General features: G+C 42.4%; 1 protein-coding gene across 1 annotated transcript; it reads right to left on the bottom strand.

The window, feature by feature from the left end:
• Positions 1-22,010: 22,010 nt before the first annotated feature.
• On the bottom strand, positions 22,011-54,024 carry DCT (dopachrome tautomerase). Its single transcript, XM_026492894.4, has 8 exons — positions 53,481-54,024; positions 44,488-44,787; positions 42,078-42,178; positions 41,778-41,944; positions 40,260-40,439; positions 38,103-38,238; positions 25,632-25,833; positions 22,011-22,183 (listed from the first exon to the last, which is right to left on the bottom strand). Exons 1-8 carry the CDS (start codon positions 53,923-53,925, stop codon positions 22,011-22,013), a joined length of 1,704 nt encoding a protein of 567 aa, XP_026348679.3. The 5' UTR covers positions 53,926-54,024.
• Between the last annotated feature and the right edge of the window lie 18,065 nt (positions 54,025-72,089).

Raw genomic sequence — 72,089 nt, 5'->3', positions numbered from 1 at the left:
TTACCCTACGTACAGCACTCCATTATCTAGAGTGCTGTCAGAAAAAAAACCTTCCCAGCTGCCGAATTACCCTAATCACAATTCTTTTCTTACCTTGCTCTAGAGCTCTGGGCTGTGGGGTAGGGGAAAGAGCAGGAGGTGGGGGAAAGGAGAGATCTGATGTTTCAGTGACAACTAGAAGAAGGTGCTTGACATTTCTTCCCTGCTCTTAGCATGACGGCCGTTCACTCTCCACTCCGCCCAAGCCTGTATTAACCCAGTGTGGAATATGGCAATTTCCTAAGCCACGGTCATTAAAGTAAATACCATTTCTCCCCATAAGGCTCCCTTTAGCTGCTGTGTTCCTTGTGCTTGTTTCGCTCATGCTATTTCATGCCAGATATTTCAGAGACAAGGCTCAAGTGCAAACGGCCAAGGAACTAGACTGTGAAATGCGGTGTTCCCATCCATCAGGGGAAGGAGCACGCTGCGGGGATGTTGTGTTTTGTATTTGTTTTACATTCATTATGTGTTTCTTGCTGAGCCTGCCTTTCCCACAAATATTGACGACTGAGCTAATGACTCTCTATTAACACCAGCTCATGTTGGTGATCATGCATCTTCGGGAAGCACTTAATAAACACTATTAAAAGATTTTGCTTTACAGTGATGGCAACCCTGCCAGATGTGCTATTGTGTTGTTAGACAAAGGCAGTCTTGAAAAGGTTTCAAGGTAACGTTTAAAAAGTAATCTTTTATTAGGCCGCCTAGCAAGATGCCCCAAAAGCACTGCAAACACATAAGAGGTTTGAGTTCTGATAAAGAATGTGTTACCAGATGGCAACAGTAATTAACCCGTCCCCAAACTCAAATTGTATTTACCCTGCCTTTTGCCTACAAAGTTGCCAATGCTATATCCGGCTTTCCCACTGGAGCACACCATGTCATATTTCCTGCTGGCACATATATTAATGAGTGGGTGTTTTTATTAACAGTGTAAGACAAGAATATTTCAATCTTGTTGTTACACCTGCTGCCTGATATAGATCATAAAGGACAAGGATAAAATTTAATTTGCAATAACTCTTTGGAGCCACAGTAATGCTTGCCCAGGAGTTCCTTGTCAGAGCGTCTTGGCTTTTCATTAAGTACTCAGCCACTAAATTCTTTTCAACTCCGGCAGAAGCAGCCAGGGAACACTTTGGGAGCTCTATAAAAGGCATTCTCCTAATCTTCAAACCATTGGAAAGACTCTTTAGCATCTGTTAAAATATTTTTCCCTTCTAATCTGCCTGAAACTAATAGGGAGAAAATTCTGAGATGTTTCTTAATTGAGCAATAAGCAATGGAAGAGGGTGGTCTGGGCTGAGTTAATCACAGTTGTAAAGCATGAAAAAAGGGAAAGAGTTAAGTACCCGGAAATCCTTGGGCCTCTCATTTCTGGGCCTCTGAATGTGCCTTATTGCTGTTATTAGGAAGTGTTTTTGTATTTCAGGATAGGACGATCCAAATGCGGAAAAGCTCAAGTACAAGGGAGGGTCAGGGCAGTAAGTGAGAAAAAAACAGCAAAATCTTCCGCTGTGGCCTGGGGGGAGGAGGAGGAGGAGGAGGGGCAGGGCGCAAGGGGGTGCTTCTCTCTGCTATCTTTTAGCCCCCTGGCTTGTGGGAGTGGCCTCAGAACGGCCTCCTCACGCAAGAAGGAGAGACAATTGTGAGAACTGCAGATGTCAGGCCGCAGGGGAGGGGCCGGCTTCACAACCGAGCGCGAGCCGCTTCGCCCCTGCGAATTCCCCGCGTGGTCCGAGGCCGTGCTCGTCCCGAGGCAGTGCTCACCAGCACACGGCGGCTGTCGGAGACAGCCTGAGAGCCGAAATCTCCCTCCCCCAAGCCAGTGTGCGCACTGCTCTTTCAAACCACCGAAAAGGTGAGCACCTGAAACCGTAAACCTCCCTCTTGGTCCCTAGGATTCCGAATCCCTGCGAAGTCCGTACCCACAAATCCAGAGTTTACCGGAGGAGCCGGGCAACTCAAACTTGCTTTCTCTCCAGGCCGCTAAGCCAGGAGGCCTCCTGGGTGTTCAACGCCGAGACCAAACCTAGGAGCTAACTCTGGAACAGTCTTTCTCATTGTTGCATGCACCTCGCCCCTCTGTGATAAATCTACCCGTGCCTAGTTAGACCTAATCTTACAGAGGGGCTTGGCAGCAGTCGCGAGGACGGCAAGGACGACACCCTTCATCTGCTCTGCTCTGCTGTGAACTTCGGCCTCACGAGAACTGGATGGAATGGGGGCGCCACGCCGCCCTCGCACTGCGTGCTGTGTATCTTTTCGCTTTATTTGGCATTTTTTTCCGTGAAGACAGCAAAATCTGTCAGCTTGGAATCCTATATTAAATACTAGAATTAAGTACATAACTGGTGTTTTTGCCCTTTCTCTTCCGCACAATTGACCCTCGCTATTTGCCGATTGCATTATTTGCAAATTTGCCTACTTGCTAAAATTTACTGTAATCCCCGAATTCGCACGGAAGTGCTTCCACGGTTGTTTACGGACGTGTGTATGCACAAAGCAGTGAAAACACTGAGTAGCGGACACTCGTGTCCCAGGTGAGGCCAGACAAGGCCACACTCCGCTTTTTCATGTCAGCTCTCCTACTAAAAATAAGTGTCCTTTTCACAGTCTATTTGGTGCCGTGTTTTCACATTTGTGTGCTCTTTGTTGGTGATTTTGCTGTTTAAATGGCTCCGCTGCATGGTGCTGAAGTGCTATGTGGCGTTCCTACACTCCAGAAATCTTTGATGTGTCTAATAGAGAAAATACGTGTGTTAGGTAAGCGTCATTCAGGCATGTGTAGTGTTCTGGACTGTGAGTTCGATGTTAATGAATCAACAATTTATACTGAATAAGATGTCTCGACACAGAAACACACATAAAACAAAACTGCATATTGATCGGTTGATGAAAATGTTGTGGCCAGGGGCTTGTAGAGATCGAACCTTGTAGTCTCCCAGAAGTGATAATTCAGTTTTCGCTAATTCAGGGTTTGCTGCAACTTTGTAGAACATAACTTACCGTGAATTACAAGAATCAACTGTGTCATCAAAATCACTTACTACAGCTCAGGACCAGATGGCCTCCCTGGTGGATTTAATTAAACATTTAAAGAAAAATTAATACCAATCCTTCTCAAACTCTTCCAAAATATCGAAGAGGAAGGAACACTCCCAAACTCATTTTATGAGTATCATCCCGATACCAAAACCAGAAAAACACACTACTAGAAAGGAAAACTATAGGCCGAGATCCCTAATGAATACAGATGCAAAAATTCTCAACCAAATACTAGCACACCAAACTCAGCAGCACGTTAAAAGGATCATTCACCACGATCAAATGAAATCTATCCCTGCAAGGATGGTTCAACATATGCAAATCAACCAGTGTGATACATTAATAGACTGAAAGAAAGGAATCATAGGCCATCTCAAAAGATGCAAAAAAAAAAAAGCATTTGACAAAATCCAAGCATCCATTCATCCATTCATGATAAAAACTCTTCACAAAATAGGCATAAAAGGAACACATCTCAATATCTCATAATAACAGTAACAATAATAACAATTAATAATAATGGTGGGGAGCCCACAGCTGACATCGTTCTCAATGGTTAAAGGATGAAAGATTTTCCTCTAAGGCCGGGAGCAAGACAAGGGTGCCCACTCTCACCACTCCTCTTCAACTTAGTACTAGAAGTGTTAGCTAGAACAATCAGGTAAGAAAAAGAAATAAATGTATCAGAATTGGAAAGGAAGAAGTAAAACTGTCTCTATTTGCAGGCAACATGATTTTACTTATAGAAACTTCTAATGACTCACCAAAAAACTGTTAGATCTAATCAATGGATTCAATAAAGTTGCAAGATACAAGATTAACATAAAAAAAATTGGTAGCATCTGTATACATTAACAATGAAATTTTTGAGAAAGAAATCAATCCCATTTACAATGGTATCAAAACCAATAACAGGAATAAATTTAACTAAGGAGGTAAAAGATCTATACACTGAAAACTACAAGACATTGATGAAAAAAAATCAAAGAAAACAAAATAAATGGAAAGGTATCCCATGTTCATGAACTGGAATAATTGATATTATTAAAATGTCAATACCACTGAAAGCCATCTATAAATTCAATGCAATCCCTATCAAGATTCCAATGGCATTTTTTACAAAAGTAGAAAAGCACTCCTAAAATTTATATAGAATTTTAAAAAGCCCCAAGTTGCCAAAGAAATCCTGAAAAAGAAGAACAAAGCAGGAGGCATCATACTTCCTGATTTCAAGCTTTTCTATAAAGCTATAGTCATCAAAATAGTATATCACTGGCATAAAAACAGGCAAATAGATCAATGGAACAGAACTAAGAGCCCAGAAATAAATTCAAGTATATGCAGTCAACTACTATTTTTAAAGGGAGCCAAGGATAGTCAATGAAGAAAAGAAAGTCTCTTCTTTAATAAATAATGGTGGGATAATTGGATATTAACATGTAAAAGAACGAAACTGGGCCCATATCTTGCACCACTCACAAAAATTAACTCAAAATGGATTAAAGACTTAATGTTAAACATGAAACCATGAAACTCCTGGTAGAGAATGAGAAAAAAACTCCTTGACATGGGTCTTGGCAATGATTTTTTTGGATATGACACCTAAAACCCAAGTGACAAAATAAAAACTAAACAAGTGAGACTGTATTAAACTAAAAAGCTTCTGCACAGCAAAAGAAACCATCGACACAGTAAAAAGACAACCTAACCTTAGAGAATGGGAAAAAATACTTGCAAACCATGTATCTGATAAGGGATTAATATCCAAAACATATAAAGAACTCATACAACTCAATAGCAAACCCCCGCACACACACCCCCAAAAAACAACTCAATTTAAAAATGGCAAAAGACCTGTTTCTCCAAAGAAGATCTACGAAAAGCCAATAGGTACTTGAAAAGCTGCAAAAAATCACTGTCATTAGGGAAATGTAAATTAAAAGCACAATGAGACATTTCCTACCTGCCAGAATGACTATCATCAAAAAGACAAAAGATAATAGATGCCTGTGTGGATGTGGAGAGAGGGGAGTCCTTGTGCACTGCAGGGTGATTATAAATTGGTGCGGCCACTATGAAAAACAGTATGAAGCAGCCTCAAAAAAATGAAAAATAAAGCTATCATATAATCCAGCCATCCCACTTCTGCGAATGTATCCAAAGACAACAGACACACGAACTCAAAGAAGTATCTGCACCCACATGGTCTTAGCAGCATTATTTGTAATAGCCAAGATATGGAAACAACGTAAGTGTCCTTTGGTGGATAAATGCATAAAGAAGTTGTGGTATAGCTGTAGCAGAAGATATCTTTCAGCCATAAAGCAAAACAAGGAAATCCTACCGTTTGCAACAACATAGATGTATCTCAACCGCGTGACGCTAAGTGAAATACATCAGACGGAGAAAGACAAATACTGTATGATCTCACTTATATGTGGAATCTAAAACACCAAAACAAAACCAAACTCATAGAAACAGAGCTCGGGCTTGTGGTTAGCAGAGATGGAGGGTGGGAGGGAGAAGTGGAGAAAAGTGGTCAAAAGGTCGAAACTTCCCGTCCTAAGTGAGTACTAGGGTAGAATGTACGCTTGCCTCTAGCTAACACGGCTGCATGGTACAGAGCAGACTTGTGAAGAGAGGAAATCCTAAGCGTTCTCAGCCCAAGGAGAGAAAACTGTTTCCTTTCTTTTTTTCTTTTGATTGCATCCACGTGACAAGATGGCAGTCGGCTGTGCCTGTTGTGGTTGTCACTTCACCATACGTGTAAATCAAACCAAAAAAAGAATTGCTTACTTGGCACTCTCCCCTCTCAGCAGGCTCCAACCAACGCTGGTAACACCGCAGTGGTTCTGAGGGCAAGTCACATCCATTTTAGAGAAGGGGTAGTCTTCTAGCCTCCTCTCTGAGAGATTACATAGATTTTTAAAAAGTCTTTTGATCTGGCCCACAGCTGGACCTCTCTAGGGCAACTTCCCCTCCACAACGTGTGGCATTCTGATGGCAGTACCTGAGACCACTCGAGTGCAGAGAGGCCCTGCCTAGAGCTTTTGACAAGATTTGGCTGGACCCACAGCCCTGAAGGCTGAGAAAATCAATACCTTGGCTTGCCTCTGACTCTGCTCTTAAGGCATACAAGAGACAGAAGTGAACCATCATACAGAATATTCGAACGTATTCTTCTAGGGTCTTGCTGGCCTACAGACTCCATGGATGCCCTGCGTGTCTTTGAAGAATACAGGGAATCTGTCTCCGACCTCAGCCAGCATCCCCAGCTGGCAGAGCTGCAGAACATACCAGATCCACCATACGGAGAACACGTGGGATGCCTCGTGCACAAAATAAAAAGTACAGTTCTGGGTGCTAAAACAGAAACCGTTTTCCTTTCTTCTGCGATCTCTCTCCCAACGTGTCATGGTGGGTTTTTTTAATTTGCTCTTGAACGCTGTTCTAAGTGTTTAAGGAATTAAAATATAGCATGAGTTTTATTGGTCGTCATTATACTGTACGTTGACAGTTTGAAATGAGAATGTAAGTGCGTGCGGAAACCATTAAAGTTGCACCATCTGTAGCTCTTAGCTGGTGCGAGTGTATTCTGCTCTCACCAGCACAGTGGAAACGCTGCACCAAACTAACTCAACTGTTTCCATTTCACTTCTTTTTTTTTTTTAAGATTTTATTTATTTATTTGACAGAGAGACAGAGCGCGCACAAGCAGGGGGAGGGGCAGAGAGGAGAAGCAGGCTCCCCACAGAGCAGAGAGCCCCACGTAGGACTCCATCCCAGGACCCTGGGATCATGACCTGAGCCAAAGACAGACGCTTAACTGACTGAGCCCCCCAGGCGCCCCTTCATTTCACTTCTTGATACTCACACCCCCTATCAACACCCTGTACCTTCAGCTTACTGGCAAGTCAGGCAGGCAGGAGGAAAAGGAGCTATGGGTGGCTCTGCTTTTCCCTTTCCTTCCAAGTCCTGCTGTGAGGGTGAGTGCTTGCCGAAGAGAGAAGTAACACAGGGAAGAAACGCTGTGATGAGGTTCACTGGCCATTCGTGTTACTTAGAACCCCATCACCCCCTTTCTGCACTCCGAGCGAGTTCTCATTCAAATGAAACTGTGGCCCTTGGGGTCAGCGATGCTCCGCTCACCAGTCCCAGGTGTACCTTGTGTCTTGCTGGACTCCCTCACACCCGCTGGGGGCACCGGAAGTTTGTGCTCGTGGGGCACCCCCAAGGCTATCTGAGAAAGCAGGGACAAGGCACAGCAGACACACATAGCATGCCTCTCTTCTCCTCTGCGTGCGTGCTGCGCTGTCCCATCAGACTTTACGTACAAAGCTCAAGTTCAAAGGTAAAATTATTAGGAATTTCAAGATCATGACAACAGAGCATTAAAGTGAGCACGGGGCCCTTTGGAGCACAGGACATACAGGTTACACACCCACGACGCTGACCCGGGCACCCAGCCTGGGCTGGGCCATACACCTGGAGCCACATGTGGCTTCTAGAGTTATGGATGCAAAACATTTACTACCCAGACAAGGAAGTCTTGAAAATAAGGACCCATTTCCTGGAGGATAATGAACCATTGAAATAGTGAATGTGGTCAGTCAGCCTGGGTGGGTGAGGGAAAGGGACAGATTTTGTGGGTCTCCTGAGTCATTTAAGGTTTTGACTTGCAGTGAGATGGGTGTGATTGGAAGATTTCGAATGCGGTTTGCTGATGTGATGGACAGTATAGGAACAGACTGGAGGGGGACGAGGGAGATATTCATTCTAGAACAGCATCAGACACACACTTCTTTGTCAAAAAAATAAATGCTTAGCACTTAAATGTTGTCAAATCTATCGATCTTTTATAATTTTCTAAATTAATGCAAAGCCTTAAAAATACTTTCTAAATTTGGTGTGGTAACTAGAAATGTCCTTTCCTACCATTACATTCTAAAGATAATTAACTTACATTTTCTTCTATCACTCTCACAATCTCATTTCTTAAATTTGAATTTTCATCTATCTACAATCTATTTTGGTGAAAAGAGTAAAATTAGGGAGCAGCTTTATAATTTTCCAAATGACTAGTCATTCATCCAAGCTCCGTTTATTATATAACCCAACTTTCTCCTACTGAAAATCTAGTGAGATTTAGTTCTTATTCTGACATACATATGAGCTATGGATAAAAAACCCCATTCCTTATGCCCACTTTGACATGACATCTATACCCCCAAAGAGAGGCATCTATGTACCATACAAGGTAGTTAATTAAGATCACTACCTAAATTACCTGCTAACTCAGTAACTAACAGTTTTTTCTCTTACTTTTCATGCCAACAATCACTCCCTGTGATTAAAAAATTAGGAGAAAGAAACAGGGAAAGACAGAAACAGAAAGAGTCACAAAATTTCCTCCAGTCTACGTGGGAATAGACTTGAATGTTTACTATCACTCTGCCTCTGCTGCACCAGATGAGAAAGCAAACAAGAAGTTAGGTACAAGGAAAACCTTTTTCTCTCCCTCCATCTTCCTGTGAAATATTTCCATTTTAATTGAAAATGGGAAATGGGAAAAATTATGTAAAGAACTCACCAGGAAAGAAAGCCTATTGTAGCAGTCGTCAAAGAAATTTTGTTAAAAAGTCAATAACCAGCACTTACAGAGTAGGGGTGGCTGTGACAATCCTGGGAGAGTCGGGACTGGACATTTGGGTTGAGTTATGTAACCAGATAGTCCACTAGCGGTTCAATCTGTCTTCTTGTGTTTGGTTGATTTCATGTTCTCTGCTTCAAAGAAAGGGTTGCCTGAACGTCACCCGGGCAACCTAGGGAAGGTGAGTCACTGAATGTGGGCTCTATGGCAGTGGGTGTGGGGCCGCATGAAAGCCTCCAAGTTCATCTTCTTTTGGAAATAAGAGCACTTGGTGCCATTGTCGCAGGAAAGAAATGTGATCAGACACCTGGAGCTCTAAGATTTGAAAATAAGGACCCATTTCCTGGAAAAGCTGCCAGGTCCCGCGGGGAAACGCACTCTTTCCTCCGCAGGGAAGGGACAGTTAGTTCAAAAACAAGACTGGTCTGATGTCCAGCTCCATGTTCCTGGGGCAGCTGGTGTCCGAGGAGAGGTGTGCATGTGTCACTGAAGGAGTTGCACCCAACTGCAGCTCCGGCAAAGGAAAAGGCACAGCGCCCGTCAAAGGACAGCAGCAGACAAGGGTGCACAGATCCTTTCAGTAAAGACGGGGCCAGGATGTGGTCAAAGGATAGGAGCTCCCAGTTATAAGGTAAGTAAGCGGCGGGGTGTAACATACACCATGATCGCTGTAGGTAACACTGCCCTGTGCTATATTTCAAAGTTGCTAAGAGAGCAAATCCTGAAAATTCTCCTTATAAGGAAAAAAACATTTTTTTTTCTTTTTTTAGTTATCTATATGAGAAGATGGATCTTAAGAAAACTTATAATCATTTCATATAATATGTGTAAGCCTAGTTATTGCTCTGTACACCTTAAACTTATATGGTGCTGTAGGCCAATAATATCTCAATAAACTGGAAGGGGGAAAAAAGACCCTGAAAAAAAGGGGAAAAAAATGTCAAGTAGTTGCAACAGAAATTGTCCAGCCGACAATGCCTAAAATAACCATCTGGCTCTTGACAAAAAGTTTGAGGACCCCTTCGTCAAAACAACAAATATAGTTTTATTACCACAAAATTGAACAATATGTGTAAAACTATGGTTTTTATATAACTGAGAGTAAACAAAATATTAAAGACAACTAAATTCAATTATGATTTCAAATGATTGGTCTTGTGTTGTGGCCAGCAAGATTTGGATAAGTAATAAGATAAAGATGTAATAAATTTATAAATTTATTTCAGAAATTTTCCATTGGTATGTTCCACAAAATTAAGTTTTCTCTTAATTTTAGTAAATTCAATGTCTTATCATCTAGTTTTCACAAAATTTATGTTTTGTGGATAGTAAAGATTGGAGGATTAAAAATACAATATAACTGTACTTAAAGTATTTGGTATTTTCATAAATTTTCATGAAACTGCAAAGTAAACATAAATTTTAAATTATTTTTCATATTTTGCTCTAAAAACTTTTTGTTCTACTGAATGTCCAACCCCATGTTCCTGAGGTTCAAATGTACTGGATTCAGAATGTACTAGATTTTTAAAAATAAATTATTAATTTCAGGGGCGCCTGGGTAGTGCAGTCATTAAGCGTCTGCCTTCGGCTCAGGGCGTGATCCCGGCGTTCTGGGATCGAGCCCCACATCAGGCTTCTCCACTAGGAGCCTGCTTCTTCCTCTCCCACTCCCCCTGCTTGTGTTCCCTCTCTCGCTGGCTGGCTGTCTCTGTCAAATAAATAAATAAAATCTTTAAAAAAAAAAAATAAAATAAATTATTAATTTCAAATTTAAGTCAAAGCTATATAAAAATCAAATTTGTATTTTCTTTTAAAAATTTGATAAAACCTTTAAAAAATATTTTTATAACATTAAAAAGAAAAAAAAGTGGACCAAGGTGATTGGCTGAACTGTTTACAACCAATTTCATTAGAAACAATAGGAAGAATAATGAACAAATTGCCAGTGCTTTTTTTCCTCAGGGATGAAGTCAAACTGAAAACTACCTAAACGCTGTTAGTTTTGAGCATTTCAGGAAGGGGAGAACCCCGAGATGGAAATCCTGAATTTCTTACTAGTGGCTCATATATCATATAACTGGAAAAAAAAGAAAGACGATCCTTTTGGACCTCAAGGCTGCAACTTCAGTCATGCCTACTACTTTTGGAAACAGGCTTTTTAATAAGGTTAGGAATATAATTGCTATCTGTTCATTGAATTGGTAACAGTGATGAGTGATAAAAGAGCCACATTATATTTGCTTTGTTTCTTTAAGTTGTGTTCAGTAAGTATATCATTTGGAGACAGGGGGATGAAGTTCATTTTACTTAGATTTAACAGTTTAAGTACATAGACATTACTTTGATATGCTTAATAGCTTAATGAAACAGAATTGTCCAGGGTTAGGATTGCAGATTAAATTTAGCCTTGGCCAGGGGCACCCGGGTGGCTTAGTCCGTGAAGCAGCAGAGTCTTGATTTCTGCTCAGGTCATGCTCTCTGGGGGTTGTGAGATCGAGCACGGTATTGGGCCCCATGCTCAGCAGGGAGTCTGCTTGAGATTCTCTCTCTCCCTCTCCCTCTGCCCCTACCTCCTTGCGCTCTCTCTCTCAACTAAATAAATAAATCTTTATAAATAAATAGCTAGTTAGCTAGCTAGCCTTGGCCAAATACTGTTTACCTGACAGCAGCAAATCTAATTCTAATGATGGTAAATATCCAAAGACGTTGAAGTTGAAAGCCCAGCAGCAAAGATATATTCCCAAGGAGTGAAACGATATTCTCAACATTTTAAGTACACCTCACCAGTTCCACATAATGTCTGATGACGTATCTTGAGGATTTTTGTTATTCTTTCTAGTCTTTTCTTTTGCAACTAAACCCACAGTTAACCAGCTTACATCCTGCTGGGGTTAAATCTATCCCCACTTGATTTCCATCTTTGTATCACATTTGTGAAACTTATCACTAGTGTTATTTTCTTTTTGTTTGTTTTCCACTCACTTTTCTAAAATGTTAAGGAGTAAACACGCAATTAAATATTCAAATAAGTATGCAAATAGCGCAGAGGGAAAAACCTAACAGCTCTGTGGGAACTGAGCAGGCGCCTGGCAGGGGGCCTCCCCCGTGTGGTGTAGCGCACAATTTCCGTTTGGTTCGACGATCCGTGGGAATCCCATGTGCAATCTGTAAGGCGGTCTAAGGGTATCAATGCGTGATTTGGGCAACAGTATGTCTATAGCAGTCAAATATGCGAAAGACAACAGACAAAATATGGAAAGACCAAAAATGACCTCTGGATGTTTGAAATGATACATTGAAACTTTCAAAGATCCAGGCGAGAGCCAAGTAGGAGGGGCATGTGGCCCAGCAGGGGGCGTCTCTTCATTTCTCCCGCCTGGTCTGTAAGCCTGTAAAGGGCTCACGCTCCAGACGGAGAGAGGTGGAGAGTGAGTCAACCCTTTCCCTCCCGACCGTTCGGTCCCCCTCTGTTTCTCTCCCAACTCAAGCCTAGACCAAAGGAGCAAACTCAGGAGAGGGCAGGGTCTGAGGATCGCAGGTGTATCTGCGGTGACTCCAACCAGAGCCTGCCCGTGAAGTTCATGTCTTAGAAAGAACAGGGCACTGGGAACATTTGCTCTGGCTTCCGAGGGGGAAAAAAAAATGAAATTGGTAATGAAGCAGAAGCACCCTGTCAATTGCTTAAAGTTCATTCACATTTAACATTTCACACCCCATTTACATTCCTGTTCTCTCTCCACCAAGTGAAAAAGGCAGTGGTGCCCTCTGGGGCTTAGCAGGACGGTTGGCCTCCTTGAAGTGCCTCTCTCTCTCTGCCACTCTCTGCCTTCCGCTTTTCCCTGACTCAGTGGTGAGAGGTCTTCATGCCAATTGAAACCATCTGTGGCTCAGTGACACTCCGACCCCAACGGAGCGCCGGGAAGTCACACAGTCCCTAACGGCGGCGTGAAAGAGCCACGATCGTCCAGCAGAGCCCAGCTCGGTTTTGCAGCTAACCTCGCAGACCCCGCAGAGCCTGCTTTCGCGTTTCGGAGCTGTGATCGCCTGGCTTGATCAGTGAGGTTTCACCTGCCGCACTGGCGTCACACACCGCGCCTTCCAAACAGAACTGACGAGTGACTTCGACATTTACTGAGCGACTTCTCTGTTCCAGGCTGTTATAGGCTGAATCGTGCCCCGGCTCCCATTTATACATGGAAATCTCCACCCGCAGTCCCTCGGAATAGAACCATATGTAGAGATAGGGCGTTTAAAGGGGATGAAGTTACAATGAGGCAATGAGGGGGCCCTGATCCAATCTGACTGGTGTCCTTCAAAGAAGAGGAAATGTGGACACACACAAAGGGAGACACCAGGGGTGCGTGTGCGTGGAGGAGAGACCGCGTGCAGAGGCTGCTGGAGGGTGCTTGTCTTCAAGCCAAGGAGAGAGTCGTTGGACGAAACCGACTCTGGCACCTGGATCTTGTATTTCCAGCCTCCAGAACCAGGAGAAGATACATTCCTGGTGTTTAGACCCCCCAGCGCAACACAGGCACAGGGTTCTGAAGAGCTTACACAAGTGAGCTCAGTTCATCCCTCCAACGACCTGCGTGTGTACGGAGAGGGAGGTGCGTTCTTAATATCCTTTTGCACACAAGGAAACGAAAGCCCAGAACAGCTAAAAATTAAAAGTTGAAAATAAAGATTAGGTGGCAAATAAGGGATTGAGCTGGGATTTTAATGCCTCTCCTCTGCGTCCAAAGGCTACAAACTGAATGACCCAGTGTACCGTAGGACCCTTTACCTTCAGGGGAACCTTCCTTATACATCAATGTCTTTCTTGCAATCTTTAAGGAACAAAGAAAATGTTTTTTACCCAATAAAGGCATAGATTATGGTGTCTGAAAATAAAGAAGCCAGCTCTTCTGCTTTTTCACTTTATTTTTAAAGTCCCTGAAGATGGGGACCTGGGTGGCTCAGTCAGTTATGCATCTAACTCTTGGTTTCAGCTCAGGTCGTGATCTCTTGGTTGTGAATCAAGCCCCACATTGGGCTCTGCATCCAGTGCAGAGTCTGCTTCAGATTCTCTCTCCCTCTCCCTCCCACTGTCTCTCAAATAAATAAATAAATAATATCTTTTAAAAAATTCCCTGAAGGTGAGTTTATTGTCATATTGTAGAAGAAACCACAGCTCAAACTGGCCTAAATTAAAAAAAAAAAAAAGAGAGAGAGATGCCCCTCACCTTCGAACTTTCCCTCAAGGAGATAAAATGGCTGCTGTGATTCCAGGCTTCATGTCTTCACACCATAACACTCTGGGGTAAGACCTTATCTTTGGGTTTTACTTCCCAGAAACCTCAGCAAACCTTCCTTTCCGATGTTAAGGCTTTCAGTTTTACATTCGAGGCTGAAACACTGTAGCCAGGGGCATGGAATAGAGTAATTGATTGAAGACCATATGGTTTCCACCCAAAACACAGAACTGAGGGTCTCAGAATGGAGATGGGAGAGACTTCTGAATACCTTGTTAAATAAAGGTTTCCAGGGGCTGGGGGGAGGGGAGAATGAGGAATTATTGTTTAACGGACACAGAGTTTCTGTTTGGGATCACCACAAAGCTCGGGAAATCGATGGTGGTGACAGTGTATGACATTGCGAATGTACTTAGTGGGGCTGAACTGTACACTTAAAAATGGTTAAAATGGCACACTGTATGTTATCTATATTTTGCCACAAAAAAATTAATTTAAAAAATAAAGTTAAAAACTTTCTGAACCCATTTTACTTGCAGGCCAGCTGAAGTCAGTTGGTATTTCAATCCCAGAGTACCCCTCTGCCATTGAAAATAGCCCTTGGGAACCCTCCCTACCCACTAAACCAGGCCAGGCCAACGGGCATGAAAAGAAACCTGCCAAATGTCAACACAGAGAATTATGCTCAGATTGTATTGATCTCTGGCCTGTGACAGGGCGCGGGAAATACCGTGCTATTCACAGGAGCAGACAACCCTTATCTTAGACTGCCAGATATTTCACACGGGGAGATAATTAAGGTCAAGTCTCTTACTGGTGGTTTGAATGGGAAAAAAGAGTGGGCTTTTTAACAAATATTTTCTAGTGGCATTTTTTAGTGTAGAGAGGAAGGGAACAAGCTTCAGCGGGGCAAGTGACAGCTATCAATAGAAAAGGATCTGCAGCATCTGTTTTGTCCTGTGTCTATGTATAGGGAGCTACATACGCAGAAGTCTCAGTCAAACGTTCCAGACAGCAGAGTTCTCGCCTTCTGACAGTTACAACAAAGGTGAGCAGATTGCTCTGTGATAAAAGCCATGCCGTTGCATCCTGTCTCCAGCAAGTGGAAAACCAGGTCCCAGGCAGCCCTCTAGCTGCAAGGTGAGTTCACAGTCATCTGATGTTCAAAAACAATGAATCTCCATCCACGACACCCTGTGTCAATTTCAGAATGATTTTATCGCGCCTGCTCTTGCACCGCTAAGCTGGAAAATGTGGACTGTGACATAGTGAAGCAGAAAAGGAACAAATTTGCATGTTACTAGGCTGGAAGAGCCCTTTGATTGTTGGAGACACCCGATGATGCTGTCAAGCGGCGGCAGACAGGGCACCCAGGAAGCCCCGATCTCCACTCCCAGCGGCTGACAGCAAACGATTTAGAGTCAGCATGAGATCAAAGAGTTGGGTCTATCTCAAGTAAAAGTGTTAAAAACACAAAGAAGCCACCATCTTGATAAGAGGACAGGGAGAGGAGAGAAATGCACAGAGAGAAAGAAAACGACCTTGAGTCTATATAATATGTTACAAGCCTCGGAATTGTAACATGCCTGAAATGAAAAGAAAATGTGCAGCTCAGATGAGAGTTGCAGAGCTGAAAAGGTTGGAAGTTGTATGCTTGTCACAATGGAAGAAGAAATGGGAACAACAGAGTTCCACAGGATTATGACTGAGATTACATGTCTTTTTTCAAGATCACTTGTTTGCATAAGTAGGTCTGTAACTTCAAGCTCCAACACGTATGCGTTTTAGCTGAGTGTGCCTCCTTGGTGTCAAACGCAAGACTTTTGAAATACAAATATTCTTTTAAGAAGAAAAGAACCGCTCCCTGGCAACAGTCAAGTCAAAGCTTGCTATTTAAAGAAGCAAATAAAAATATTGGAAATGAGATTTTCAGTAGAAACATTAATAATAAATTTGCTGCTTTGGGAATTGGCTTTTCAGCCAAGTGCGCCATGTAATAACGTATTCATCAGTGGGGAATATATTAATGATTCCCCTTAAGAGAAGGCTTCATCTTTCGGCAGTATTCTAAGTGTTTCAAATCTGATTCCCCAGTTTTTTGTTTTTTAGGGTTTTTTTTTTTTTTTTTTGCCTTTTTCCTACTTTCCATAAAAACAGCTACCGTCACCATGTCTGGGATGCCCATTGAAGAGAACCACCAAAGAAGGAGAACAACAGCTGGGAAATTCTGAACCTCCGTTTTTCTCATGTAAACACAATGTCTCAGAATAGGCAGAACAAAACAAAACAAAAGGGATGGGAGGCGCCTGAGTGGCTCAGTCAGTTAAGCGTCAGACTCTTGGTTTCAGCTCAGGTCATGATCTCAGGGCCAGGACATGGAGCCCCGCATCGGGCTCCTTGCTGAGCGTGGAGCCTGCTTAAAATTCTCTCTCTCTCTCTCCCTCTCCTCTACCCTCCTTGCTCATTCTCTTTCTCTCTCAAAAAAAGAAAGGAAAAAAGAAAAAGAAAAGCCCTGCCCTGTGTTTCTCCCTTTAATCTTCTCCTGGGTACACATACTAGAAGGGGAAACTTCATAAAAACTAGATAAACAGCATGCTTTCTTTACTATTTGAGTCCCTTTTTCAATCACCTAATATCAGGTAAGCCAGTGTGGGCACCCAAAACAATAGTTGCTTTTGGTAACATCCTGCCAATAGTCTGGTCTTGAAAAGTGAATTTTACACAGTGAAGGACATTTCCTGACACTGCTCACACCCTCAGCTAAACTCGGACACTTAGATCTGGTTTCCATTCACAGATCCAGTATTTTTTCAGAAAACTTCTAAAAACTTTCTCAAAATTTGCCAGCTTCTCAGTAAAAGTTTTTAATTGAAAAAGAAATTTCCCCAACCTCTGGCTATGGTATGAATCACATTAATAATACTGGATGATAAATTATCCCCTGTGTATATCTAACAAGCATAAAAGAGTTTTGCCCAGTGGCTAAAATGTTCCCCCAAATTTTTATGGTTTGCTGTTGAGCATTCAACATTTCAAAATTTACTAAAAGGGAAATTCTAAGAGGCTTAATTATGACTGCCTTGCCTGCACAGGAAATCATTTCCTTCTAAATATTGTGCTTTGTCTGTTCTGATTTCTGAATTCACGGCAAAACTTTCCTCATTTGTTGTTTGTTTATTTGTTTCCGAATTACCCACGGTAGAAGAAAACAGCTAACTTTAGCCCGTGGTGCAATTTTCTATTACAACACTAGAGGGCAGGTTTTGCTTTATTGTAAGTCTAATTCCACACTGCTGTTCATCAGGATGGTCCTTGTGCTAATTACAAATTCAGAAACGCTTAATAACATACAAAGTGAATGAGTCATCAGAGTGTGTGCTCTGGCAGTGAAATCTCTACTATTTTAATGAAGGACAAGCTTAAGCCTTTCTATGAGGCGTTATTTACGACACAGAGCACAATTACACTTGGGAGACACGGGGATAATTTTAGCAAAGAATGGCTTGAAGAAAAAGGGACCAAATTCAGTCATATTACATCCATGAAGTCTGACTCGAGTCAATGGGGCAAATAACACAAGTGGGTTAAGGGTTTTTGCCAAAGAGACAGAGTGTTGATGAGAATGTATAAAGCATACCTGCTTTGAATAGGAACCTTGAGTTTTGTTCTATTTTCTTTTAGAAAACTTCAGCTTATCTTACCGCTCACAATTTTCTTGCATGTTGTTTTCAAGATTTCATTAAACTACCTGCCAAAGCGTAATTACATTCACAGGGGTTATTTCCAGCTTGAATTACCCTTGTAGCTAAAACCAAAGTATCATGTCATTGGTGGACAGTTTCTGAAGAAACTCTTGGGTCCTTCTGCCTAAGAAAGGCACTGGTTTGCCTGCCTTCATAACTAACTCCTTCCACAGAAACAAGGCTTTCAAGACATCAGATAGGGGAGAACCCTAAAATGATATCATGAGGTCTTCACTTTCTACCCTAGTCCCTACAAATGGTAGAATTAAGGCCTACCGATGGTGGGAAGAAGAAAATAGCTGGAAGTGGTCCCTTGCATTAGGTTGCACGGGACAAATGTCCACATAGCATATGGACAGCTCAGAACCTGAAAGAGAGGTTGTTACTAATTTCATGGCAGGGATTGGAGACCTCACTATCTTATGTTTTACCCAGCACATGTTAAAACAGATGCCAGAGGCCCTGAATGAAAAGTTCTACTTTGAGATCAGTTCATTCCTTAAAGAATATTTATGAAGGGGCGCCTGGGTGGCACAGCGGTTAGGCGTCTGCCTTCGGCTGAGGGCGTGATCCCGGCGTTATGGGATCGAGCCCCACATCAGGCTCTTCCGCTATGAGCCTGCTTCTTCCTCTCCCACTCCCCCTGCTTGTGTTCCCTCTCTCTCTGGCTGTCTCTATCTCTGTCGAATAAATAAAATCTTAAAAAAAAAAAAGAATATTTATGAAGTCCTCAGGATGAGCAAGGTTCTGTAGAGATAGGAAGAGTTCAACCTTGGGTTTTGCCATTGCATCGAGGAGGGTGATTCTCTCCCCACTGCTCTTTTATGTCCCTGTATCGCTTAGCCACCAACATTTTCTGGGTACCTGAAGTGCTTTGATATAATGGCACTGCAGCTATACAGAGAGGTGTCCAATCGGACCTCTAGAAGCTTCAATTCTTAATATGGAAGCGAACTCCACATCACCATTACTTCATGGACTCTAACTTCTTTCTTCTGTGGTCTCAACAAAATGATTGAACTGGAAGGCTTCCCAGGACGATCAGCAAGTTAGCTGCTGCGGGACCTTGCCTCCCTGGTCAGTGACTTGAAGATCAGCCTTTAAACTATAGGGACATCAGAAGTAACTTATCACCTGGGAAGGGGCCGATGTCCTGTTTTTCTGCCTGTATAAGTGAGAGCCAGGAAGTAGCAATTGCTAAGAAACTCAAAAGGAAGTAGAAACATCAGTTTATCCAAGAACTTATTTTCAAAAATGAAGTTGTAATTATGTATTTTATATATATCTATATCTATATAGATACAGGTATTCCAATATATGCATACTGAGTGCCAAAAAGATGGGAACTGATGTCCACAAATTAAAAAACAATGGCCTCCAACAGATGAACAATAATCTGCAAAACATTTATTTTTATTTTTCTCTTTAATAAATTTTTTATTTCTTGTTAACATGAGATTAAAATGATTCATTAGGATTATTATAATTAACCATGTTAAATCCTAAGCAAGACACAAATTAATATCCAAGAATTTTAGAATTAGAAGAGAATTTCATTCCCAAAGGAAATAGGCTATTAGATTGCATTCACCTCTGAATGTTAGCTTTAGAACAGCATTTCTTTTGAAGCAGTAATTCATATACCCACAGTTTTTCTAATTCTGAGGCAATAAGCATATAAAGCGATCTATTCATTTTCTTCAGGGTGGAAGTTTTCCCCCTACCGTTGGGAAATATAACCCTACAACACTTTGTGGTATTTTCTGAGTTTATTTGCCTAAGATTCAGTGTAAGTAAATACTAACTTGTTCATTCTAACAGGTTTGTTCTATCTTTAAATTTCTTAACAGGCATTCATCACTAACTGACTGTAACGTCAGGAAATGTGAGAAAATTTTATTCCTCTTCTATGCACTACAACATTAGGGAATCATTTCTCTTAGGAAGATGTTATAAAACATTATATTTATAAGAAGTTGCATCTGCTATAGATAAAAGTAGCGAAGTATAAATGATTACCCTCTATTTCTACCTCAGATGGATCTTGCTTTAAATAAATCGTGTGGGAATACGATGAATGCAAATGCTGAGGTACCAGAGGCAAGAGAGGCGGCTATTTGCTTTATGGAAATATTCATCTAGTTCATCTATAAAAAGTCAATCTCCCTGCTACTTTTATTTTTATTTTATTTTTTTAAGATTTATTTTATTTATTTGAGAGAGAGACAGAATAAGAGAGAGCATGAGTGGAGGGGCAGAGGGAGAGGGGAAGTCTCAAGCAGACTCCCAGTGGAGTGTGGAGCCGGACTCTGGTCTCTATCTCACGACCCCACGATCATGACCTGAGCCGAAACCAGGAGTCAGGCACTCAACTGACTGAGCCACTCAGGCGCCCCGCCCCTCCCCTGCTCCTTTTAACATGTACTTAATTTCAACGTAACTTTTCAGAAACACACTTACCATGCACAATTATATCCTCATTTCAATATTTCTCTTTTGGGTTAAAAACAGGATGTAAAACTGTGTTCCCCAACAACCCTGAGTTTGGACCATAAACCTTCCAGAGTGGAGTATGTTTGTGAAACTTTGCCAAATTTTCCATAGATACTGTTAAAGGCAAGAATTAAGATCTACATGTGGTGGGGGCTAAAGAGCCCCGAACAGGGCTTCAGCCCACGAAAGCCTCTGGGCTCTTGGTTCTCATCTGCTGAGCCCACTCTCAGATATGCCTGTAGCTTTATCAGGTTTGTTCAGACTCAAATTCAGTTCCGATGGGGCTTTGTCCATTTCTCTGGCTTTCACAGTCTTATTTTGGGGGGATAACACTGTGTGCTGATGAATCTCGCCCCCTCTCGCCCCCTGGCCCCTATGTAGAAGGCAGCTAGCTCCAGGGTCCTCTTCCCACCCATCCTCCACACACAACCATTCCAGTAGAGGGCAGCTGAAATGAGTTGACAGGCTGCCTTCTAGACCTTTGGCCTCACCCCTGAAGCACAGGTACCAGATATTAACAGATGAAATTTACCTTGAAATCTCAGTAATCATAAACTTCTCAGAAGTAGGGATCACTTTAGTAAATAAAGAGGGCTTCATTCTTATCTCTCATGATATGATTACTTAGTGGAACATAACCATTTAATTCTGAAATGTTATATTTTGTATGGATGGTTTGCTTTTAAATGATAAGACTTAATTGATTACCATTCATAAGTAACTGTCAGCACAGTGAGGCATTAGTAAAATCGGAAGTCAACTCTTAAAAATGAACCAACTGTATTATACGTGAATAATTTTTGATCTGAGGCTGCCTGGTGAAGAAATTGGTTCAGGATCAGCCAAATAAGACCCTCAGAGCAATGGAACTCTACTCAAATTGTCAGGATTCTAGCCTCACAGCCTTTTCCAGCCAGCCTTTCCTGGAAGAAGTGGTTCTATACGTGTTAGGAGACTTAAAACAGTGTATTAATTAACTAGAAAGCTCTATAATTTAATCTCTTGTCTATTTTTCACTATAGAATCAATGTTTATCCAGTTAGAGAGTCTCACGATATGTCTCCTATTAAGAGCTACAGATTTTGATAAATTCTAGAAAGTCTAATTTACAGAAAAGAACCAAACTGGTCATTCATTCCTTCATTTGTTCTCCATCCTATTTGGAAAATAAGGCCTATTTTCATCTTCAAGGCCGTTTTAAAGGCTGGAGAAGAAAAGACACAGAAAGGAGAAAATTAAGCTGCAGAGAGATGATCGGGAAGGCACCTAAAAGCATAGATGTTCATCGCTAACCTCACTGCGACCCAGGATGCACCTGCCACCACCACCACCACCACCACCACCCTCCGCTACCCCATTAAAATGAAGACACTTGGGCTAAGAAAATTGAACCATCTTGCTCAGGTCTCAAAGTACAGTGACCTGCAAATGAAAATGAATCCGCTCTATCAGTTGTGTGCGGGCGCGCACGTGCGCGTGTCTTCTCAGAACACGAGGAGGCTTAGTCATCATGGGGAATTATTACCAGATACCACAGATTGTCAGCTCTATCTTTGTTTGATGGTAGAGACAGCCTCAAAGATTCCAGTTTGTGTTTGTTAAACAACGAGTAGACCAGAGACGACAGCTGAGCATCTTCTGTATTGGGGTGATCGCCGCAACACGAGGGACCGCGTCCGACGTCTTCAGCTGAAGGAAGAACACTGAGTAATAGTTTGTTCGTAGGCAGGGTCAGAACTATGACTTGGGTGGGCCTCTCTAGGGGAAGGCGTAAGCTCTCTAGGGGAAAGCGTGAGCTCTCTAGGCTTCCTCTGTGTACATCTTATTGCTTAAATGTGTCTCCATCAGCGGTGTGTAGCCTTTCCGGAGTCTTCTGTACTGAAGGAAAAACAGCACCACGAACACACCAACCAAAGCCACCAGCATTCCCATGACCACCAAGAGCGTTGTGCTCCAACCTGGAGTTTCTTCAGCTGGAATTAAAGCAGAAGAGAAGGGGCTACGATTGGGATTTTCACCAGCTGAATACTCTTAGAGAAGAAAAGAATGAACCAATTTGCTTTTCACATGCATTTTTGTTGATAAAGCCAAACTATACCGGCTAGGATAAAATTTATCTTCTTCCCCACCAACAATTTGTCATATCCACAATTGTTTTTCTTGAGGAAATGGCATTCCATTATTTAAATACAGCTAATTGCTTGTTTTCGATTTCTTACAATAAATACTTACACAGAATAAACCCTCCAAGGAAGTATATAACTACTTTTGTGAGTTAGAAACTCATTTGTTAAAGTGTTTGCTAAAGTTGTATCTGGGGAACTGGAAATATGCAACCCTCAGGTGGAGAAATTCCACTATTGTCTCTACCTTTTTATAGGGTGATAAATGTATAAGATCAGATTGGCTATTATAACAGGAGACATTCAATAGCAGGAGAGGATGAAGTTTGTACCCATTTAAAGAGTTGTGAATAAAATCTGAATCTTGCACCTGATAAATACAATACTCGACTCAAATATACTTTATAAGCACTCGCCACAAAATTAATGGATTTCATCTTAATATGCTTATGCCTATTTGTCGTGTCTTCAAAAACTGTCTTATCCTTGGCCAGCTATTCTTTTTTTTATTATTATTGGTTTTAAAGATTTTATTTAAGAGAGAGAGAGAGCACACGAGCAGAGGCAGGGGGAAGGGGAAGGAGAGGGAGAAGCAGGCTCCACACTAAGCAGGGAGCCCAATGTGAGGTTCGATCCCAGGACCCTGGGATCAAGACCTGAGCTGAAGACAGACACTTAAGCAACTGAGCCACCCAGGCATCCCTAGGCCAGCTAACTATACTTAAATCCAGTTTCTCCAACCTGGGTTCTTCGTCTACACCCTGCACTTACCTAAATGTAAAATCCTCCTTCTAGTGTTTTCCTCCATTCCACAGAGGGCCCCTGCTCACCCTGCAGGGATTCCTCCAAGATGATTGTACTTTTTCTCCTCCTGCTACAATCCAACATCTGTTGCCAGAACCATCTTCTTAAAACACAGATGTTTATTCTGACATTTCTTTGTTCAGGAACCAAAAATGATTGTTCTTTTAATTGTGGTAAGATACACATGACGTATATTTAACCATCGTAATCATTTTTAAGTGCTCAGGTCTGTGGCATTAATGCACTCACACTGTTATGCAACCATCACCACTATCTACCCACCAGACATTTTTCATCTTACAAAACTGAAATAATATCTTCTCGGGGCCCCAGCCCTCCAGCCTCTGCAACCCCCATTCTACTTCCTGTCTCTATAAATTTGACTACTCTAGAGACCTCATAGAAGTGGAATCAGAAAGTTTTTGTTGTTTTGTGACTGGCTTTTTTCATTTCGCATAATATCTTCAAGACTCATGCATGTCATAGCATATGACAGGGTTTCCTCCCTTTTTAAGGCTGCGTAATATTCCGTTGTGTGCATACCCCAGACTTTATCCATTCAGCCACTAATGAACGTTGAGTTCTTTGTTTTGTCTATTATGAATAATGCTGCTCTGAACAGAGGTTTACAAATAATCTATTTGGGTACTTGCTTTCAGTTCTTTGCTGGATCGTATGGTAATCTGATGTTTAATTTTTTGAGGAGCTGCCATATTGTTTTCCACAGAGGCTACGTACCACTCTGCATTCCCACCAGCAGTGCACGAGGCCTCCAATTACCCCACTGCCTCATTGGCACTCATTACCTACTGCTTTGTCAGTAATAACCATCCTAATGGGTGGAAAGCAGTATCTCATTGTGGTTTCTGCTTCGCTTTTAAGGCCCTCTGTAATCAGGCTCTTCTCACAGATCCGGACTTAATTTAGGTAATCTTCTTCCCAAACCTTCTTCTCCAGCCAGGCTTCTTCACGCAGTCCTCTATACAGACTACGCCTTTCACAGCTGTTTCCTGCCCTTCTTCAATCTAAAATGCTCCCTTCTTTCCACCTCCCTACAGAAGATCCACCATCTCTTTAAATCTGACTCAAGACCCTTCCCCATCAAGAAGCCTGTCCCAAATGCTCCACTCCCTTCTCCAACCTTCAGCTATAGTTATGTCTCCCCAGACAGGATTGTAAATTTCTTTGTCAGACCCAGAAGTGAAACGTGAATTTGTGTCTCCGAATGAGTTCACACATTCTGGGCATAGACTCTCGGTCTATACCTGTTAATTGGCTGATGTCGGAGGAATGGAAGTAGGGGCAAACGCACACCCCAAACTTTGTGATTGTTACTATGTGCAATTCCAGAGAAAAGAGAGTGAAGTTTCAAAAAGATATCTCAGTTGTCCAGAGAAAGGAAACTTCAAATCAGTAAGGAAAACAAGCAAAGTTGCAGGACTAGAAGGAAAAGCAAGAGACAGGTTCCAGGAAAACCAAAAGACTCTGAAGTCAGAGAGAGAGAGAGAGAGAGAGAGAGAGAGAGATGTGAGCTCACAAGTCATTATGATTATACATAGGCAGAGATTTAGGGAAGATGGAATAGACGCAAATGGGGAAAACTCACCAGCATATGGGCTGTGTGTTTTGGGGTTCTGGACAAAATAAGATACTTTTTACTGTTTTGTCTTTTCTGCCTCAACGTGTCCTAAGATTGTTTAAATGGCCCATGGAGCTATATTGGGGCCTGGGCAAATAGAAAAATATGTGCCTGTATATATACTTACCAATATCCTCCTATATTTTCAACCAAGTGGAAAAAGCTAATAAAAAATCTACAGTGTAAAAACATGATTTAAAGAACTTGAATTAAGAACACATAAATGTGCAGCCCCATGTAGCCCAATCTGTTGGCAGACCAACGTCAACCTCATAAACCCACAGGAGCAGGGCTGGTACGGGCTAACAAACAATAACAACAGCCTGTCTTTATTTAAAATTTTGATGGTGTAATCATCTTTTAGTATTAATTTTGATTTTTAAAAAATATTATATTACGTTATTATTTATCTCAATTACTGAATTTTTTGGTCTCCCCTTGAACTCTGTGCTCAGGGCAAGTGCTGCATTTGCTTCGCCCTAAGCCTAGCCCCTCCTTCAAGTAGTGATTCTCCAAGTCCTGATGATCCCCCTCCACATGTGGCTAGTGCGTTTCGATTTTATTGGCTAGACATTTCAAACCATAGCCAGTTTTTTATTAATTCAGATTATTTATTTATTATATATGTATTATAAGCTATTATTTATTAATTCAGTCATCAAACCAGTCCCTTTTCTGATGTTTAATTGGTAGTTTAAAGGCTCATTTTGCTCAATATATATATTCTAGAAAATTGCTAATAAAATTAACTAGACCTGCGTACTTGAATTTAAGGTCTTGGTTTGCATTTTTGAAAAGAAAGAAAGGTCCTTCAGAAGATGAATGAATTATCCCCTTCGAGGTTGTATTTGTTACCTGGCAGGTCGATGGCATAGCGGTAGCCAAGTTGGTCTGCAGTTAAAAAGAATTCCTCATTCGTCACCGGAGGGAAGAAAGGAACCATGTTATACATCCGATTGTGACCGATGGGCGCCAGCTCCTGAGGCCAGGCATCTGCAGAAGGATGGGATCTTTTCATCCACTCATCAAAAATGGCATCGGTAAAGGAATGAAGCACCTGCGAGACAATTGAACGTGGCATTTGATATTGATCTGCGCGACCCAATCAGGCCAATCTGATTGGAGCTTTCTCCAAAGTGGAATGGGGTTCTTCTGGACATGAGGAACTTCTCGACATCCAACCGTATCTTAGTGACATACCCACTGACATTTTTAGTTACATTTTCAAGGCTGCACAGCATCTCTCCAAACAGGATCATCAACCCCTTTGTCAAGTGAACAAACAAGAGTTCGTTTGCAGATTTAACACTGGTTTGGGAACATCGGATGCCTTGGATAAGTGTGTGTTAATTATTAAGTTGGGGTGAAAGACAAGTATGATAACATATATATCTTTGGTTCTGTTTTGAACAGAAGAGAAAGAAGAGGCTGTGTTTAACAGTATTGAAACACAATGGATAGGGAAGGAGGGAGGGAAGGAAGGAAGGAAGGAAGGAAGGAAGGAAGGAAGGAAGGAAGGAAGGAAGGAAGGAGATGAGAGATGGAGGAAGGAAGGGAAGGAGGAAGGAAATCTCCAAAATGGGTTTTCAAATTTTTCTCAGCAGGATGGCTCTTCTATGTACTCACTTTGAAACACCCTCATTTGAATTTTCAGTGCTATGCCAGCAAAAGAAAGTCTAAAAAACGTTATGACGTACATAATGTTCATTTTTATTTTCTCAAGGAAGCTATTAAAGTCCTTCTCAAATACAGCAATTATTACATGTTTTAAAATATTAACAGCAAGATTTCCACATTCATAGCCCCAATTTTGCAACACAACATAAATGTGAGAGTTCAGCCCAACTTTTATGCTGGGTTCCTCTTTTATTCCTAGACTATAAGTTCAAGGACCTAGGGACACTGTGCCCTTCTCCTCCCCTGGGTCCCAAGTGCTGTCATCCCAGAGCCTGTCACATGGCGGTAGGGGGGTACTTATTCCAATAAATGCTTATCAAATGAATTTATTCACCTGATCACCACTATTCCTTGTTCTCCAATTAGAGCAGTGGCCAAATTATACTATAACTTGTTACTTATTTATCTATTTTCCTTAACAACACCCCTAACTCCTAAAGCTCAGAGATCGGGTCTATTCACCTTTGAAACATCAGCTTAGCATGCAACCTGGACAGAGTCAATGTTTAGTAAGGATTTGTTGCCTGAAGACAGTGCCATGCAAAATAGTTTTGACTCTTGTACAATTCAACTAAAGAGGCCCCTGCTGCTCTTTCCTCAGCTTGCAATCCTGTTTCTTCTGTTTTCTGGCATCAGTCTATCAAGGACCAGTGCAATGGTCCCCGCCCTGAAGCATTTTCCCTGATTGCTCTCAGCCCGAATTCAGAGCTCTTCGTACTTCTCAAACCCTGTAAGAGCATTGCTCTTCTGGCTTATGTAGCTGCTGTTTACTCATGTCTTCCCTGCGGTTCCCTGCAGTGAGTTGCCCCAATCAGGCAACAGCAACTTTCTACCTCTGCTGTCTCACATGGCTACACATAGGATAGTTAAAAGAATCAAGTGATTTACTCAGGGGATTTTTTCCCGAATGGATTTTTACAGTTCATGGCAGACACAATCATCCTAAAAACAAAAACATCAAATTTAAGACCTGGACTTTTGCAGAGATAAAATATTTTTTTTCTTAATTCTAAAACCTTAGCTTTGAGTAACAAAATTGAAGTTCCAAAGAAGGAAAGGCATAACATTTACTGCATAAGCAACAACTTTGGAAGACACGTGATAATGTAAGTCATCAATGTTTCCTACAAGGAGAGCTTAGGAAAAATCATCAGCCCTGAAAAAAAAGAGCTGAGTGTTAGTTGTTGGTGTAGGTCGCTGAGATGGTACGTCATGTCCTGAATCCTGGGGACTCCAGGTAAGTTTAGAAGGTTCCCAGACAGAGAAGTTGTGCTTCATCTTCCAGCCGTAGCCTGGGGAGCCTGCCAGTTTCTAATAGAAATTTTGCCACAAGCATGGAGCCCAAGCAACAGAGGCTGACGCCTAAGCATGGCATGCAGTATTGCTTACCAAATATCCACTCTCCTCTTCTTCCTCTGTAACTTCCTTTGTATTTTGAGTGTATTTGAGTATCAAACTATCCCTGAGATTGAATTAGGAGTCACTGGCTGGGATTTCTAAGGACGCTCTTTAAAGGTGGTGGTCTCAGCTTAAAGTGGCCCTTTATCCCTTTCCATTTATCCTTGCTGTTTCCTGGAACATGGATGTGATGGCTGGAGTGGCGGCAGCCATCTTAATTGCCAATTAACAAAATTAGGAAAGGAAGCAACTCACCAAGGGTGGGAGAGAAAAACACAGAAGGGTCTGTGATGACTCCAGAGATACTGTACCAGCCCTGGACTGCCTGCCACTGGGGATCTTTTACATTAAGAGAAAAATAAACCTCTTTTGTGTTTGAGCTTCTTTTCTGTTCTAAGCAGCTGAACCAAATCCTAAGTGATACACAGAAGAAGTATCTAGGTGTGCACCAGAGTGTATTTTCCAAAGAAGGTCACACAGTATCTCCTGAGCTTTTAGATACTGTGTGAATTCAAGTCAGAGATCAAATTGTGATTAGAAAAAAAGACAAGGGACTCTCAGGACGCAGAAAGATCCAGGTTCAGTGCTGCAAGAGGCAAATAACTTTTGGAAAACACCAGAATTCACCCAGTGCAAAGTGTGAATAATTAAGGAGGGGACAAGACTCTGCAGCAATTCAGAATTTGGAGAGATAAAAGAACAGGGCAAAATAACAAGGAGAGATTACAGGTCTCAGAGAAGCTGTAAAACATTATACAATAAATGCTCTAGTAGGAACTCTATACAGAGCAGCCAATTTACAGAGTGTAGTAAAAGAGGCTAGGGTGTGCCAAGAAGATGCAAAGAATGCCGTAAACAAACGCTGCAGGCAATAACGTCTCCGCAGCCATAACGAGGAGCGGTGCGACCTGTAGCATAGGTATTTTTGTTGGAGTTGTGTGCATTGTTCCCAAACAAGGTACCTCGGATCGCCCTTGAGAAACTAATAGTATCTCTGTTTGACGTGAGTTAGAAATGAGCTCATTTAATGTCTCTGTGAAGGCTAAAGGTAATTGGAGGGTACGAAATACAAGCAAAAATAAAGTAACAGTACACTGTGGTGGCCTTATGTCTGCTATAGAGATACTTCGTTATAGCTGGGTATTAAAAATTGAGTGCTTCAGAAATGAGGTTACAAATTTTGGTTCACAAACCCATTCCATTTTGCTCCAATAACGTAAGGATAGGTACAGGAAGAAAAAATGTCACCTTGGAGGCAGTATTGAAGAAAATGTGATTCCATGGGCTTTCAAGGTAAAATTTTTTCCATGCAACCCTTGCAGAAAAAAGCAGTTCATCAATGGCTATTGTGCTTGCAGGCATAAAGAAACTTGAATAAAATACAGGAAGTGTGCATATGTTTTTCAGGATCGGTGGAAGATAAAGTTACTATCAAACTTAACCTTAACTTAGATACCTGCACAATCGGATTCCTGTCATAACGATGGCAGGCTCCAGTCCATCACCAAAGACCAGCACACCGTGCTTTTCACCACCTGAGTCCACGTGTTCCTATCCAGAAGACATCATTCATGGTCAGAGTGAATCTTACTGTGATAATGTTCTGCTCCTTTGAGAGCTCATATATGCTCACTCGGAAATCACACAACAGACACCCCTGGTTTCATATGGGAGGTTCCATTTAAAACTTGAGGTAGGGGCATCTAGGTGGCTCCGTTGGTTAAGCATCTGCCTTCAGCTCAGGTCATGATCCCAGGGTCCTGGGTTCGAGCCCTGGGATCGAGCCCCATGCTTCTCCCTCTACCCCTCCCCACCCCACTCATGCTCTCTCTCTCTCTCTCAAATAAATAAAATCTTTAAAAAAAAAAAGATAAAGCACCCTTTCTACATATGTATAATAGCATTGTATACAAAATATACATAAGTATACATAAAACATATGCAATATACATGGTATGTAAGATATATTGGCATGTATATAAAAAATATCAATTATGTATGGTGGCAGATGGCAACTAGACTAATTGTGATGACTGTTTTTGTGATATATACTAATATTGAATCATTATGTTGTACACCTGAAACTAACTTAATTTTATATGTTGGTTATATCTCAATTTAATAAAGAAATATCAGTTGAGCCCTTGAGGAAGAAAGCTTATACTTTAAGGACTAAACATTGAACACATGAAACAGAGGGCTACAGAAGGTTCTGCTATTAGTATGACAGCTTTAAAAGAAGTTACCAGTTCAGCATATGTCATAAGCAGGTGGGGGAGAGAGAACCAGGGGGATGTCAGAAGAGATTCTAGATAAGAACTGAGATACTCCTAGGCCATTCACGTCTAAGGAATCACCAAAACTCTAGGAGAAAGGAACCCAAATCAGTGCTATAACCACTTTAGATTTGTATGTAAATGTGGTTTGCCATTACACTACTTAATTTCATCAATGACGAAGAGTACATAGCTCATCTCTTAGTATTGGTTTAGTTCTTCTCAATAGACCATGGGTTTATCCTTACGAAGTTTAGAGTTGAAAAGAACTTCTTCAGGTGCCATTTAGCACCTACGAAGTCAAAAAACCAAAATATCCCTTAGGCCAAGAGTGCAGAAATCCTGCCATTGTGGGACAGTCCGCCCAAGCCGATGGCCAGCCACCATCTCCAATCCTTGAGCTCTGGTAAAACTCACCAAGGTGTCAGACTCCATAGGAATGAGTAACTTCATCTCAGTTGCTTAGAAGTACATACATCAAATAAATAAATGTAGCCTTATTCAACCTTCTGCAAGGCGATTTGGCTGTATCTACCAACATTTCAAATGCATTTATTTAATCTTTGACCTGGTAATTCTATTCTCTGGACTTCCTCTACATGACCATGCACTTAAGCATCGTTTGCCAAGCAAGAGATTAGAAACCACCTACATGCCATTGATAGAAAACTGGTTAAAAATTTCATGATAAAGCCACACTGTAGAATACTATACAGCCATGAAAAAGAGAATGGCTTTTATGAACCACTGTGGAATGATGTAGAAAAAGTAAAAAATACAAATAAAAATAATGAAATCACAGAAGTGTCTGTAGCATGCTGCCATTCAGATAACATATTTGCTCATATATTTATAAAATGAACCTGGAAGAATAGGGGAAAATGATAATAACTAGCTGGGAGATGGTAGTGATACAGAGACTTCATCTTATGTCTCTTATATTTGAACCCCTTATTGCATTATCTATTTTAAAATTTTGAAAACAACATATTTAGGAAACTATGTAACAACCTAAAGAGTCTGCATTCTAAGTGCAATTGTACAAACACAGACTATGAGAGGAAATAAGCAGAAAATTGAGACAGAATTACAGACAGTTAAAAATCTTTTTGCCAATATTTCTGTAACCTAAATCATTAAAAATTGTTAAACTATTAAAAAATTAGAAATTAACATGAAACAATGTTAATTTAAATACTCAAGGTATTAGCCTAATTATGCTTTTTCTCTTTTTTTTAAGATTCATTTATTTGGGGGTGGGGGGAAAGATTAGAGAGAGAGAACAAATCTCTAGCAGATTCCCCGCTGAGCAAGGAGCCTGAGGCAGGTCTCGATCCCACAACCTGAGACTGTGACCTGAGCCAAAATCAAGAGTCGAATGCTTAACCAATTGATAGGCTTTTTCTTTTGTAAGAAAGATGAATAAAATGGATCCATTTTTAAGTGCTTCACTCTTGGGGAGAGAGAAGCAATGTCCTATATTCTTCTTTTTAAATTTTTTAACTAAACTCATACCAACCCACAAGTATTTTACACTTGTTATTATGACTTATTAATTTTACTAATTTTATTACAGCCTAGAACAGTAGAGTCAGAAGGGGATTAACTTCATGTAGTCCATTAGATTCTTGTTTTTAGAAACTCATTTTCTCTTTTCTTGCTTTTTTTCCCTAAATTAATGGAGCTATCTTACCCAACTGTTAGTCACTGTTAAGAAATATAAATGATGGGGGCGCCTGGGTGGCACAGCGGTTAAGCGGCTGCCTTCAGCTCGGGGCGTGATCCCAGTGTTCTGGGATCGAGCCCCACATCAGGCTCCTCCGCTATGAGCCTGCTTCTTCCTCTCCCACTCCCCCTGCTTGTGTTCCCTCTCTCGCTGGCTGTCTCTATCTCTGTCGGATAAATAAATAAAATCTTTAAAAAAAAAAAAAGAAATACAAATGATGATGAGACTATGTGTACATTCTATTCATGTAGAATTTCAGTGTATAAGGTAACAGACACATGAGCTGTGCAGTGAGTGTTAGCCATGCAACCTATGAATGCCCCAGTCACTTAGGAATTGAGAGAATTAGAACTTGCCGAATGTACCTTTCTAAAAGGATAACATCCAAACACAGTCCATGAACAGTTGCTTTGAAATTGGGAAGAAAATATTCAGTCTCTAACATAGTTTCTTTACTGGCAGTTAACTCAACTGTTTAACTTTAGGGTCTATTGGTTTTTCCTTTTTTTCCCCCCTAGATTATACCAAAATTCAATACTGAAGACAGCACTACTCAGCATTTCCGTGACCTAATTGTATTTTCCATGATAAATGTGTGCATTTCCTTCAATTACCCTATGAATTATTAGAACTTCAGAGACTGGTGTTAGAGTTTTTCTTGTATTTTAACATTATACCTTTTACTCAGTATTGTGATCATACACAACTTTGTACCTCTCTTGCTTGAAGAGATTTCACGAAAATAATTTTAATAAATGTTGTAAGCAATATATTTGCATAAATTGCCTTGCTATCACTCTTTTAATTGAAATGCTTTAACCTGGATCTCAATATGTGCGAGAACTATTTAAGCCTGAATTGGCTTCAACACGAAAGTCTGTAAATAGCCTAAAGTAATATGAGTTCTGGAACTAGTACCAAAGCACTGCGTGCCTGCAAAAAAAAAAAAAAAGCCTGTGGCTTTTTGTCTATTTATATGCACATGATAACTTATACCAAAGAAGAATAAAATTTTAAATACTAAAGGTACTAAAAGTAATGAAGACAAGGATGATTACACATCTAGTATTTTGAACTACGTGTAAGTTCCAGAATTCCTCATCCATAAAGTCATGATGTGGGCTCTCCTAGAGCAGGAAGAGAAATCTGACTGATAGAGAAAAAATACTGCAGAGAAGCGACATTAATTCCTTAGAGCAGGAGTTGGCACGCTAAAGCCTGTGGGCCAAACAGAGCTCACCACCTGTTTTTTATCTTTTTTTTTCTCCCTCTCTCTCTTTTTTTAGAGAGACAGCATGAGAGAGCATGGGGGTGGAGAGAATCCCAAGCGGGTGCCACCCTCAGCTCAGAGACCAATGCAGGGCTCAGTCTCATGACCCTGAGAGCGTGACCTGAGCCAAAATCAAGAGTCGGACACTTAACCAACTGAGCCACCGAGAGGCCCCTCACCACTTGTTTTTTTTTTTTTTTTAAAGATTTTATTTATTTATTCGACAGCGATAGAGACAGCCAGAGAGAGGGAACACAGGCAGGGGGAGTAGGAGAGGAAGAAGCAGGCTCATAGCAGAGGAGCCTGATGTGGGGCTCGATCCCAGAACGCTGGGATCATGCCCTGAGCCGAAGGCAGACGTTTAACCGCTGTGCCACCCAGGTGCCCCCTGTGCCACCCAGGCGCCCCTCACCACCTGTTTTTTAAATAAAGTTTTATTAAAATACCACACTCACTCATAGATGTATTGTCTATGGCTGCTCTCCCGCTACAGTGGCAGGGTTGAGTAGTTGCAACAGAGATCACTTGGCCTGTAAAGGGTAAAACACACGCTATCTGGCCACTCACAGAAAAGTGTTGCCAAGCCCTACCCACGGAATGGGCATCCTCCAAAGAAGGAGATAAGATGTAACAATCTTGAAACTTAGGATGTTGAAAAGCAAGTTACTAGCATCACCCTTATTTCCTTTAGCAGGAGAGAAAGGTTGTGTGGAGACGTATAATCCTTAATTTGCCAGAAGATTCTGCTGTTCTATTCATAATATTTTGGAGTACTGGATAAGGAGTACTGTGACATTTTTTCTCACGAATATGGACTGTGTGTATAAATTATATAGTTGAAAATGTATGTTTTGTAAAAACCGATTTAGAGAAATATAGTATAGATAAATAGATGTAAAGACATATAGCAGAGAAGGGAAACACAAAAACTGCTTGGCATAAGCTGATGGCTGAGACAACAGCCAGAAAAATGATGTGAAATACCAAGTTAGAAGCAATGAATAAGGCAAGCATCCTACAGAAGAGCTAAGATGGCTGTGGAGAGCTTGCACGGAAGCCCCCACCTTGTTGGAGTTGGGATCAAGAGTCCACATTTCTGACAACTCCTTCACGTTTTGTTATACAAATATGAGGAAAGAAACGCTTTCTAGAAAAAAGGACTCGCTCATCAACTGCTCCATCTCTTGATTTCCCACAGCTCACCTCTGCCAGGCGTTCATCCACCTGGGAATCCAGAGAGCTACCCAGACCTTCACACCACCAGGCAAGCTTAGAGCATCGTGAGCTCTACCTTTACCTCCCTCTTCATATCTCCTTTTTTTGTACCCTGAGTGGAGTAAAAATAATAAATCACCTTTGAAATACCTCAGTATGTCTTGTCAGTAAAATTGCCTTAGGGCCCAACTGTCTGCCATGGAGAACAAGATAAGAAACCTTAATTAAGGCTTGGAAATTCAAAGCCGACATATATTTCTCTAATTCTTTCCCAGCGACTACCATAAAACACGTTGTTGTCTTATGATAATTTTTGTATTGTCCTTGGCAGTTTCTAAAGCAGCTTCGTATTATTCTAGTCTATTAAGTGTTGCATTAATGAGCACACCACTCCCCTCCAGCACCAGATCAAGCCCTGTGACCTGCACTTTGCAGAGGGGGAAACAGAGGCTTCACACGGTTCAATGAGCCTCCCAAGACTGCACAATTCAGGACTAAATAAAAGAGTTATTTGACTTGTAATCCAGTGTTCTTTTGACTATGCCATGTGGCCTCCCAGAAGTCCAGAAAAACAAACTGCTCTAAACTGATGGTATGGACAGAATTACGGCCCCCTCAAATTCATGTGTTGAAACCCTAACCCCCAATATGACTGTATTCAGAGATGGGGCCTAAAACAGGTAATTAGGGTTAAATAAGTTCATATGTGTGGGGCCCTGAGATGATAGGACTAGTGCTCTTATAAGAAGAAACCCCAGGGGCGCCTGGGTGGCTCAGTCATTAAGTGTCTGCCTTCGGCTCAGGGCGTGATCCCAGGTCCGTGGGATCGAGCCCCGCATCGGGCTCCATGTTCCACTGGCAGCCTGCTTCTTCCTCTCCCACTCCCCCTGTTTGTGTTCCCTCTCTCACTGGCTGTCTCTCTCTCTCTCTCTCTCTCTCTCAAATAAATAAAATCTTTAAAAAAAAAAAAGAAGAAGAAGAAGAAGAAGAAGAAGAAACCCCAGAGAGCTCATTGCCTCTCTCTCCACTGGGTAAGAACCCACCACCAAGAAGGCCTGGTCTGTAAGCCAGGAAGAGAGCTTTCCCTAGGAACCACGTCACTCAAACCTTGATCTTGGACTTTCAGCCTCCAGCACTGTGAGATATAAATTTCTGTTGTTTAATAGTCTATTTTATTTTTGTTATGGCAACCTAAGCAGACTAAGATACACTACTAAAATTAACATTAAGGTGAGGAAAAATTCTGGGGGAAAAAACCCCATAAAGTGTTTGTTTGCTACAATACAATCTATCCTAGATAATAATTTAAATTCAAAATGCTGGCAAAATAAAAAACGACCAGTGGTGAAATTTCTTCTTTGAATTGCTCTGAAACCATCCATCCAAGACACACAACCCTGATGGCAGAGGGTTAAAATAGTGGGTAGCAAGTTAAGTATCTGTAAAGCTGAGACAGGGTAGGGGTTTAGCAGCTGGAATACAAATGTTTAAGAAGTCCAAAGGCTCTAAGCCAGCTCTGGTGAGCTGTACTTCAGGGGGAAAAATACAGCCCCAGACATCCTGGAGAGGATCTGGCACTATCAAGGAGGCCTTGGTGTGCTGCTGGGCATAAACAATCATGGAACATCAACATCAAACAAGGTCTCTCCGTGACCGCGATGGATCAGGACAAAAACGAGACAACTCCATGATTGTCTCTGAATGTAGACAAAACTTGAACCTTTTCCAAACCATACAATACCTAACATGAACATCAGCCCTTTCCCGGCTAATATAAGCGACTCCCACTTCTCCACCAATTACTAAGAATTATTGGGGGGTACTCATCATAGAATTGCCCCTGCTTCCTGACAGCATCCAATCCAGAGCAAAGCCCTGCCTCGTTAGCCCCTCCCCAAATCAGCTAGCACAAGCCCAAATCCTTCCATTCTTTTCTAGCACCTGAGCCACTAGACGGTTTCCCAGGGTGTCCCAACAACAAGGGATACACCATCCTTGGTCTTACGCGATCATGCAACCACGTGTTCGCCACCAGTGTTCCTTGCGGTCTTCCGCTGGAGGGCGCTGACCAAGGACCGCGGGGATAACATGGCCCCGACCTGCACCTTCCCTGTTTTGTTAGTCTCCAGAGAGCCCCCTTGGTGAGCAGATTTTAAAACTACTGTAGCTTGGGATTCTAACATTTACAATCCCACTGTCGAGTTTCTTTCTGTTTTTCCTTTTGTTTTAAAGGGAGACAGAAATCAGGCTCAAACATAGCAAGGGAGTTAGTTCCTCACGCTTAGAATTTTAAAGAACTGTAAGGTTCCTTCATAGTCAGCAACCGCTCTCTCTGTACTGGCTGTATTTCCTCTTAGAGATACGAAGCCAGTTAATAAATTAAGGGACATCAAATACGGTTTTTGTATTAATTGAAGGCATTTGTCATTTTTTTTCTGTCCAGCACTCCTTTCCCCACGCTCCATCCCTCTTCTGACTAACACAAACCTTCTTTCCTGCAGGAAGCTCCCTGTAGCAGTGTGTGCAGGGCTCACTCACATGCCGGGAAAACCAGGGTGAACACGTGAACTTACTCTGGCCAATCAGAATACCTCATTCCCCTTGCCACACTGATTGGTTCATGGAGGGCAGGTAATCCAGAGCTGGCCAATCCTGGGACTGTGCGCTACGGTGGTAACACGGCTGCTTCTGGTCCCTGCCCCACGTGCTAAGCTGGTAGCGTGTATATTTGTGGCTGCCAATGGCTAGCTCAGTTAGCACATGGAAAGAGATTGTTTATGAAGACAGAGACAGAGCTGATGTCATTTGAGACCCCAGATTCAACAATACCTGAAGCCAGCAGCACTCCTCAGTTTCCCAGTTATTTAAGTCAGTAAATTAGTTTTTATCCTAAATTAGAGTAGAATCTACTCATATGCAAACAAAAAAGAAATAACTGAATATACCTGCAAGTTTGCAAACTGACCCAAACCAATTTTTCTGTTCAGCACTACCAGGTTCTCTTACACATAGGCAGCCTCCTGCATTTGGGGGTGGGTGTTGGCCATAGTCCAACAAGTAAGCTTGTTACTAGGTCATATTAACCATGAAAGCAAGTAAAGACCGGATTCTGGTACACCTCCATTGATTAGCGAGTAGACACAGAAGGAATGAAAGAACCGGTTCTTATACACCCAGGGAGGTCCACACTGTCTTCTGACAAGTGTGTTCGGTGGAAGATTCAGTCCAAAGTGGACACAGTGCTATTACGACAGCAGGAAGAGCTCATTTTTAGGCAGAACGCTTTGTGAATGAGGGAGCCAGGACCAAACATCAATAGAGTGGACTTCCTGTGTTGCCCCAAAGGTACCAGGTGGCTGGGCTTCCTGCGAGGGTCATGGTAGTTCCACCACTCTTGTTCAACGTCACTCATTTTATCATTGAAAAATTATTGTCATTATACTAATTTATTATATAAATTATGCTAAATCATGATATAATTTATAATATCACTATGCTAACTTAAGAATCCACCTCTAGACTATAAACTCCCGTGTGGTGTCATTCCAAAACTAAGCATTTCTAACGCGTGGGTTTCTGAAAAGGGGACTTTTTAAATGCTGCCTGACCACCTGTAGGGCGTAGAATAAAATGAATTTAACATGTGAATACATCCCATTGTTCACAAAGAGAATAAAACACCAAACCTTAATCTTACTGAAAAGCAAATCAATCCAACATCTTACGCAGAAAATTTTTCATCTATTCTGAGCCTTTGAACGTACCACAAAAATAGGATCATTGGCAGCAGAATGTGGCAAAGCGCTGGTCCCGTTCAAGAAGGAATGAACCAAGTTATGGAGGCTCATCACTTGAGAGTCCAGGATGCCGTTTGCTTTATCAAAGCCTTCCAGGGCATTCCTGAGAGAAAATCAGCATGTCAGCGACAACAGTTACAACTGATAAAGGTCTCTTTTTATTGTTTCTAGCCTAAATATCAGTCTTCTGACTTGCGATGGGGTAGGGACATGGGAAGCTCTGTCATAGCTAATTAAATTAGTCCCAACAGGAGCGCCTGGGTGGCACAGTGCTTAAGCGTCTGCCTTGGGCTCAGGGCGTGATCCCGGCGTTATGGGATCGAGCCCCACATCAGGCTCCTCCGCTGGGACCCTGCTTCTTCCTCTCCCACTCCCCCTGCTTGTGTTCCCTCTCTTGCTGGCTGTCTCTATCTCTGTCGAATAAATAAATAAAATCTTAAAAAAAAAAATAGTCCCAACGAATTAGTCCTAACAAATTAGTCCCAACGTTTAATGACGATCTTCTATCAAGGGAGGGAACTCTTAATCAATGCTACTTCTGCACCGGCTCAGGTGGGTTTTTATATACCGTATGACAATTCTTTACCTTCCTATCTGTCTCCCATGCCAGACTAGGAAGTCCTAGAGGACACAGACTGTGTTTTCTCCAGATTTTTATTGCCCGAGCTCAGTACCATGCCCAGCACAGGGTCTGTGATCAGAAATATTTTCTGAATTAACATATAATCTTATATTCCCATTTCTCAACCAAATAGACCTCCAGGTTGACTGTAATATATTCAGCTTTCTAAATGTATCCCCAAATTCCTCTCATCCTTGTCTTCTTCTCCTCCCCATTTTTAGGAAATGCAAATTGTCCTTATCCTAACTAAGTGATCCTCAAATTTGAGCATACATGGGAATCACTGGAAAGAAACAAGTATTTCGTGCCCCAGTCTCAGAGTTTCTGATCAGGAAGTGTGGGCCGGGTCTTTACAGTCTGTGTTTCTAACCAGCTCCCAAGCGATGCCAATTGCAGTGGTCTGGGCCCCACACTTCGATAACCACTCCCTTAACTCAAATCTGTAAAGATTGCGCTCCATGTCAATAGCATTTTTACTACCGTGAAAAGTAAACAGATACTCCTTTTCAAACAATCTTAAATGTCAGCCTTTATATGACCTTTGACACTACCCTGAGAGCTGTGTCCAACCCCATGCAGACTCTGAGCTCGGCTGCACTTGGCAAAACCTCTCCATTTTTCAGTTTACCACACCTCTGCCCCAAATAACCCATCAGATATATAATTCACACTCAGTTAGGAGAGAGAGTCTCTGGTTTGGGGGAAGACCATGAATCTATCCACCGTGTCTTTTTGGAGCCCCATTCATCTTTGTTTAAAATCTTATTTATTTCCTTACTTATTTCTCACAATTCTTAAAGTCTTTTTAGGGGGAGAGAATTATTAGTTGGCCTTTAAATTTCAAGTATTGTAACATCATTGCTGTGCTGTAACTTGAGTTGCCTTTGGTCTGTAATACTCCTCTGAGATCTCAGACTTCAATATTAAGGTCTATGGCTGATACATTTAAAAGAAAAGAAAAAGAGCATGAGAAAATATTTTTTAAATACTCTTATTTAATGAAGTACGCTGGTTCTGAACACTATGCCTTTACAGGCCACGATTAGAAATACAAAAGATGGGGGCGCCTGGGTGGCACAGCGGTTAAGCGTCTGCCTTCGGCTCAGGGCGTGATCCCGGCGTTATGGGATCGAGCCCCACATCAGGCTCTTCTGCTATGAGCCTGCTTCTTCCTCTCCCACTCCCCCTGCTTGTGTTCCCTCTCTTGCTGGCTGTCTCTATCTCTGTCGAATAAATAAATTTAAAAAAATATATTAAAAAAAAAGAAATACAAATGGTGGTTTTGAGCAGCTACGTTAGAAACTATTAAAACGACACTATCCATTGTAGTGGGTGGACAATGACTCCCTAACACTGATTCTTTGTTACCCTTACTTGTCAAGCCTTCTGCATGACTCAACTTTGTACACGGCTCCCAACACCCAGATGTCCTTCCAGTTCATCACAGCCAGAGGCGTGAAAATCTTAAAGTATTTTAAAATGCCATCTAACAGGGCACCAACCTGAAGCTGAAGGTCGAGTTCTGGAAGAAAGGGGGGCTGTCAAACTTCTTGAGAGACAGACAATCTTGTATGTCTTTTAAAGTTGGCAATTTCTCACTGTTTAGTCCCACTTGATTTCTTCTTAAGAGACCTTCGTAGGTCCCATTACAGAGGGTGACCCGGCGGTTGTAGTCATCTAGGCTAAGGGTTGTAAGGAGAGTAAAAATGGCATGTTTTAATTTGGATAAGTATCATAACTTTGGGCCAAGCAAACCAATCAAAATCTTAGTCATGATAAAATCTTATTGCAGTTACCCACGCCAGCATGCTGGAGAGCACTGTCCAGAAGGCTGTAGGAAAAGCCTGGGGTGCAGGAGAGGGAATTCCTGCTAGACTGGCCTACACCCCCACAAACACATACACACCCAGACTAGGGGTGCGTTCAAGGAAACTCAACAAAGACTCGGGGCAGGGGAGCTAGAGCCTTTGGGTTAAAAACAGGCGGATTTGGAGGAAACAGATAAATAAAGGAAGGGAGGGGGTGCCTGGGTGCCTCTATAGGTTGAGCGGCTGCCTTTGGCTCAGGTCATGATCCCGGGGTCCTGGGATCGAGCCCCACATTGGGCTCCCTGCTCAGCCAGGAGCCTGCTTCTCCCTCTCCCCCTGCCCCTCCCCCTGCTTGTGCTCTCTCTCGCAAATAAATAAATAAAACCATTAAAAACTAAATAAATAAATAATAAAGGAAGGCGGAAGAGCCTCTTGGGGAATCTTTTTTTGAGACGTGTACCGGAAAAAAGAAACAAATGTAAGGAATCACTGAGGACAGGATTCTCCATGGGCTGCAGGCTGCCCATTTGCTTATGATATGTTCCTCAGTACCTCAGAGATCATTCTCCCCTGCCCCATTTCCCTGCCCCTCTCAGCTCACCATCACCCTATGGTCCAGCCATACCGGACTGTTTCCAGAGACTTGTCCAGTTTCATACATGGTGTTCCCTTCATCTAGGACACACTCACCACCCTCCCCTCCATCTGCTTGAGGACTGCGCCTCTGCCTCTTAGAGACTTCCCCCGACGCTCTCCTTGGCTTTGCACTTAACATCTATCATGATACTTTTCACATCGTGTTGTAATTTGTTTACGAGCAATCTGCCTTTGTAAATATAAAACGATATCCAAAAGGGAAGCTCTATTGTATTCGTCCTTGTATTCTCAGTAGTATTACACTGCTTGGAATAGGATCGGTACTTAAGAAATGTTTGGTTGAATGCAGAAACTACTTCTACTTTTAAAACAGTTGATCTAGAAATGATAACCAAGCCCATTCGATTCACAAGTGTGATTTCCAGACCTCTGCTTTTTTTAAATAAAAGTGCTCAGATTTTTTTTGAAATCCCACTTCCCTCAGGAAAACCAATTTCAGAAACATGTAAAAAGAACCCAGCCTGCATTAGAAACAGAAATACAAAGTGCCTCTCCATCTCTCAGACGGAGGAAAATATGGTCTCTGGATTTCCATTGCAGGTACACCATCATTACCTATCACAGACGATTTCCCAGCTGGAGAATCTTGAGTTCTGACTAATTAGAGTTGGATCATCTTGTCTTGCTGCCCCAAGCAGCTGGTCCGTACACACGTCACAGTCGTTCCTCCCAGTGGCAAAGTTCCAGTAGGGCAAAGCAAAGGACTCATTGCCGATGAGTTGCTAAAAGCAAAGGGCGTACCTAGTTATTTAACTCATAATATCAAATACAACAAGAAAGCATATAAAGCAAAGACTGAGATGGGTCTTGACCAAACGCAAAATTAAAAATACCGAATGCATAGTTTCAACCAACCTGGAGATCCCTTTCCAGCCACAGCAAATGGTACCGATGCCAGGTCACGAAGGCAGGTCCTTGGTGTGAGAAGTCGATGGCCTTGTATGGGCGCCCTGGTCCTAAAGCAATTGGGAAACATATTAAAACTCATGGAATAGAATTTTTTTTAATAAGAATCCTTACCCCAGTGGAATGTGTCTGCAGAGCCAGTAAGACCATGCTGTTCTAATTGAAAAAAAAAAAATTGTTTTTGTCATTTATCGCTCTGAAAGCAACAACAGCAACAACAAAACAATTTCAGAAGCAAACTAGCATTTCTAGAGTAAATTCTCCATCTCTCGGAAGTTTGATTGTCAACAGAGATCCAGACACATTCAGGTCATTTCAGCTTTGAGAGTCCGGGTCAAATATTTAATTTTTAAGTAACATTTTATTAAGATGAAATAAGAGTATCGGAAGGATTAGATCATTAGGACCTCAATGAAATGTATTTTCCAAAGACATTTTCTAACCTACTCCCTACAAATGCACTCATTTACAAGGGAGGGATTAATTAATAATAAAGTAACTTGGACGGCTCATCGTCCTAATTCAGGCATTTATGTCACCAAAAAGAACTTCCATGGATTTTGCCTCCCCCATCCATCAGTTACAACCACCAGCTGACAAGCATGGTCGCCAGGACTAGAAGAGAGAAAAATACATTCAAACCAATTTGGCTGGCCACTGGAACCGCCAATTTCAGTGAAAAGCTCTGGGCAATTTAATGACCCCCTTACTGCCCATTCCATCCTTCTTCCCCTTTCGTAAAAGCTTTTGATGGTTATGTAGAAACTTTAGCTAACTTTAGTTCTCTTTCAAAGTACCTATAATAACTTCAGAGAGCTGAACAGACACGAATATAAATTTAATTCCTAGGTATGACCAGAAACTATAGTCTTCTTTCCCTCTTGGGATACAACCCTCTCATAAAGCAAAAATTCCTCCAAGTGATGACAGGAAAACTGTAAAGGTTTATAGCCAGAAGAGCCCCCTTATCTATCGAGAAAGAAAGACAGATGCTTAGCGGAGAGGCACGATTTTTAAGGACTCACGCTGAGGAAAGACATGCTATCACTCGCTGAGGGCTACGCAGACCTTTTTAAATGTTTTAATTCAGAACAAAGCTTAATGTTCCCCAAATGAACTGATGGGGTGAGACCAAGCAAGGGGGAGCCAGTGATAAACACAAGGACAGACAATTCCAATGAGAATCTGACTATTCAAAGGGAGCTTGACGTCTTCATTCACCCTGACCCCAACAAGGGGCCCCAAAGGTGGGGATAAGAGGTACAGCCATACGCAGAGTAGAACCAGGAACGGACTCACATCCCCCTAGAGCGAGCGGACGTCGGTGTATTCACTGGCTGAGAAATATCCAAGGGTGTAGCTAGTCCTACTAGATTAATGAAGTTCTTTTTTTTTTTTTTAAGATTTTATTTATTTATTTGACAGAGATAGAGACAGCCAGCGAGAGAGGGAACACAAGCAGGGGGAGTGGGAGAAGAAGAAGCAGGCTCATAGCGGAGGAGCCTGATGTGGGGCTCGATCCCATAACGCCGGGATCACGCCCTGAGCCCAAGGCAGACGCTTAACCACTGTGCCACCCAGGCGCCCCTAGATTAATGAAGTTCTTAACAAACAACTCCCATTCTCAGTCTTACACAGGCCCCGATGTGCAGAATCTAGAAAGGGCAGGGCACCATTTTCCCAGGCATCCACTGTAAGGGTTCAAAGGGCTAATTCAGGAGGAACTCTCCATCGCCGGAGCAGCTCATGCTCTTCCTTGACAATCCAACTCCGAACAAACCTGAGGATCCCGGCAGCATTGCACCATGTTACAGGCTCCGTGAATGAGGACCCAGAAGTCTACAGACTAACCCAGGCGGGTTTAACGAGATACGCTCTCCACACAAACACTCTAATTCTGCACCAAGAAGTTTCATGTGCTCTAGCACGTGTTCGGTTAATTCCTCTAATCTGAGGGGAAATGTCAGGAAGGGCTACATGTTTTCTTCTGGAATCAAAAGGAATTTGCCTCCGCTTCACCAACTCTTACCTTTGAAGATTAATAGCTTCATAGAGCAGAGTTTAGACTTTGAACCCAAAATGCCAACGACAGGAGAAAACATATCCCCAAATGTCAGCCCATGTACGGGTAGAAAGTGCTCCATCCCAGCTTACGGGTAGAAAGTGCTCCATCCCAGCTTACGGGTAGAAAGTGCTCCATCCCAGCTTTCGGCGGCATTTGATAAACCTCCGACTTCATAAGCCTAACCCTTCCTGGGGTTGCTCTCTTGTTAATTAACTTGCCCGAAATTACTTCTGCACCCATCCCCCCACGGCCCCAAACGATAATAATATACCCTCGGCTAAGGAAAAAGCCCACCTAATAATGTATCTCTAACGGAGTAGTAATGAAGCCACACAAAGAAATCATAAATGCTGCAGTTGGCGATCTGGGGCTGGGTCCCGTTGGGCCCCAGCAGGCCGAGCCAGTGCTGGGTGGTGATCACGTAGTCGGGGTGTGTCGTGTTCTTGGCCAGGTCTAAGGCGTCCAGGAACTGCTCCCTCTCCTGAGCAGTCAACGAATGGATATTTTTCCGGATAACCGGGGCTTTCCTCTGATTGCAGTCGTGGCCGGTCCAGCCAAACTTGCAGCCTCCACAGTTGTAGCCCGCGAAATGTCCTAGTTTATGTATAAAAGAAAAAAAAAGGGAGGGGGAGATGGAAGAGGGAGTCAGTGTATGTAACTTGGAAGACGTGTCTGAATTTGAATTCTGGGATAGAATGGAGGAGAAGATGAAGGTGTTTACAAGAAGGCAAAGAAAGCAACTTTCCTTCCCTTATTCTCCTCTTGAAATGTTGGCATTTCCGAGTGAACAGAGTACTAGAGTTCCTTAGAAATACTCCCAGCAAAGACACAATATGAAAGGTATCACAAGCTGTCATGGGTGGACCGCGTCCCTTCAAAATTCATGTGTTGAAGTCTAACCCCCAGTTCCTCAGTATATGACTGTATTGGGAGCTGAGGTCTTCAAAGAGGTAACGAAGTTAAAAATGGGGTCATTAGGTGGTCCCCCAATCCAATATGACTGGTGTCCTTTCAAGAGGAGGAAATTTGGACACTAGCAGTCACAGGGGAAAGACGGTGAAAAGACCAAGGGAGAAGACAGCCACCGAGAAAGCAAAAGAGGGGGCTCAGAAGCATCCAAACCCGCGGACACCTCGGCCTGGGACTTCAGGCTTCCAGAACTGGGGGAGAACAAGTTTCTCTTTCCTCCCTCCACCCCCACCCCCTGGCTGCACAGCATTCTTGGCTGGCCATGCTGCTGAGCCCTGCTATCCTGTGGCACGTGCAACAGGACCCACACAGAGGGAGGGGTTCACTGATTTAGAGAAGTAAGAGAATATACACCCAGCTCAAAGTGGAACCGAAATAAATAAGCTGATTTCCGGGAATTTAGGTGAAATCTAACATTACAAAAGCTGGTTTATTTCGCAAAGGAGACAGAGGTAAGATAAAAAATCAATGGAGGCTGGCGGGTCATAAAGGTGAATTAGCTGCCACGGTATCACGAAGTGCAAATCACTGCAGGGCTCCTCGGCTCTGGCACAAATGTCCCTGCTTTATCAACCCAGGGAAGGAGTACCGGTCAAAGGAACCAAGCATCTTCCTGATTAGCATCTAAAGTGCAAATTATTTCAGCTTGTCCTGGACTTTTCCCTTTTTAGTCTTGATTACTACTTTTGGTATGACCCGCACCTCATTCCCTAGGTGGTGATAAATTAAAGAGTAAACATTTAAATATTATCGGAGCAAAAAGTTGAAGCAAAAGGGGATAGTAATGCTCATCTCCCAGAGGATTAGAGGGGTTACATAAAGCATTAATGGGGGAGACCAACTCTGCTCTCTTCCCCTCCCCCTCCTCCCCTCCTCCCTTCCTCCTTCCTGCTTCCCCCTCTTCCTCCTCCTCCTCCCCTAACCCCTTGTCCCTTCCTCCCTCCCCCTTCCCCATCCTCCTCCCCCTTCTCTCCTCCTTTCCCTACCTGTACTCCTCTCCTACTCCCCTGCCTCCCTCCCCTGCCTTCCCCTCCCCCTCCACCTCCTTCCAGACCTTCTTACTGGCTCTCACTTCAGCCCATAGCACTTTTCCCTCATCATCTCCTTAAATGCTCTTTGCCCGGGTTACCTACTCCTGTTTTCAGCCTCACGATGGGTGGTCTACAAGGTCATCCTTGACTCTGACAAGGTCAGATGCCCCTACCCTGAGCTCTCCGGGCACCTCATATGCCCCCTCCGTTGGATTTATCACACCAACAGTAATTATCTACTTGTCTCAGATACAGGCAAGTGGAAGGTAGTTATCTTACTGCCTAGGCCTGTGCTTGGCCTTATACAAAATGAATATTTGTTGAATGAATAAAAGAAATATAAAACCAAGTCACTTGTGCACTTTAAAAATCGTACACTTTCATGTGTAGTCATACCTCGATACAGCTGAAAATTTTTTTTGAAAAATTAACTAAAAACAAAGAAGTGTAAAGCATGTGGTAGATAATGCAAGAAACATAAAATTCCTTCTGCCTCTTTCTCCCTAACCTTGTGGATTAGAAGGAAAAACAGGCCCTGTAAATAGTTTTGATAAACTGTAAATACCAAAGCAGAGGTAAGCAAAAAATACTGTGACCATAGTAGAGAGAGGATTATTTGAATTTCTACAGACAAAGAAAATTTTACAATAGCATGAAACAAAATGATTAGCATTTGTATTATGTAAACAAAAATGCACAGGCCTCCTTTTCTATTAACCCAGTGGATTTTTGTGATGGTTAAAGAAAATGTCATTAAACATATCATGAGTAGGAAGAATTTTTCTTAAGGTAATTTATTTGGGTTCTATGCTCCTCATAACATATAAAATATCCTGGGGCGCCTGGGTGGCACAGCGGTTAAGCGTCTGCCTTCGGCTCAGCGCGTGATCCCGTCATTATGGGATCGAGCCCCACATCAGGCTCCTCCGCTAGGAGCCTGCTTCTTCCTCTCCCACTCCCCCTGCTTGTGTTCCCTCTCTCGCTGGCTGTCTCTATCTCGTCAAATAAATAAATAAATAAAATCTTAAAAAAAAACAAAACATATAAAATATCCTAACTATCCTCACACAGCTCAGTTATCTGCAGCTGACTGTGTTTTAACACCCGATGAGAATGTAAGTAAAAAATACTTAAAAGGAAAAAATTCTGCTAGTCCCAAGACTGAAACATGTTTGGAATAGTTTCAGTTAAACATTAAAATTTACATTGATTACTAGAGTGAAACTATTAAGTACAAATTATTTATAAATATTTATTGAGCAACTACTATAGTACCAGATACTATACATCAAATCCAGAGTTATTTTCCCCCAGGGAACCTGCTAAAATTGCATCTCTGTTTCAAAGCACCTTTGATTAAAACATATCATCTTCTCTGGCAGTTTTTACAGGAATAGAATATTTTTTGAAGAGCGAATGAAAAACTACATCCAAAGAATACTAAATACCCAAACTTCCAGCCATTTACCTAGAGCCAGATGACTGGAGGTGGTTATAAAGCTGCAGCTTTGCATTAAGAGAGTGAGTCTCTCTTTCAAAATGCTGAAGAATAGCACACCTCAATTTTATCATAAGCGACTTAATACATTTCTACATTTATTTTTTTTTTAAGATTTTATTTATTCGACAGAGATAGAGACAGCCAGCGAGAGAGGGAACACAAGCAGGGGGAGTGGGAGAGGAAGAAGCAGGCTCATAGCGGAGGAGCCTGATGTGGGGCTCGATCCCATAACGCCGGGATCACGCCCTGAGCCGAAGGCAGACGCTTAACCGCTGTGCCACCCAGGCGCCCCACATTTCTACATTTAAATGCATAAAACTTGTCTCTGAATTTTGTTGAAATTGAGTAATTCATAACTTATGCCATGACTTTTAATATTCCTTCACTTCCTTTACCACAATTATTTTTGATTGCTAGAAACAAAATGATCGATAACTAATTATCTCCCTCATCTGTTTATTCAACAGATAATTTATTAACACCTACTGCGTAAAGGGCAGTCAAAACTCAGCCCGCCTCCCTCTGTGCTCCCGCTTGTTATGTTCAGAGAAGTTGCCATGCTTTATAACCCTGAACTTCACGTCTCCAAATCCGTCATAATGGGATAAGAATTCTACTTCACAGAGTTCTTATGGAAAATAAGCAGGTTAGTATATTAAGCACTTAGAATAGTGTCTGGTACCTAGTCAGCCCTATGTTAAGTGCTGTTATTATTACTAGATACCACTTAGAAGCAGTATTGTATTTGTTTTCATGCTGTCTTCCTCATCCACTATACTGTGGACACCTTAAAAATCATATTGTGTGCCCCCCCCTTTGGACCTGAAGGGCCTAGCATCACTGGTGCTAAATAACGTCAGTCGGGTGGGTGATAAATGAATCCATGAATGCTGGAATAAAAGGCATGAGGTGCTAGGAGATACAGGTAGACATAAGGCACAGTGTCTTCATCCAGGAGATGAAGGCCGTGTGTGCAATGAGCCCCCGACACCAAGTCTAACCGTGGGGAAAAGTGAAAACAGAGGAATAAACCAAGCACCACAGAAGACAAAAGACAAAATGATTAATTCTGACTCAGAAGACCAGAGCTGCTCCATAATTACGTTGAGCAAAGACATTTCTTTTATTTGCCCCTGAAAAGCAACGTAGAAGGACCAAGAAGAAAGAATTGGGGTGGGGAAGGAGGCAAAATGGGGGAAGGGGATTAAGAAGTACGAACTTCAAGTTACAAAATACATAAGTCGTGGGGACGTAATGGACGACATGAGGAATATAGTCAACGTTATCGGGTAGGAACTTCTACGCGGCGTATACAATGTCGGACGTCTGTGTTGCACATCTGAAACTAAGATAATATCCTATATCGATTATACCCCAATAAATTTAAAAAAAAGAAAGCATTTGTCTGCATGTGAGCTCACCTATGACCCAGAAATGTAAAATAATCCCTTTTCCGGGATCTGTCCAAAAGCTCTGCAGTCAGGCCCCTTTTATCTTTGGAGCTTCTAAACATGGTCCAAAGAATTCATGAAAATGCTGCTGACAACGGAAAAGTGCCACAACATGGAAGCCCAGCACACAAATGCTTGTTTCTCTAATTTAGATTCCCTGCTGGTTCCCTTCATCAACTTAACCTGAGTTCATTTATTCCCGTAATCTACCAATAACAGCACCAAAAAATACAAGATGGGCCTCTTAGAAGAGATGGCATTTTCTTACTGGAAAATGGAGAGAGAAAGAAAACTAAAGGATCCCGAGATACCGATCTATCTACTATTGAGTATGTCCTTGGGCAAAAATTTAAATTTAAAAAGACAAGGTCATAAACGTACTTAGGACTTGGACAGCAATGGAAAAGGGAGTGAGAACGATCAAGCCGGGCACGTTCCTACATGAACTGCACCAGCTCAACCTCAGAAAGCTATTAGACTAAATAAGCCTGAAGACCACCGATTAGTGAATTTACAGGGAGCTCTAAATAGCCTATTCCTTTTAATTAGAGATTCTATTATTTTAATAACAATACTTTATACTCACAGAGAGCCTTTCATCTACAGAGCTCAAAAAGATTTTACAAGTGCGGTTTCATCATTATCCCCATTTCAGAGATTGGAAAAATGGAGGCACTTAGTCACTTGTACAAACAAGAAGTTCTCTGACAACTGTTCAAAAACTATGTGGTCTGCACGTTTTCCAAAAGTCCAAAAACACAGCTGCAACTGGTATGTTCTCAGAAACGCCAGTTGGCAAGTCAGACGTAAAAGGCGAAGAGCTAATGCCAAAGTCTCCTGAAATTCAGCTCTTCATGACAATTAAGGTCGGTAGGTTTAGGGTTTCAATTTTATCCCCCCAGAGAATAGAGAAGTTCTCTCCAGAGGATTTGAGCACATCAATTGGGGGGGTTTCCCTTCCAGAGTTTGTTTTTATTTCTCTTTGTTAGGCTAATATCTTTTACCACTTCAAGCTCATGAAGACTATAGAGTTATTTTATTTTATTTTATTTTATTTTATTTTATTATTTTATTTTATTTTATTTTATTTATTTTATTTTATTTTATTGTAGTTGGAACACTTAACATGAGATCTATCCCCTTAACACATTTTCAAGTGTACAAGACATTATCGTTGACTCTAGGTGCAATGTTGTACATTAGCTCTTGTGAGCTCATTCATCTTGCCTAACTGAAACTTTCTGTGCACTGATTACTAACTCTCTCTGTCTCACTCCCCTGGCCCCTGGTAACTAGCATTCCACTCTTCAATTCTATGAATTTGATTTCAGTTCATATAAGTAGAATCCTGCCCTATTTGTCTCTCTGTGACTGACGTATCTCCTTAGTATAATGCCGCTTAGGTTCATCCATGTTGTCACATACTGTACGATTTCCTCCTTTTCTTTAAGGCTGAATAGTATGCAGTTAGATGTATATACCACTTGGCTCAAATGTGGAGAAACTGGAACCCTTGTGCACTGTTGGTGGAATTGCAAAATGACACAGCCACTATGGAAAAACACAATATGGATCTTCCTCAAAAATTAAAAATAGAATGACCATATGATCCAGCAATTCCACTTCTGGATATTTGTCCAAAAGAACTGAAATCAGGATCTCATAGAGATATTAGCATTCCCATGTTTATGGCAGCACTATTCCCAAGAGCCAAGATGCAGAAACAATCTAAATGTCCATGGATAGATAAATGGCCTATTTATTTTTCCATTGCACTAACAAAGTTCAGGGTCATCAATAGTCTGGTTTCCAGAAGCTAAACTACATCTCTTCCTTAATAAATTTTGGGTGACCTTGAAGAATCCTAGGAACCCTATTCGCAAAAAAATTGTGAGGATAACAGAGAGGAGGGCTTTTGCATTTAGGTTTTGGGATCAGGTTTAAATTCTGAAGACTGCTTCCCAAACCATGAAAAGCTACCCTTGGGAGACAATCAACTCACTCTTTGGGGGAGAATAAGCTGAATGAAGGTCCTATGTCTTCCTTTGGGACACATGACACATCACAGAATGGTGATTACTGTTTATAATAATTTGGTTTCCAGCTCAGCCACTAGGACTTGGTCTGATGCCCTGAGACTCAAAGAATAAGACCATTTAGCCAATATAAGTGGAGCCATCCAGAGTTGGTATGGAAAGAGCGATGGTCCTGAATGAGTCTACACAGATCAAATCATGGAGGAGGGGAGGAGAGCCATAGGCTGGCAGTTGGTCTCAGGAGCAGCCATGGCCTTGACAATGGCTGGCAATGGAAACCATAGACACGGAGAAAGCTCTGTTCCTTGAACTGGCCTACAGACATGTGATGTCTTTAACAGTCTGGACTCACAGGCCAAACCCTCTTTCTGACCCATTGCCTCCTAGGTGTATGTCCATCCTCCTCAGAGCAGGGAATCCCTTTTTAGGTAAGGAAGTAGGTCACTGTGACCCTAACATCCTGTCACTTCTGGAGGAATATTTATAGGGCTGCCTTCTGGAAAGGGAGATTATAATGATCCCTCTATTCTACCATTCTCTGTTCTCTTCATCTTCACCTTTGAAAAACAAAAGAAAACCAAACAAACTTGCTAACCAGGTCAAAAATATTAAGTAGATGATGATAAGAAGAGGTAAGAGTCACAACTGATTTTTTAATAGCTTCTGCCCCAGGATTCCATAAATGGAGATGCTCAACCGTTGTAAGTGGTAGCACTCTATCATTGATTTGGCTAAGTTCTAGAAGAATTTTTGAGTCATAGACAAAGAAGTTACTGCGTAGAGTGGTTTCAATTACACAGGTAATATGAAACCTGCTGGTACTCAGACAAAAGCCAGGAGAATCCATGAGATAATATCTCTAGAAGAAAATGTTCAATTAGCTCAGAAAGAAAATGGATAGGGGCGCCTGGGTGGCGCAGTCGTTAAGCGTCTGCCTTGGGCTCAGGGCGTGATCCCGGCGTTCTGGGATCGAGCCCCATGTCGGGCTCTTCCGCTGGGAGCCTGCTTCTTCCTCTCCCATTCCTCCTGCTTGTGTTCCCTCTCTCGAAGGCTGTCTCTCTCTCTTCAAATAAATAAAAATAAAATCTTTAAAAAAAAAAAAGAAAGAAAGAAAGAAAATGGATAGTATATGTTCAGGATTTGTCACAACGAATACCCAACACAAAACTAACAGTTCCTTTGAGTCTCAGAATTAACAATATGACCACAAAACGATTATATGGTCAGAATTTTTTACAAGTTCACAAAAACTAACATCCCTATATCGACATCACAGTCCTTTGTACATTTCCTTAGTTTACCTTTTAATATCCCTACACAGCCTAATCACCTGCATTCCCTATGTGCCGGCATCACATGAGAACAAAAGCAAAAAAATAATAATAATATTAATTTAAAAAGGAAAACTTGGTATGCAGCTGGCTGCCGTAGAACAGCGGCCAAGGGCTTTGCTAAAGTTGCCGCATGTGTTTTCTGTGCTTCAAATGCCCTGCCAGCCTTTGAGTGTTTATCACCGCTGTGCATAGCCGCTGAACACAGGCGCTACTGGAGAGGATTTGAGAAGGCTCAGAAGAGCTGGAGGCATAAGAAATGCACAGAGATTTCAAAGAAATGAGTCATAAGAGAGACCAAAGTCTGAAAGAGGGACACCAAGCAAATGTCGAAATGCCCACATCCAAACCAGGCAAGAGCAGAAAAAACCATGGTTATCTTAGGACTCTCCCTCCCCAGCTCGCAGGAACTCTGTCCCACCACACAGCCCTCCGACTGTGGCAAAGTGACAACCCAGCCCTAACCTTAACTAGCAAGATGTACTCTGCCTGAGACCCGTTCCAAACATGAGAAACGCTGAGGCTAAGACCGTCGAACGCCTGCCTTGGACGCCTGTCTTCTAGATGCCAAGGCTACCCACCCCACCCCCCACAAGTGCAAACCCATTTCAGAAGGGGAGGCCACCGAATCCATCTTGAAAGGACTTGCTCTGAGCTTCAAAGCTGACTCTGGAGCTCGTTAGCTTCCCCCCTCCAACAAACAAGCCAATGGCATGTTGGCATGAGTTCACATAACCATGTAATATTCATTTGGTTTCCATAACTAGATGTGCAAGAGGGTGTGAAAAATATAACCAAGACAGCAGCCTGACTCAGTTCGCTGCCTGTGAAAAACAAACTTGGTTGGCCATTTAAAGCCTAGTCTAACAGTTTTAAGAGTCTCAGCTCTTCCTAACAAGGGGCTCGTTTCCCAGCTGGGGCCTCCCCACCTGGCTCAGGGCACGGCCGGGTCTGCCCGCCTCCCTCACCTGTGCATCGGCAGGTCCGGTGGAAGAACTTCCTTGGCCAACCTTCTCGGTCATCCTGGTTCCGTAGGACGTAAGGACCGCTCCAGGGCCTGGTGTCAGCTTGCACCTCCGTGCACTGGCCCCGGCCCTCGCGGGAGCCACAGACATTGTCGGGCTCCAGACCCAGCGACGGGCAGCACTCCTTGGTCATCAGGCTGTCCACCGTCATGCAGATCCGGGGGAACTGCGCACGGGCTCCGGGCAGGATTCCACAGCCCAGGCAGCCGAGCACAAGCCCCCACCCGAGAGGGCTCATGGCTTTCTCTGCAGGAGGACTCCCTCTTGCTTTCCACTCCCTGATTCTACCCTGCCTTTCTCCTGGTCTTCCGCTCTTGATCTCTTGAGCGTTCGTTCGGTTGATTTTTGCTTTTGGGGGTGGGTGAGTTAATATTGTTTTGTTTTGCATTCTATTCCTCTCCTTTTTAAAAAATACTTGCAAAAATCGCAGAACCCACGTGAGTGCACGTGTGTGCAAGCACACGCACGGACTATTTTATGTGATTCAAACAACTAAAACAAATTTAATGCCATTAGAAGCGCCTCTAACAGCCAGATTTAATGAGGGTAGTGCTTCTCACCATCTTTCCCCCGTTAAATCAGGCTTTGTCTAATTGAGTTAATTTACGGGGTACTGCAGTCATACTACTTATTATACCGGTATTTCTAAACCCCTCCTTTCCTCCTTAGCCCATAACTTTAATTGCCTTGAACTCAGTTCAAAAGCCAAACACCGTGCTGCCTTTATTCTGTCTGGCTTGCCAAACCACGGGGCCTTGTGGGGTTTGTAAGGGCTGGGAGAAGCCATCATTAGGGGGATTAGTATTAGAGAAACCCTCATTGTTAGCACATGACCCACAGTGCATAATGAAGTACATACAGTTGCTGGCTTTGTTTCAAAAGGGCAAAATCATCTTCATTATCTGGGCTCATGTGCCCCAGCCAAGCTTGTGACCTCAGACTTCCCGGGGAGTCAACAGACGCAGTGAGCTCCTCGTTGTTATTAAAAGGCCTTTACAGACAAGCATGCATTGCTAACCACAATTCACTCCTGACTGCTCCCTGACGTGCTAGAAAGACCACTACAGGAGGTCACACAACTTCAGAAATAAAGAAACATTTATTTAGGGCTGACGTACAAGGAATTGCTTTGTTCCACAATTAAGGGCCCTCTTCCCTCCAAACGAGAACGTACTATTCTCCTATTCAGCACATTGAGGCCGTAGATTTTTTTTAATTATCCAAAGTGGCATGCCACCAGAAGTTCAAAATTACAATCGTCCGATTGTAAGGAAGGCGGTGGGACAACTGGGAGCAAGGTCTTGTGAGTGACATCTTTTGATTCATGTTAAAGTTAAGCGTTGTCAGGCTTCAGTTTAGAACACAATGCCCCCCACCCAGTGCTTCTGGGGGCAGCGCGGGGAGTGTCCTGGTCAGTAGCGACGGCTACTGTTAGAGCATCCGTTTACCCCTTCGTGGTGGAAACAGGACTGACTCAGCGCCATTAGAGTCTGTGTAGACAGCCGACGTGCTTCAGACCGTTTCCAAGAATATATTTGGGCATAAAGACAGAACGTTGCAAAGAAAATTCCTAAGGTTAAAAAAATGTTTGTATAGATGTTCCTCCCCCATGCACATCTGTGTCATCCCCATGATATTAAGTTGTCGTGACTCATTAAATGGCAGTTCTCATCTCTGTGCTCCTGCCAGCCGAGACCCAAGCCCACAGAGGCAAAATCTCTGAGAGTGTGGCCAGGCCAGGATTTGTAGTAGGTTCTCTAAGCCGTGTTGATGTGCGGCCACTGTTGAGAACCACAGGCTTAGAATAAAGCATGGTTCCAAAAGAAATGTTGGAATAGAGTCAACTGAAAGATTCGATGTGGGTTCATTTCCTCAATCACCATAAACTGAGTGGCTTAAAATAACAGAAATTAATCCTCTCGTAATTCTGAGGGCAGAAGTGCAAAATCAATCTGGGGGCTGCACTCCCTCTGAAGGCTGTTGGGGAGACTCCTTGCCTCTTCCACTTACCACTGGCTGCCACCATTGCTCCTTTTCCCTGGGTTGAAGCAGAGCCCTTCCAGTCTCTTCATAGTGACATGACCTCTCCTCCTCTATCTCTGTCTCTCCTCTGTGAGTCTCCTATTAGGACACTTGCCATCAGATGTAGAGCCCAGCTGGATAACCCATAATGGTCTCATCCTGACATTCGTAAGTCAGTTACCTCTGTAAAGACCCTCTTATCGAACAAGGTCACATTCACAGATTCTAGGCTATGAACATAATTTCTCAGAGGCCACTCTTCAACCCAGTATGTCATGGCTATGAAACTTAAATAATACCAGAATTGCAATATCTCAGAGTTGGGAGGGTATTTTGGAGCCCATTCATTCATGTGTACCTACTGATCCAGTTCATGCCAACCTTGTGCCACTTTTGGATCCCATTCTATGTGTTGTGAGGCCCTGGTTCTGTAATTATCAGATTTGACGTTCTTGGATAATGTCACTGACAGAGTCAAGAACTCTCATGTCAGAATGCCCCCAGGCCTAGCTCTTAGGATTGCTTTTCTTTCATAACAATGCTTGCTAGATAACTCACCAGGTCTGTGGCTTTAAATGTAGGCTCTCATGACTCCCCCAAATTATAACTCTGGCCCTGAGCTCAGCTGTGAGCCCCAGACTCATATATCTAACTTCCTACTTGACCTCTCACTTGGAGATCTAGACATTTCCCAATTAACATTTCAAAGTAAAGTTTTGCTCCAAATTTCTTCTCCATTAGTTTTCTTCATCTTAGTAAGGAGCACCACCACAATCCCATTAGTGCTCCTTGATTCTTCTTTTTCCCTCCTCCCCTGAATATGCTTCCCAGTGCACTTCGAGTAAAATCCAAGGTCTTTCCCATGCACTTATCAAAGCGAGGGCCACAGATCCACAAACACGTGTTCCTGGTCTACATCAGAATAAATACAATAAGGAGAGAAATTGAGATCAGCATTTAGAAACTCTCACGGCCAACTAGGCATTGGCACAATGTTTAAGCACACGATCAATGGACTCATCTCATTGAAGAGGAGTGTAGTTAGGGGGTTGTCAAACTTGCATGGACATGATCCGGTAGCATAAGCTACAGACTAATCACGTTGGATTGCATGTTGGCCTGTGGCTTAAAATTTTTTTTAATTATTTTTAAGTTCTTCACCATGGATAGTTTGAGCAGAACTGGCATGGAAGGTCCTCCATGATCTGTGCCTCGCCCACCTCTCTCTCCCTCTTGTTCTGCCATCACAGAGCACACCCGTCACTCTAGTACTCAACCACTTTGCATTCATTTCCACGCTGGTCTTTCTTCTGCCATTCCCTCTGCCTGGAATGTTCTTCTTGGGAATCCTCCTTGTCACTCAGGTGTCGGGTCAAATGTTAGTTCCTGAGAGAGATCCTTCCAGACCACTCACTCTACTGTGTCTACACCCAGCCACCTACTCTCCACCACATTGTGTTATTTTTCTTCAGAGCCCTTATGACTGCCTAAAATTATCCTGCTTGTTGGTTTAATTGCTGATAGTCTGGCTCTTCTATTGTGGTATAAATTCCAGGGGAGCCCTGCCCCCTTCCCCAGTGCTAAGCACAGTGTGTGCAAAAACAGGCTACTTGACAACAGTTGGTGAGTAAACATCCTCAATTCAATTTTTATGTTCATCAGAAGAGTCTCACCATTATGGGGATTGACTTTATACAAATTAAATGTTGTTAATTTGACTACAAAAAATAAATTTAGACTACTAAATATACCACTATTATGTTAAGGGTTCCTTATAAGATTTGTTACGTTACTAAAAATGTTTGAAAACCACTGGCCCAGTCCAACACTCCACCCTTGGCCCCCACCACATCACCACCAACAACCAATTCCCTCCTCGCTATTTCTGACAAGATATCAGCAGCATCTGGTTAAACACCTCTAATAAGGAGATTCCTTTAAGAAATAGTTCTAAAGGCTAGGAAATTCTTCCTTTTAATAAGTATTTAATATTTAATATAACTTGAATTTAAATATAAATAGTGAAAATTTCCTTCACCAATGTTTCCAGCAAAAGCCCTTGGGAACTCCCCCTACCCCAGCTCCCTAGAATGGGTACAGTGCATTTTCTACAGAATTTTGTTCCTTATCTTCTCTTTTTTCAGACTAAGTTTCCTCAGTTCCTTCCATTTTTCCTTCATGTGAAGGAAATTTTAAATCTGTCCCTAATTTTAAATCCTCCCATTAGCCCGTACTCTCTTTTTCTGGAAAATTCAGTTTCCCATTTGACCCCATGATGCATGTTACCTGTAAGTTAATTCAATGTTCCTGATACAACCTAAGTAAAGATGACTGAAAAATTAGCTCATGAGCTTTGCTTAACAGCCACATCACTCATCAATTTTGTATCTGTTAGCTTAAGCTAAGTCAGGTAGCAATTAAGCCCTCAAAATCTCATTGGCTTGTGAAACAATGTCTACCACCCAACAGCTCTAGTTATGCTCCACATTGCCTTCTGCCCAGGACTCTGGGTGAAGGAGCATCTTTTCCTTACTCTCCTGATACTGCTCATCTTGTAACAAAGAACTCAGCGATGGGCCACCGCTTGAGTCTACCTCTCTCACTTCTGCTCACATTCTATTGGCAAATGCAAGTCTCATGGCCAAGACTGCCGCTCTCAAACACGGGGCTTCTGTGAAGAGAAGCCCTACAGGGAGGGTCAGCAAGTATTTTATTGCATTTTAAATCAACTTAAATGCCTACCCTTCTTTCATACAGCTTTCACGGAACTCGATCAAAGTCAAATGCCTCTCCTATCTCCATCCCCTATTCTTTTCTTCTGGACTTGCCTTTGGGGTCTGTATTAGTTTGCTAGGGTGACCATAACAAAATGGCACAATAAACAGAAATGTATTTCTCAGAGTTCTGAGGGCGGGAGGTCCAAAACCAAGGTGCCAGCAGGGTTGGTTTCATCTGAAGTGTCTCTCCCTGGCTTGCAAATGGCTGTCCTTCTGCTGCCTCTCCTCATGGTGTCTCCTCTCTGCACACGGGCCCTGATGCCTCCTTGTGTGTCCAAATTTCCTCTTCTTGTAAGGATGCCAGCAGATTGGGTTAAGGCCCACCCTAACAGCCTTGTTTTAGCTTCACCTCTTGAAAAGCCTCATCTCCATAGGACAGTCACATTCTGTGGTACTGGGGATTAGGGTTTCAACATGTTAATTTTGAGAGAACACAATTCAGCCCATAACAGGATCAAAACGTGAGTTAACTTTTGTCTCTATTAAGTTAGAATTACCTTTTGATATCAAGCCATCTGCCAACATAAAGACACGTCGTGCGAAACCACCAGGTGGGACTTCTAAGGCATTTTTGATGTCATTTAATACACCTCACGGTACCATTTTATGAGGATCCGGGGGAGAGATTTCTCACAGGGCTCAATATCCCAGAAAGCTGTGTTTCCACATAACAACTAGCCTGTCCTGGACTTTTAGACCCCGTGGATCTTACAATGGTGTTTCTTTCTTTGCCTTGACCAGTTATGAAGCTTAGAGCCAACTTGCAGCCCCCATGTCAAGCAACTGATTCACACGTACTTATCCAGTTTGATATTTTCTTTCCCACATGTTCCTGGACTCTGGGATTCTTATTTTATCCTTTTGCAAATTTATGTGTTTTTCCAGCCTATCTCAAATCTCTAAATATCAGATACAAATATATATATGCACACATGTGCTTCTGTGCAAGTCCAAAGGTAAGAAACAGCCAGCCAAGTCATTGTTTGTAAGCAAGCCAAGGGTTAGAGAAGAATTCAAGCATTCTTGAGAAGTTAGTGCAAGTAATCAGAAATCTAAGAACCAAGCCAAGAGAAGCTGAGATGTCATGTCATGAGCACAGCTGTGATTAAATATTGCCTAATTTACAGAAGCAAAAGTCTTTGCTAGAAACTGAAGAGCAGAATCCAGGAGGAGATATCTCATGGGCAGATTGAGACCGTTTGCTTCCAGTGGAAGCCATAAGATCACGGACTATTCTAAGGAATGTTCGGACACCCACTTAAGAGGCCGGGTACCACAGAGCTAAATAATCTGAGAGTAGACACCACCTTATTAAAAAGCAATTTGTTTTACAGTAGAGGGAAGCATCTTAATAAAAGGAAAGTTCTGCATACTTTCATTTTGCATTTCAGCCCCTAGCACCTTCTTGCACCGAAGAGGGATTCAGTGCGTGTTCCTGGGAATGAATTGAATCAGAAATTTGAGGGAGTTTGTGAGTGAGTGGTACAGGGGGGCCATGCAAAGCCTTGCAGGTAGGATGCCAGCCTGTGCTGCCCTACATTCAAAGGAGGAAGCCACGGCTCAGAGCCTGGTAAGCAGTCCAACAGGGCAGTCAATATTTTAGAGCTGTTGCTAAGGTTAATACAGAAAGAAACCATCTACATCTTTCTTCTGCCTGTCAGTGAGTTGCCTGTTCTTTTCTACATGCCTCTGAATATGAAAATCCTCTCCGTTTTTAGTCTCTGCTGGACTCCTCTGCCTGCTGCTTTTTGATCTATTCTCTGCTGCCACATCATGGGGAAAAGAGATTATTTTTTCCCCCCATGTCCAAATTGTTCCCTAAATGCTGGGCATCTGTCCTGATAAGGGTTTTGCTTTCTACATCTAAGAGCTTTTCTTTTCTTGGTGATATAAATTGTTCTTCAGAGGAATTAAGGGTTAGGAATGTGCTGTGTGGTTTCTGGTATTTCAGTCAGAGGCAGCTGGTCCCTCCTGCGTGCATTTTGGGCTAGCCTGTCGTAAAGCTGTGTTTATACATCAAACACATTTTTTAATTTCAGATTTTGCATCGCTCATCTTTATATTCGCCTCAGCTCTTTGTTATGCCCACTGCTGCCCTCCAATTCTTAGTTTATCCTTTTGTTTTCTATTCTCTGCCCTGGGAACAGGTATTCAATTTAGAGTTTTTTTATGTGTGCCCCTACAATTTAATGACTCACTTGGGTAGGTAATCTACCTACACCTCCTTCAAAATATGGAAGGAAGGGAATCACTCCCTTTCTGCCCACCTCTGATCAAACCCAGCAAGTACTATTTCCAAGTTTGTGAGAAATCGTAGGGGCTGAAAATGTAAACTCTTCAGGAGAACTCTAATGCTAACAGATCCATCAGAGATTATAAAGATGTGACTAAAACTGTTAGGGATCTAGAAGGATCACCAAAATGTATTGTCAAGTGAAAAACATAAGGTGCATAACTGCGATGCTGACGTTTACATGTGAAGCGATTGGGGGAGGGAGGGAGAGAGAGGCCGGGCCTATCTGGCTGGGTGTAAATGTATGGGGCATACGCAGGAAACACGTTGGCTGTCTCTGGGAAGGGAGCCTAAAGGGCTGGGAGATCAGAGAGGAAAGGAGACTTATTTTTGTTTTATACTTCCATACATTTTGAATTTTGAATCATGTATATACACTACTTATTTTTTAAAATCATACCTTCAAAAATTTAAGTTAAAAAATCAGAATCAGGGGCATTTGTGAGGATGACATTAAGCAGAGCAACTTTTTCTGTAAGTTTAGTAAAAACACTACGGCTTTGGCACAATCCAGATTGGTTTTATTGACCTTGACCCTGCTACGTCCTAGTTCAATGACCTTGGACAATGTGGTTACCTTCTGTTAGCTCCAGCTTCTCCATCGTCAATCCAAGATGATAGCATCTACGAAGTTTAATTCTAAGGGTTATATATGGCACCACATATACCTTGCCTAGTAGAACCTAGCATGCAGTAGGTACTCAGCAAAGGTAACTATAATTATTATTATTATTTCCATAGAAGAATCCATTGACACCATGGTCAACTTTTTAAATTTCTATACTGGCAAATCATTGATCTGACCCATTATGTCATTTTTAATTTGTTTGGAGAGCCATTACCTTCTTAATCAATAGCCCATAATTCCTGTATTTCAACGGACAACCAAGAAGGGGGGAAAAATCCCACTAGGATCCTGAAAACCCCCCCCTGAATATTATCCCAAGATTTATCAATTAATACACACATATGCATGCATTCATGCACACACACACATTCATACCTATACACATACACACACCTAATCCAAGAACCTAATTATAATATTTCTATAATATGTTTGCTTCTGGAAACTAAATCAGTGCTTCTAACTTGGGCATATGGAAAATATTTTCATCCATAATGCAATGTTACTACCTAGAATGAAAGGATCTGTTCTCTTTTTTTAAAGTTGTATTTATTTAAGTAATCTCGATACCCAATCATGCAAACGCATGACCCCAAAGTCAAGAGTCCCATGCTCCTCCGACCGAGTCAGCCAGGCGCCCCGGAACTGTTCTTGCTTAGACTCTGCAAGATTAATTAAATGATATGTTGTGTTTATAAGTGTATTATTCTCTTAGCCTTGTAACGTAGGAATCTCCATCAATTATAACAAAGATATGGGTGAGCAAAGCTTAAATAAACCACAGAGACTATGGATAAACCAGATTAGAAACCGTTCTTGTTAATGTTAAGAGCGGACAAAAATGAATGCTATCATTAAAAATAGAAAAATACAATAAGTCTTCTTCAAAAATGACTTGATCTGAATCTGGTGCTTTATACGAAGCTCATTATTTTATAACTGCTGTCAAAAAGCATCTAATCATGGTGTCTGTCTGATATTCTCTTTGAAAATGACTCCTTCTCATTTAATCTCAGCTGCTCTAATTTAGTTACTTTTAATAAGCCGAGTGCACACACACACACAGCCCAAAAGAATAACTCTAAACTTCCAATTCATTTCATAAGCTATAGAAAAGAAATGTGTTCTTACAAATCATGGCAGACAGCTGCCTGCCAGATGTAAGTTTCCCTGTTATGAATTTTTCATTTCTAAAAAACGTTCTAGTATAAGAAGAAAAACAGACAAAACAAGATAATTTCATGGAGGCTTTGGTTTAGCTTTAGGTATAAAAGAAGCTTATAATAACATAATATTTTTACAGTCTATTGAATTTATGCCACGGAAATGGATTCCATCTTGAGCAGGATGATTCAAAGGCCAGGTCAGAACTCAGTAGAAGATGCAGAAATGATGGAGGGCTGAGCACTCTTCTTGGTGGAAACGTGTTTGTCCTCACTGAAGACCCGAGCAAATATAAAACTGTACTTGAACAAGCAAGGTCATGGTGCATAAGGGGATTGGGAACCATGGAGGGTGAAGAGGTACAAAAACCCAAAAAAACAAAAAAACCTCCCTATCTGTCTTCAATTTCCACTGAGAAAATTTGAGCTCATCGAATTTGTGAGTTACCCAAGATTGCACAGATGGTATATTAGTTTGCTATGGCTGTCATGAGGAACTTCTGAAAGACGGACTGAAGCATTTTACATTTTTTAAGAGTTTATTTCAGTAAACATTGATTCAAATTGGGAAACCCCAAACCAGAAGTGATTAGGAGCACTCCCCTGACAGTTGCTGGGGGCAAGGCTTTTCCACAGAAAATGGGGAAGCAAAGCAAGGAAATTACTTGACTGGCTATAGCTTCTGTGATTGCATTCTTTGGGAAAGCCCCCTTGGCTGTTTGTGATTGGTTGTTCCTAACCTTTTCCAGTTCAGTCTGGCTTAGGTTTTGGTTTGCTTACATAGACTACCAACACATTAGAGCTGCCTCAGCCAACGGCCTCCTCCTTTGACTGCTTTCACACAAAGTACCACAGACTGAGTGGCTTGAACAATAGGCATTGATTCTCTCCCAGTTCTGGAGGCTGGAAGTTGGAGGCCAGGGTGCTGGCAGGACCAGGCTCCCTCTGAAAACAGTAGGGAAGGATCTATTCCAGGACTCTCTCCCAGCTTCTGGTGGGTTCCTTGGTTCATGATAACACAACTCCAATCTTCACACGGCCTTCTCCTTGTGTGCCCATATGTATCCAAATCTCCCTACTTATAAGGACAGCAGTATATTGGTTTTGGGGCCCACCCTAGTCCAGCACGACTTCATCTTACCTCTAATTAGATCTGCAATGGCCCTATTTCCAATTAGGATTGCATTCTGAGGTACCGGGATTAGGACTTCAACATATAAATCTGGTGATGGGGGACACAATTCAGCCCATAACAGATGGTAAGTGAGAAACCTGGGCATCAAAGCTCATAACCTCATTCTCTTCTCACAGCTAGGTCACACTCACCACATTCTCAGGCTGTTGGGTTTGGAAGGAGGGATGGTATGGGTCACATGGATGGGGAGGAGACACTGAAGAGAAGTCAAGGAGAAACCATCATCTAAGCCTTAGCTTATTTTTAGTGATACGTTGAACTCTGCTTTGAAAATTCCAAATGCGGTGGAGGGGAGCCCACTTCTATGAGGGTTAGCCTGTGTCAGGCAGTACCAGGAGCTCCTTTCAGGCCACAGTTAGGGCTATCCGTGGTCTCTGAACTATACTACCTCACAAATTATCCACCTGGACAAGAAGTTTAAAAATCATTTAGACCAGGACTCTCAATTGAGAAAACCAAGGCCCACCCATCTAGTCAGCCACAAAGCCTCAGTCTCCTGATTCATAGTGCAGTGCTCTTTCCTGACACGACGTGATCAGGAGAGTAAAATATGAGAAATCTGTTTCCTGATAGGGACACTTTTTCCTCTCATCTTTGGCTCAAGCATCTCATATTTAAAAGTCACTCTTAGTTCCCAACTCTCTGGGGCACCTGAGAGGCTCAGTCAGTTAAGCGTCTGCCTTCGTCTCAAGTCATGATCCCAGGGTCCACGTCCAGCTCCCTGCTCAGCAAAGGTCGGCTTCTCTCCCCCTCCTCTGGCTTATGCGCAATCTCTCTTTCCCTCTCTCTCTCTCTCTCTTTCAAATAAATAAATAAAATATTTTTTAAAAAGTCTCATCTCTCTCCAGCTCAGCAGTGAGGGATGGACAGATAGCAAGTGCTCAATAGTATTTATTCAAGGAATTTACGTATGAGAACAAGGAGCACTGTGCCTTCAAGGATAAACATCAGGTAAACATGTACATGGCCTCCTGACTTATTTGCCTCTCCATCACTTTGGAAAGACCCAGGGAGCTCCTGTACTTCCTTCTGAATTGGGCGGTGGCTTGGACTCCTCCTGGAAACACTTTCCCTCTCTTCCCCTCCTAGATTTTTCGCTTGAACTGAACTCTTCAGAGTTTCCGAGTGCGGCTGCTCCTGTTCCTGCCGAAGAAAGAGAAGCCTCTTTGGGCGTCCCACCGTTGCAGGCTGTGGCTGGAGACGGCCTTCACTTCCGCGTGCCGCCATCAAGGCTCCCTTGAGACTGCGCACAGCTGAATGATCTCCTTCAGGAATATTCCTTCCATCAGTCTTCTTCCTACAAACAGACTTCATGTTCACAGGTGACGTTATTCTTTCTAGAGTCCCCACAACCTGATGTTCTTTCACATTTATGTTAACTTCATCCAAGAAAATAATCCAGATTTAGGGGGATGGCCTCGTCATCCTTTAAGGAAATATTTAAATATTTTAAGATGTAAAGAAAAATCTATCTTGAGGGAGGCCTTTATTAAACAATGTGAGAGAAAGAGCCAATGTTGCAGAATCCTGCTAAGACAGGGAGAGGTGCCAGTTATGTTCGAAGTTTGATGCGGAGTCCAAGCTGTCTCTTTTCCCTTTTCTAGTATTAAACTCTCCAGAATGTGTGACCTGTACTATAGTTCTGCAAGATGGTACCATTAAGAGAAATTGGATCAGGGGCACATAGAATCTCTTTGTCTTATTTCTTACAACTGCATAGAAATCTACAATTATCATAAAGTAAACAGTAACTTTACAAAATCTCTAGAAGAATGGAGTCGGCAAGCGCCCCGAGAACAGCAGTTGCCAGGGCCTGAAAGCACTTTAAAGGCCCTTTGTTGTCTTTGCAGTAACCGATGGAAGCACTGAACGATCACGCAGAATAACCTTCGTCATTGGAATGGGTTCACCTTTGAGAACCAAGAACAGCACTTTTCTCCTCTTTCAAGGCCTACTTCCTGGTTGGAAATCTTAAACACCCCCCTTGACTGTCCCATTCAACTCAGGGAACGGACCCACATAACTAACTAACTATAGAGGGATCTTCCCAAGAGAAAGGGACGGCTGTTTTGTTCATCTTTATATCCAACATCTAACACAGAACCTAGCACCTACTAGCTGAATAACAAATGTTTGCTGGAGGAGTAACTGAATGAATGATAGATGGTAAATAATGACTCTTGTTGCCTCAGGGCTCAAGGCAGTTAGAGATGGGAACTACTCCAAATCACTTGCTGATTTCTTGCAAACCAAAAGCCCAAATTTGGGGCTTAACATAAAATTTTTTCACATTTTTCTGGGTAACGATACATAAGTCATTTTAGAAAATTTGCAAAGCACAGAAAAGGATGAAGAAGAAAACTTAAATCACTCATAATTGTACTGTGGAGAAAAAATTCTAATTAATCTTTGGCTGATTATCGTTGTAGATGAATCTAATTCTTCATTCCTTCAGTAGTCTTTTTAATCAAATTGGAATTATAATACACACATTTTTATAATCTACTTTTATTCTCCATTAATTATACAATGAAAATGCTTTTCCATAATTTGCAGTTGTCAAAGTACACAGCTAAGGAAGGCTGAAAGCTTCCCTCAGTCAACACTGTGTCAGTCATATCAAAAAGGGGCAGTCAGAGTGGCAGCGTCCAGGGGGTTCACTGGGCTTGGAAGGTTCGTTGTATCAGATTGTGAAAATGCTTCATGTCTGTACCAAAGAGTGTAGAGACTCATTTGCAACACGACTCAGAAGGAAGAACAGTTCCGGCTACCATCATAACTGAAGTCAAATACAAGAAGCTCTTTAATGAGGGGATATTTGACATTAGGACAAATCTCTGGCTGCGTATTACTAGTTGACATCCCCAGGAGACTTGCCAACTTCTTGGAATTTAGACTTCCACAGAATCCAGGGGAAATGCCTCCCCCCACCTTGTGCTTCATGAAGGAAGTCAGACAAATGGGCTCATGCTGTAGGAGTCCATTTATATCAACTTTTAGAAAATGCAAACTAATCTCAAGTGGCAGAAATCCGGGTGTTCGCCTGAGGGCAAGGTGGCAGGTAAGGGTGTGAAGGGGGAATTATAGAAGGGCATGGGGAAACTTGGGGCGGTAGGTACATTCATTATCTTGATTTTGGCAGTGTCTCCTTGGTGTGTAAGTACGTGGAGACGCATCAAATGGTAGACTTGCAATGTGTGCAGTTTATCGTGTATCAATTATATCTCAATAAAGCTGTAAAAACAAATAAAGGTGCCCGGAGCAACCGAGATGCCCTTCAATAGATGTGTGCGTGAACAAAGTGTAGGGTACAGCCGCAAAATGGAATTCTAGGCACGTATTTTTTCAAAAAGCCTTATCAAATAAATAAATAAAATCTTTAATAAATAAATAAATAAAAAGCCTTATCAAGCCATGAAAAGACCTGTAGAGACCTAAACGCATGTAGCTTAGTGAACAAAGCAGGTTGAAAAGGCTATAAACTGTGTGATTCCAACTCTATGTCATTGTGGAAAAGGCCAAACTGTGGAGACAGTAGAGAGGTCAGCGGTGGGCAGGGGTTCAGGGCAAGACAGAGAGGGGTGAGTAGGTGAAGCACAGAGGATCTTGAGGCAGTGACAGTACTCTGAATGACGCTGTCATGGTAGAGACACCTGTCAGCACCCATAGGATGTGTAACACGAAGAGCGGACCTTGATGGAAACTATGGACTTCAGTTTGTAATAACGTATCAATGTGGGCTCATCAATTGTAATAACTGTACCTCACTAATGTAAGGGGTTTAATAATAGGAGATACTGGGGACAGGGGGGAAGGGGCCTATGCAAAATCCCTCTACTTTCTGCAAACCTTAAACTACTCTAAAAAAAAAGAGTCTATTAATTAAAAAAAAAAAAGTAAGGTGCCAACAGTTGCAAAATGTGGAGGTTGCACCGCAAAGTTCAAATCTCAAGCTCATCCCAAAAGACCGGAAACTCCAGCAACTCTGCCTTCAGCCCATCCACACCCCCCCCCCGCCCCCGCCAAGCTCCCACGTCCAGTTCTTGCCTCCACATACCCTGCACCCCCAGGGCCCTGTAAGTCTTACCGTTGGTGACACCTGCCTTGCGGGATTGGCCTCGGGGCCTGCTCCTGGAAGACCCCAGGAGACATTTCCCTAGAGATGTGATCTCATTCCTTTGTCACTCCATTCCCAGGCTCCATCTTTTTGTCTGGGTTCTTTCAGTCTGTTTTAGGTGCAGTCTGACTCACTCCTTCCACTGGGAGTTCCCTGAGACTAATTTCTCCTCTTTGTTTTTAGAGATTCCCTAGGCAGGGTCCTACTCAAGACTGCCTGATTAGGATTATTCATTGATCTTCCCTTCCCTCCTTCCTCACGTGCACCCACTCTCCCCTGTGCAGCACCCCCGTGCAGGGTCCTGGGATCGAGTCCTGCATTCTGGGCATCCATGTATGAAATCTGGTTTAGCCCTTTGCCGTCTGGCTTCTTATGGGTCTTCCCTAGCATTGACCTCACATTTGCCCTTTGGTGAAGGAATGATTCATTTCATTGTAGAAAGTTTATAATGTATCAAGGAAGCCAGAGGGGAAGGCATTCACCCATTATTCCCTTATTCAAAGATACCTATGGTTTACATTTTAATGTTTATACTTTCTATCTTTTTTCAGTACATAAACATAATTTTAAACAAAACTGTGATCATATTTCGTTCTGCAGTATAATTTGTTTCCACTGAACAATATATTATGCATATTTTCTCATTTGATTTTAAGGGCTCTGTAATAACTCACTGCACAATAAGTAATTGTGATGTTATCATAATTGCTTTAATCAATTCCTCTATTTTTGGACATTCAGTATTGTTTGCAGTTTTTCACCCATATTAATAATTCTGCAACAAACATCTTTGTCAATTCATTTTTATATTCATCTTTTATTATTTTCACAGGTTAAATTCCTAGAAGTCGGACTGTTGTGTTGAAGTACTTGTTTATTCGTAATGTTTTTCTACGTGTTTCCAAATTGCCTTCCAGAAAGATTACACCATCTCCACTTCCAAAAGCAGAGTACGTGAGTGCCCAAGAAATGATTTCATCGTTAAAGCCAAAGCTTGAAGGACACATGAGTTTGAACTTTAATGGGCTGGGGAGTGCTTGTCAAAATGTAAGATACAAAAATTTGGAGAGAAGATAAGAATATAACATGGGACCTTTGTGCACTATGTCACGACATAATATTTCTGTTAAATGTTAACTGCTACCCACTCTATATTAATCGCTCTGGCACTGTAGAGAATAGAAGATATGACAGCGTCTCAAAGCAAGGGGGAAACATGGTTTAACTGGAGACACTTTTTAAAGTCATAAGAGGTTTACATGATCATTTTATATTTCAATTATGAGTAATTTCTTTTAAACTTGCATTATAAATAATGTAATACGGCACCTCCTCAGAATTCACACAAAGACAAGGCCCAGGGACCATGTCTGGCAAGTCTGTTTTATGAAGGAAACCTAGTTTGCAGGCTCTTCCCAGATGCGTGTAACGTACCTGCATGCCTCCAGCACCGCCAGCCGGCTCCTCTGTCTGCCTTTCTCATCCTCCATTCAGTCTGTCATCAGCATCCACCCACCTCCAATGACATGGTGCTCTTACCCCACCCTATCTTCTGACCTTGTTCTGAACCCTGTAAAGTGCAATCCAGATTAACCAGCTCAGAGCTTAAGCAGTGTATTCTCTGCTAGTTGTTTTTGGAACGGATTCTGGCGTGTTGTCAACCTTTGCACCCATCTCAGAGATGTTACAGTGGCATGTACGGACCTCATGGATCTTCTTCAAGTACGGGCTGGTGGTGAGGCACATAATTTGAATGTGCTGAGGCATAAAAACAGGAGCTGTGAAGCAGAGGAGATATTTGCACGTGGTGTATTTTAGCCTCGATATGTTGAGCACCCCTTTTAACCTCCAAAGCATTAGGATGGCAGCATCGTGTGAAACCCCATTGGCTGTCAGTTACCAATATAGAACCGAGGTCCTACTGCCACCTACTACTGCTCAGAGATTTCCAAAGGTCACCAATTCAATGGAATGACCAGTCGTATGCCAGCCAAATATCCCAGGCTGGTTTCCCAACGACCCCAGATCACCACGATCCCCAGTGCCTTGGGGCAACCGGGCAGGCTCCAAAACGCCTACGCCACGCGTCGGCTTGCTGTTTGCCAAAACATTGGTGGACCCCGTAGATTCCAAATAGAGTTGAATCCCCAAGTCTTCCAAATGAAAACTCCAAGCCTCCTAGGAATGATTCAAAGTTGCACAAGTGTTAGAAAATCTGATGGAAAAGAGAAGAAAAGACATAGGCTGGGCCAGAGTTTGAGAAAATTATCCAGAACCAGAATGGTCTCAAAAATGGAAGCCAACTGGACTTACACATTGCCTGCATTTTTCTTTTGTTTCACTTTTTTCATTCTGAATACTCTTTTAATAAAATGCTTCCCATCTGGGTGCCTGGGCGGCTCAGGTCATGATCCCAGGGTCCTGGGATAGAGTCCCACGTTGGGCTTTCTGCTCTGCAGGGAATCTGCTTCTCCCTCTGCCCCTCCTCCTACTTGTTCTCTCAATCTCTGTTTCTCTCAAATAAACAAAAATCTTAAATAAAATAAAATAAAATAAAATAAAATAAAATAAAATGCTCCCCGTTATATCCACCTGCTCCCTTGGTAATTTTAAAGAGAAACCGCAGACCCTAACATAATTAACACTAAATTTCACTGCAGCGCGTCACAAGATATCAAAACAACCTCAACAGATAAGCCAGGGGAAAATAAGGAATAAGTATCTCCATTAAATTGGTGGACTTTGAGTAGATTATTCTCTACAACGTGGGTGGGCCTTATCCAATCTGTTGAAGACCTTAATAGAACAAAGACTGACCTTGCTGAGCACAAAGGAATCCTGCCGCAGATGTCTTTTGGCCTTGAACTGCAACCGCCGTTGCTCCTGGGCCTTCGGCCTGCTGGCCCACCCTGTGCATTTTAGACTTGGCAGCCTCGCTAACCACGGGAACCAATCCCTTAATATCTCTTGATAAATAAATAGATAATAGATGTGCAGGTGTGTGTGTGTGTGTGTGTGTGTGTGTAGAGAGAGAGACACACACACACACACACACTCACACACATACACATTCTATTAGCTCTGCTTCTCTGGAGAACCCTGACTGAGGCACTTGCTCTACACTTTTCAGATGGGAAGATCCCACAATTGTGAGAACAAGGCTAGCTTTTGGGGGCCCAAATAGAGCTGCTGTCCTCAGGAAGCAAACATAGGATGCAGGACAACAGCAAGACAATCCCAAGGTTCCCTTCCCCCCAGGAAGGGAACAAGTGGAACGAGTCAGACCACTAAGGCCAGCGTATCAAGAGCCACGTGTAGAGAAGTGGATGGGGAACCGCACTGGACACTAAGTGCCCTGCTTACCCCCTTAGCGAGAGAAAGCAGGTGGGCCCAGCATAATGAGAGGGACTTGCTGATTATCTGCTTGTTCCCACAGTTACAATTGTCAAAGAAACCTAAACAATCAGAGCTGGAGAGAAAAGCTTGAGAGCTGTATGTTTACCCTCCTGAATAAAATTCAGCATAAAGAAGGCTCAAAGTGTGAGATACTTACTCCCATTCCAGAAGCAGTAAGAATACTGAGGAAGGACTTCTCCCTCTGAAGCACAAAACAGTGGCTGTTGGTGGCAACAACAGAGAGAACAACATTCTCTGGAGGGTGCTCGAAAGCAACACTGGCTCCGTGATTTAGAAACACACAGGACATTTCTTTTTCTTTCTTTTTTTTTTTTAAAGATTTATTTATTTATTTATTTGACAGAGATAGAGACAGCCAGCGAGAGAGGGAACACAAGCAGGGGGAGTGGGAGAGGAAGAAGCAGGCTCATAGCGGAGGAGCCTGATGTGGGGCTCGATCCCATAACACCGGGATCACGCCCTGAGCCGAAGGCAGACGCTTAACCACTGTGCCACCCAGGCGCCCCACACAGGACATTTCTGATTCTTATTGAAAAAGAAGCAAAGTGGAGCATCAGTGCTTAAACACCATTCCAGTTCCACACTGGACATGAAAAAACTGAAATTACACGTCATTTGACTCCTGGGTCTAACCCCAAGCTCCAAGCCATGAAGCATATTAAACTACTCTCTCCTTGCAACTCTGGCCCGTCCTGTGGACCAGACTTGCACCCCTTCCAGCGGAGATGATTGTACCCCCCTGAGCTCCAGCCCAAACGCATCTGCCTCTCACCTGTTAAATACTGTTTCATTTTTAAAAAGATCATTCACGTAAGCAAGAGGAGCAAAAACTTAATAATACAATCCATCGCTCAGAGACAACCCTATTAACATTTGATGGCTATCCTTCCAGACTTTTCTACCACTGCCAGCCTCACACAAGTCATTTTTAGTTTCTTTC

The sequence above is a fragment of the Ursus arctos genome, unplaced genomic scaffold (genome assembly GCF_023065955.2).
Source record: "Ursus arctos isolate Adak ecotype North America unplaced genomic scaffold, UrsArc2.0 scaffold_10, whole genome shotgun sequence".
NCBI lineage: Eukaryota > Metazoa > Chordata > Mammalia > Carnivora > Ursidae > Ursus > Ursus arctos.
This window is presented reverse-complemented; position numbering and strand designations above follow the sequence as displayed.

Excerpts from the sequence above, each read along its gene's own strand:
- DCT (XM_026492894.4), bottom strand. The coding sequence starts at position 53,925 with ATGCAAAACAAAACAATATTAACTCACCCACCCCCAAAAGCAAAAATC. Across the intron at positions 42,179-44,487 it reads CGTTAGAGATACATTATTAG|GACCAGGGCGCCCATACAAG; the intron begins GTGGGCTTTTTC and ends CAATTGCTTTAG. Across the intron at positions 41,945-42,077 it reads GGCTGGAAAGGGATCTCCAG|CAACTCATCGGCAATGAGTC; the intron begins GTTGGTTGAAAC and ends CTTTGCTTTTAG.